Raw genomic sequence first — 68,931 nt, forward strand, 5'->3', positions numbered from 1 at the left:
GGTCTCTTGAATCACTCATTTTCAACAGTCATGTACATGTGGCCAATCTTGTTTTATCTGTACATGCTGGTCCTGACCTCCTATACTTAGAATCTTTTAAAGCTAATCATATCATTTGAAGACATCATTTGATCCAAAGATACTTCAGCATATATCTCTAAAGGAGAAAGAGTCTTTTTAAAAATAATGGTAATGTAGCCTGTAGTCCCAGCTGCTTTGAGGGCTGAAATGGGAGGACCACTTGAGCCTGGGAAGTCCAGGCTGCAGGAATGGTGTTTGCACCACCACATCCAGCCTCGTTGGCAAAAGTGAGACCCTGTCTCAAAAAATGAAATAAAATAAAATAACAGTAATAGGCCAGATGTGGTGGCTCATGCCTGTAATCCCAGCACTTTGGGAGGTTGAGGTGGGAGAGTCAGAGGTGTTTGAAGCAGAGCAACTCCATCTTGAGTAGGGGCTAAGTAAAATAAGGCTGAAATCTACGGGGCTGCATTCCCAGACACTTACTCATTCTAAGTCACAGGATGAGATAGGAGGTCGGCACAAGATACAGGTCATAAAGACCTTCCTGATAAAACAGGTTGCAGTAAAGAAGCCGGCCAAAACCCACCAAAACCAAGACAGCGATGAGAGTGACCTCTGGTCGTCCTCACTGCGACACTCCCATTAGTGCCATGACAGTTTACAAATTCCATAGCAACATCAGGAAGTTACCTTATATGGTCTAAAAAGGGGAGACATGAATAATCCACCACTTGTTTAGCATATCATCAAGAAATAACCATAAAAATGGGCAACCAGCAGCCCTCAGGGTGCTCTGTCTATGGAGTAGCCATTCTTTTATTCCTTTACTTTCTTAATGAACTTGCTTTTACTTTACTGTATGGACTCGCCCTGAATTCTTTCTTGCACGAGATCCAAGAACCCTCTCTTGGGATCTGGATCGAGACCCACTCCAGTAACAGGAGGATCACTTGAGGCAGGAGTTCAAGACCAGCCTGGGCAATATACTGAGACCCCATCTCAAATAAAAAAATAAAAAAGTAACAGTAATATCATAATCACCCTTTAAAAATTAAAAGTAATTTAAGTATCATCAAATAACTTTTCTCCTTTCAAATTCCGCAGGCTGTCTCAAAATTTGTGTGTTTTAGAGTTAGTTTGTTTAATTCAGGCTCCAAACAAGATCTACAGATCAATGTATTCTTTTCTTAATACTAGTAAGCAATGCCAGGGGCTAACTGTGATTAAATATATATGCACGCACGTCCTCATATTACAGGTGAGAAAAATAAAATTCAAGGAGATTATAAATTACTTGCTCAAGGTTGAGGAGCTAATAAATGGCACAGCATGACTGAAATCATTTAGAATTGGGAAAGATATTAGTAATCTATTGATGAGATATAGGCTTGGGTCTCCTCTACAGATAAGTGGTAGTGTAAGTCCCCGGGGTGTGTCTGAGAGCACACAGGGAGTATGTCAAGAGACAACCAGAACACAGCACTCTACAATACTCTGATGGTCTTCATCTCTATTTATTTGTTCTTTTCCCAGAAAATATTAAATATTTAAAATATACTATATTAAAACTCTATCATAGTTTAGAGGATTGAAAATATTGTTTCACTTTTTTGTTTGTTTGTTTTTGAGATAGAGTCTCGCTCTGTCGCCCAGGCTGGAGTGCAGTGGCGTGATGTCGGCTCACTGCAACCTCCGCCTCCCGGGTTTCTCCTGTCTCAGCCTCCCGAGTAGCTGGGATTATGGGCGTGCACCACCACGCCCAGCTAATTTTCTGTATTTTTAGTAGAGACCGGATTTCGCCGTGTTGCCCAGGCTGGTCTCGAACTCCTGAGCTCAGGCGATCTGCCCCCCTCAGCCTCCCAGAGTGCTGGGATTACAGGCGTTAGCCACCATGCCTGGCCACTCAGTTTCATTTTTAACACAGAACTCTCACTCATTTTGGCATTAAAACCCCTTTGGAGGAAAAATTGCTGTATTTTGATTATTTCCTTTATAATCATAGGGTGGGGCCAAAACCAAATGGAATCAGCTAATGGGTGGGAGGGACAGAATTGAGAAAGGATCACTTACCCTCAGAAATGTAAATTAATCCAAATAATCTATTCTTTTACCTTGACTTCATGCTCTGGGCTGATTGATTACCTTTAGGAATTATAATGAGTGTTTATCTCTTGTTTCCCCTTAGAGCCACTCTGGCCTTTGCCCCTGACACTCCACTGAAATGCTCCCATGCATTTTTATCAGTCCCTTTACAGTTGTCCTGATCCCCTAGGAGCGGGACCCTGCTGCGGGTCCCTGACAGCTGCCCCTCCGTCTCTTTGGTCTCTTGGACAGATGACTCTTTCTCTGCCTGCCCCTTAGGACTCCTGGCTTCTTGAGGATCTGTCCATGGCCAGTGTTGTCAATCTGTCCTCTGCCTGCACAGGACACACATGAAGCCAAACACAGCCGCCAAATTAGCATCCCAGGTGACAGCACTGGATTCTGAGGGGTGGGGGATAAGGCAGGACAGCCAGGGTCAGCTAACTAGGTGAGGGTTCCCAGGTGTCCCCAAGGAGGGTGTGTCAGAGCTCAGGGACACAGTGTGGGGCACGACAGCAGGACTTGATAGTGGATTTATTTGTAGGGAGCAAAAGAAATGAGGGAAATCAGAGATGTATTCTTGATTTTCTGCTTCAAATACTAGGTGAACAAAGGTTCCATTGATTGAGGTGGAGAAGACTGGGAGAGGGCCTGGTTTCTGGCTTCAGAGTTGAAGAGAAATCAAGATTCCTGTTTTGTTTTGGTTTTGAGACAGTCTCACTCTGTCGTCAAGGCTGGAATGCAGTAGCGCCATCTTGGCTCACTGCAACCTCTGCCTCCTGGGTTCAAGCAATTCTCCCTGCCTCAGCCTCCTGAATAGCTGGGATTACAGGTGCCCGCCGCCACGCCCAGCTAATCTTTTGTATTTTTCATAGAGACAGGGTTTCACCATGTTGCCCAGGCTTGTAAAGAATATCTTTCAGCAGGTAGCCCAGTTGCAGGCTCTGGGTTGAAATCTCCTTTAGTCTTTCTCAACTTCTCTGTTCCTTTTCACTCATCTAAATAAGGCAGGCTCTGGTTATCTGCATGAGCAAATGCAAACCTGCCCTATTCAGTTATTACAAAAAAGACTCCAAAGTTCTTGGATCAAGGCCAAGGACACTTAAGTGCTTACAGGGAGGAAGCCTCCCCCACCCTCTCTTGCCCCTACCCCTCCCACTTCCAGGTGGAAGCTGGTCTTAGGCTGGGTGGAGTCCTCACAGCTGCACTTTCCATGTGTGTTTAGTTAGTGTCTAGTGTGTGGCCTCTTGCACGGATAAAGGACCGCCGCAGAGCTCCCCCTGCTCCAGGTAAGCTGGGAAGTGACACTCTGTGGGTGCCGGAGGCTGGAGTGTAGTGAAACCCGTGGCCTCTTGAACACCTGCTCTGTGCCTAGAGGGAGCTTGCACCTCACAAGGGAACCCGAACTTGGCATCAGGTTATTTTATATTTTTATTTTTACTAATTTTTTTGAGGCACAATCACGCTCTGTGACCTAGGCTGGAGTGCACTGGGGTGATCTCGGCTAACTACAACCTCTGCCTCCTGGGTTCAAGCAATTCTGCTGCCTGTGCCTTCCGAGTAGCTGGGATTACAGGCACTCTCCACCAGCCAGGCTAATTTGTGTTTTTTTTTTTTTTTTTTTTTTTTTTGAGACAGAGTCTTGCTCTGTCGCCCAGGCTGGAATGCAGTGGCTATCTTGACTCATTGCAACCTCCGCCTCCCGGGTTCAAGTGATTCTCGTGCCTCAGCCTCCCCAGTAGCTGAGACTACAGGCATGTGCCACCATGCCCAGCAAATTTTTTGTATTTTTAGTAGAAACAGCGTTTCACCATGTTGGCCAGTATGGTCTCAATCTTCTGACCTCGTGATCCGCCCGCCTTGGCCTCCCAAAGTGCTGGGATTATAGGCGTGAGCCACCTCGCCTGGCCCATTTTTAGTATTTTTTTTTATTTTTAGTCTCACCATGTTGGCCAGGCTGGTCTCAAACCCCTGATCTCAAGTGTTCCGCCTGCCTCGGCCTCCCAAAGTGCTGGGATTGCAGGCATGAACTACCGCGCCTGCGGCATAAGGTTATTTTAAAATGCATGCCATTTATTTCTTACGGTTCCTGATTTATTTACTAGTTTTGTCCTAAGTCACCGAAATGCTTACTAAAAAAAGGTAAGCTCAGAGCCCACCCTGCCCTAAGGAGTCAGAAAATGAGGTGACTGATATCTATCTGGGAGCATTCCCAGAAATGCCGGTCTGATGGCGAGTGTAGAATTACCTTCCAGGATGTAGCAGTGAGGGATGGTTTGTGTATAGAGTTGGGGGTGGGGTGGGGGGTTAGAGCCCTGATCCGAGGCCCTGAGGTCCCCATCAGGCTGTTTATGGACTTGATCTTCCTTTATTTAACCACTATGCTTGCTTACAAAGGACAGACTAAGGCCAGGATGGGTTAAGTAGCTCCCCCAAGTTAATAAGGGAACGCCAGGAATCAAACTCAACCATTTAAAAAAAAATTTTTTTTTTTTTTTTTTTTTTTGTAGAAACGGGGTCTCACGCTGCCCAGAGCTGGTCTTGAATTCCCTGGGCTCAAGCGATCCTCCTAGCTCTGCCTCCCAAAGCACTAATATTACAAGCATGAGCCACTGTGCCTGGCAAGATGATTTTTTTTTTTTTTTTTTTTTTTTTGTGATGGAGTTTCACTCTTGTTGCCCAGGCTGGAGTGCAGTGGAATGATACCGGCTCACCGCAACCTCCACGTCCCAGGTTCAAGCAATTCTCCTGCCTCAGCCTTCCGAGTAGCTGGGATTACAGGCATGCACCACCATGCCCAGCTAGTTTTGTATTTTTAGTAGAGACGGGGTTTCTCCATGTTGGTCAGGCTGGTCTTGAACTCCCGACCTCAGGTGATCCACCCACCTTGGCCTCCCAAAGTGCGGGGGTTACAGGCGTGAGCCACCGTGCCTGGTGATAACTGCATTTTACAAAGGAGAGATGTTTGATACTGAACCTTGATGCTGGAAGATGAGGCCAGAGGGAAAGCCTGAGATCTGAACAAAGAGGAGGAGCTAAGGAAAGAAAATAGTGGCAGGACCTGAGCTTTGCAGGACTCTGGATCAGCTGTCTAGAGATGCCTCAGGGCAAGAGAATGCACTCTGCTCCAGAAATTTATGCTTGATCAAGAAGTGTGCGGGGCGTGGTGGTTCACGCCTGTAATCTCAGCACTTTGGGAGGCCGATGCAGGTGGATCACATGAGCCCAGGAGTTCAACACAAGCCTGGGCAACATAGTGAGACCCTGTCTCTCGCTCCCTTTTTTTTTTTTTTTTCAGTCTCACTGTATTGCTCAGGATGGAATGAAGTGGTGCTATCTCAGCTCACTACAACCTCTGCCTCCTGGGTTCAAGCGACATTCCCACCTCAGCCTCTGGAGTAGCTGGGACTACAGGCATCAGTTATCTACACCCATCAACACCCAGCTAATTTTTGTATTTTTAGTAGAGACAGGGTTCCACCATGTTGGCCAGGCTGGGAGACCCCATCTCTTTAAAATATATATATTTTCAGCTTGGTGAGGTGGCTCACACCTGTAATCCCAACACTTTGAGAGGCCAGGAGTTCAAGATCAGCCTGGGCAATACAGCAAGGTCCCATCTCTATTAAAAATAAATAAGTTAATAAACAAATTTTTTTTTTTTTTTTTTTTTTTTTTTTTTTTTTTTAAAGAAGTGATTCCTGAGACCCTCCAGTAAGGGTGAAATCAGCAGACTTGAGCTGAGGGATCCCTGCATATTCCAAAGAAAGGTCTGTCTTCAGGACTGTCCCTTCACTAGATCCTGGGAGTAATTTCTGATGCCGTGGACTATGCTGTCTGATAAAAGTGTGTTTTTATTACTGAGGCCTTGGACCACAGGGATTGATAATAGAGTGTTTCTGAAACCTTTCTGGGTATGCTCACATAATAGACAATCTATATACCATGTCCTTTTTCTTTTTCTTTCTCTCTCTGTCTCTCTCTCTCTTTTTTTTTTTTTTTTGAGACAGAGTCTCGCTCTGTCACCCAGGCTGGTGTGCAATGGTGCGATCTCGACTCACCGCAACCTCCGCCTCCCTGGTTCAAGCCATTCTCTTGCCTCAGCCTCCCAAGTAGCTGGGATTATAGACGCCCACCACCATGCCCGGCTAATTTTTTTGTATTTTTAGTAGAGACTGGGTTTCACCATTTGGGGCAGGCTGGTCTCAAACTCCTGACCTCAGGTCATCTGCCCGCCTTGGCCTCCCAAAGTGCTGGGATTATAGGCATGAGCCACCACACCCGGCCAATCCATTTTCTAAAATACAAAATTCTGAATGTGGTGGCCCCTTGGTCCAAGGGGAAGAGATGATAGCTGTGAACAGAGTGAAAAATAGGTAGAAGGAGTAGGAAGATGCCTGCTTTTTTTTATCCTAGGATATATCGTGTGCATCAATATATTTGGTGCTATTTTGCTTTAAAATCTGCTTGATACTGCCTTGTATAGAATGTATGTTACACACATGTAATATAGTTTATTCTGCCAATACTGACTAGACATTTTCCAATGCTTCCTGTTTTTTGAAGTTCAAACTAGTACTGAAAATAACATTTTCAGCCTGGTGCAGTGGCTCACACCTGTAATCCTTGCATTTTGGGAGGGTGAGACAGGAGGATTGCTTGAATTGAGGAGTTTGAGATCAGACTGAGTGACATGGCGAGACCTCTAGAAAAAATAATAAGAAATTAGACTTCAGTGAGCCATGATCACGCACTGAGTGACCAAAAGAGACCCTGTCTCAACAACAACAACAAAAATCTTTGTATATATGTTTGAATATTTGTTCAAGTCATATGCATTTTTATAGGATTAGCATTGTCAAATTACAATGGCAAAGGAAAAACTTTTTAAGTATTTTTTCGTTTTTTGTTTGTTTGTGTGCTTTTGAAATAGCATCTGGCTCCGTCACCTAGGCTGGAGTGCAATGGCGCGATCTCAGCTCACTGCAACTGCCGCCTCCTGGGTTCAAGCGATTCTCGTGTCTCAGCCTCCCAAGTAGCTGAGATTACAGGCATGTGCCACCATGCCAGGCTAATTTTTTTGTATTTTAGTAGCGACAAGGTTTTGCCATATTGGCCAGGCTGGTCTTGAACTCCTGAACTCAAGTGATCCTCCCGCCTCAGCCTCCCAAAGTACTGGGATTACAGGCGTGAGCCACCAATCTCAGCCTTTGTTTCTACTTCACAGTCTACAGTGTTGGAATGTCTACATAACTGTTGCTCCTATGCTCCTTTGGAGAGCATGTTCCCATACATTGGGAATATGTTCAGTTTTTGTCTGTTTATTTTCTTTCTTTTTTTTTTTTTTTTTTTTTTTTTTGAGACGGAGTCTCACTCTTTCACCCAGGCTGGAGTGCAGTGGCGCGATCTCGGCTCACTGCAGGCTCTGCCCCCCGGGGTTCACGCCATTCTCCTGCCTCAGCCTCCCGCGTAGCTGGGACTACAGGCGCCCGCCACCTCGCCCGGCTAATTTTTTGTATTTTTAGTAGAGACGGGGTTTCACCGTGTTAGCCAGGATGGTCTTGATCTCCTGACCTCAGGTGATCCGCCCGCCTCAGCCTCCCAAAGTGCTGGGATTACAGGCGTGAGCCACCGCGCCCGGCCTTGTCTGTTTATTTTCATATCTTGTAGGTATTTTGCATTTAGACATAATGACATTTTAATAGTAAATACTGAAAGTATTTTTGCAAATTTTGTTTATATTCAATGTGTTATCTCGTTGGGTTTCATTTCACAAATAGATAGGTCTTCTGTGGCCTATTCAACTGTAGAGAAGCAAGGATGTAAGAGCAAGGTAAATTTGGTAGATGTGATTTTGAGCCATCAGAAAGACTTTTTGCTTTTTTCTAATTAGAGACAAGGGCTCACTCTGTCACCCAGGCTGGAGTGCAGTGCCACAATGACAGCTCACTGGAGCTCACTGGAGCCTTGACCTCCATGGCTCAAGGATTCCTCCTGCCTCAGCCTCCCAAGTAGCTGGGACTACAGGTGTGCACCATCACGCCAAACTAATTTTTTTTTTAATTTTTTTTTTTTTTTGTAGAGAAGGGCTCACTCTACATTGCCCAGGCTAGAAATACCTTATCAAGACAAAAGTTTAACGGGAGATTGTCATTATTTACCTGATTCCAAGAATTTGGGATGTAAAGCAAATTTCTCCAAGTTACAGAGATAGGTAACCAAGGCCGTATTTTAATTTGGGTGATCTCTATGCCTCAGGGCCTAAGCTGTTCCCACAACCCCAGTTAGGATGACTGGTAAGTAGATGGGATGTGGGGATTTGTGTTTCCATGTATGTGGAATAGCTAGGACACAATAATAAACGCACAGAAATAAAAGACTGGGGCTAGGGGAGGATAATTTGTGTTTGGCTAGAATGTGGTGGAGGTTAGGACCACCTGAAATAAATTCAGGTTTGTTTCATCTTGTTTTGTTCTTAAGAAAGAAATATCTTCTCACCCACAGCAACCAATGATTTGAGGCAACAGCTGTTTTCCTAACAGCTGCTTAGCTTGGCATCATTTTCTCTGAAAAGCCAAAGGCTGGAAGAGCAGTTGTCTGGCTGAGCTGTGACTGCCGGCAGGCTGTGTGTGGGAATCCTTTTGGCAGGTTGGAATTAAAGGGTCCGAAGATTCAAAGGACTTCAAGGGCTGCCATCAATGTGAGAAACCAGTGGGACTGTAGTGAGGTCATCAGCTGTCTCCAGGAAGGACAGTGAGATCTGAGAGCATATCTGCCTCTCACTGAAGAGTACCCACAGAGTTCAACCTCTTGAAGAAAGCCCACCTTGGTCCAGACCTTCACTGACAGCCCAATGGCAGTGGCAGCAGCTCTGACCGGACTCCAAGCAGAAGCTAAGTGCTCCATCTGTCTGGATTACCTGAGTGACCCCGTCACCATCGAATGTGGGCACAACTTCTGTCGTTCCTGCATCCAACAGTCCTGGCTGGATCTACAGGAATTGTTCCCTTGCCCTGTCTGTCGTCACCGGTGTCAAGAGGGGCACTTCAGGAGCAACACCCAGCTGGGAAGGATGATTGAAATTGCCAAGCTACTCCAGAGCACCAAGAGCAATAAAAGGATGCAGGAAGAGACGACCTTGTGCGAGAAACACAACCAGCCCCTGAGCGTTTTCTGCAAGGAGGACCTGATGGTGTTGTGTCCCCTGTGCACTCAGCCCCCTGACCACCAGGGCCACCATGTGAGGCCCATAGAGAAAGCTGCCATTCATTATAGGAAAAGATTCTGCAGTTACATCCAGACCCTGAAAAAGCAATTGGCAGACCTCCAAAAATTAACAAGCACTCAAAGCAAAAAACCCTTAGAACTGAGAGAGATGGTGGAAAACCAAAGGCAGGAATTATCCTCTGAATTTGAGCACCTCAACCAGTTTTTAGATCGTGAGCAACAGGCAGTTCTCTCCAGATTAGCTGAAGAAGAGAAGGACAATCAACAGAAACTCAGTGCAAACATAACAGCATTTTCAAACTACAGTGCCACACTCAAAAGCCAGTTAAGAAAGGTAGTAGAGCTCAGTGAGCTGTCTGAACTGGAATTGCTGTCACAAATTAAAATTTTCTACGAATCTGAAAATGAGAGTAGCCCATCGATCTTTTCAATTCATTTAAAGAGAGATGGCTGCAGTTTTCCTCCCCAATATTCTGCTCTGCAGAGAATTATAAAGAAATTTAAAGTAGAAATAATTCTAGACTCTGAAACAGCACACCCTAACCTGATTGTATCTGAGGATAAAAAATGTGTGAGATTTACAAAGAGAAAACAAAAGGTTCCCGGTTTCCCAAAAAGATTTACGGTCAAGCCAGTTGTTCTGGGTTTTCCATATTTTCATTCTGGCAGGCACTTCTGGGAGATTGAAGTGGGGGATAAGTCGGAATGGGCTATTGGCATTTGCAAAGACTCTCTTCCCACAAAGGCGAGGAGACCCTCATCAGCCCAGCAGGAATGTTGGAGAATTGAGCTGCAAGCTGATGGCTATCATGCACCAGGGGCTTTTCCAACCCCTCTGTTGTTAGAGGTGAAAGCCAGGGCCATTGGCATTTTCCTGGACTATGAGATGGGTGAGATCTCATTCTATAATATGGCTGAGAAATCTCACATCTGTACTTTCACTGACACTTTTACTGGGCCTCTTCGGCCTTATTTCTATGTAGGCCCAGATTCACAACCTCTCAGAATCTGTACAGGGACAGTTTGTGAATGAAAACCTGCCTGTTAGGCTGAACTATTTTACTAGTTGTTGTCTTTTTTTTTTTAATGGAAGATGCAGAGGTTATTGTATTAACATATGTATGAATATAATCCCTCTAGTTTTCTTCTTTTACAGTTTCCAAGAAGAAAACTTTATATTGCTCTAACAACAATCTATAAAACAGTGCTAAGAATGGCTCCCTCCCAGGAATGTCGTGGGGGTTACCGGTCATGTTCGTGGACCTGGCACATTGCTGAGTGTAAGGGTGATTATTTCTGTTTTTCAGAAAGTGCAGATGATGCTTGCAAGGGATGAACCGGAACAAACTTACAAATTTTGTCTCCTCTGTATAAAGGTTGGATTGTGCTATTCCTGACACATACTAAGTAGTGAGCAGGTTGTAACCCTTAGTTAAACCACAGGGCACAATTTAAAGGGATGGAGTGGGCACCACAGGGAGAGGGTAAGCATTTTTAGCCTTTAACATGTGGGGCTTTGACAGTTTTTTCTGTTATCCCCAGAAGCCACCTACTGGTGGCACTCACTACATTAGGCTTCTGCTCCCAAAATTTTCATTTCTTCCTGTATTCTTTGCTATTGTGCATGGTACTTTGGAATACAGTGACTTATTATGACAATGGAGAGAACTGGAACATCTTGTTACTAATGGACATTACCGTTAGATACCATGTCAGAGACTAAAAGATGAATCACTGGGCAGGACGGTATACCTATATTTACTCAGAATGTTTTCTTATAAAGACAGCTAACATTTATTAAGCCCTAACTATGTCCCAGGAGTTGCAGTATTTTCAAAACAACTCTGAGATGTAGGCAGTGGGCCGTTAAAAAAAAAAAGAATTTTAAATTAAGAAAACAGTTTCAAGACAAAGTATCCTAGTTAAGATGACTCAGCCAGTGGTAAAGAGATGTCCAGGGCTGCCTTCAATCACTGACAAACCAGCCCCTTAAATGGTTTGTCAATGGAATGCTTTATTACACAGGAAGTAATAAGGTATTATTTTTCCCTCTGACTATGAAAAAGGAGATGTCCACAGGTCCATGTATAGACTCTTAGGATGCTACACTAACTTAACCAGAAGAATCTGGGTTTATATCTAGGTTCTACTAATGTCTGGTAGTTGGCTTTAACTCGGGCATAAAATGGACATAATACTTTATTTTGCATGAAAGTTATGAAGGTGAAGTTATATATGTGTGTGTATGCGCCAAAGTTAATTTATATATATATGTGTGTGTGTATATATATATATATATATATTTTTTTTTTTTTTTTTTTTTTAAGTAGAGACAGGCACTCACTATATTGCCCAGGTTGTTCTTGAACTCCTGAGCTCAAGTGGTTCCACCAGCCTCAGCTTCCCAAAATGATGGGATTACAGATGTAAGCCACTGCACCCAGCCCTTATCTACTTTATTTTATTTATTTTTCAATTTTTTCGGAAATGAGGTCTCACCCTGTTGCCCAGGCTAGAGTGCAGTGGCACAATCATAGATTACCGTAACCTTGAACTCCTGGGCTCCAGGGATCTTCTCACCTCAGCCTCTAAATAGCTCAGATTGTGGGCTCACGCCGTCGCACTTAGCCGATTTTTTTTTTTTTTTTTTTTTTTTTTTTTTTTTTGAGATAGGGTCTCGCTCTGTTACTCAGGCTGGAGCGCAGTGACAGGATCATGTTCACCGCAGCCTGAACCTCCCAGGCTCAAGCAATCCTACCACCTCAGCCTCCAGAGTAGCTGGGGCCCCAAGGCATGCATAACTTTTTTTTTTTTTTTTTTTTTTGAGACGGAGTTTTGCTCCTGTCACCCAGGCTGGAGTGCAATGACGCGATCTCAGCTCACTGCAACATCTGCCTCCCGGGTTCAAGCGATTCTCCTGCCTCAGCCTTCCAAGTAGCTGGGATTACAGGCACCTGCCACCCAGTTAACTTTAAATTTCTTAATTTTTTGTACAGACAGGGTCTCACTTTGTTGCTCGGCCTGGGCTCAAACTCCTAGGCTCAAGTGAACCTCCCTCCTCCACCTCCCAAAGCGCTGGGATTACAGCATGAGCCACCACGCCCAACCCATCCAGGCAATTTTTATTTATTATTTTATTTTATTTTAATTTATTTTATTTTATTTTATTTTATTTTTTAGTAGAGACTGGGTCTCACTACATTGACCAAGCTTATTTTCAACTCCTGGCCTCAAGTGACCCTCCTGCCTTGGCCTCCCAAACAGAGTGCTAGGAATATAGGCATGAGCCACTATGCCCAGCCCGAAAAAGATATTTCTGACTCAACAAGGGAAATGTGAGTATGGCAGGGTGTTCGGTGATAACAGGGAGATGTTAATTCTGCTAGGTGTGACAGCATTGTGACTAAGGAAATGCTCATATCTGCAGTAAAGTATTTAGGGGTGAAATTGTATTTCTATGATTTTTATTAAAGAGCTCCAGCCAAAAAAAAAGATAGGAATAAACGAAGCAAATGTGACAAAATGTCGAGAATTGTCGTCTAGGTGATGGACGTTTTACTTTATGTACTATTCTTTGTACTTTAAATAAAAAGAACAAGCAAAAATGTTTCCCTTTATCCATATGTTCTGAGTTAAGGTTTCTGTATGACTCTGCCATTTCTACCTGAAGTTTGATTGGGCACCCTTACAGTTGAATGAACATATTTATCCCCACTCTCCTGTCTAAAACCCAGTGAAATTGTGTATTTTGACTAGTTTTAAATTTCTTAAGATTTGAGAAACTAGCTATTGAGCTATAAATATTAATAACTGTCCATTTCCTTAGAATTGGACCCACTGCAAACTGGATCGCCTTTAAATATTTGTTATCAAATGGGATCTGTATTGGCTATATATGTGTGTGTGTGTATATATATATACACACACATATACATGTACACTTTTTTCTTTTTTCCTTTTTTTTTTTTTTTGAGTCTCACTCTGTTGCCCAGGCTGGAGTGCAGTGGCACGATCTTTTCTCACTGCAACCTCTGCCTCAGCCTCCCAAGTAGCTGGGACTACAGGCACCCGCCACCACACCCAGCTAGTAGAGACGGGGTTTCACCGTGTTAGCCAGGATGGTCTCGATCTCCTGACCTCGTGATCTGCCCGCCCCGGCCTCCCAAAGTGCTGGGATTACAGGCTGGAGCCACTGCGTCCAAACTTTTTTTTTTTTTTTTGAGAAAGAGTCTCATTCTGTCACCCAGGCTGGAGTGCAGTGGCGCAATCTTGGCTCACAGTAACCTCTGCCTCCCGGGTTCAAGCGATTCTCCTGCCTCAGCCTCCTGACTAGCTGGGACTACAGGCACGCGCCACCACGCCTGGCTCATTTTTGTATTTTTAGTAGAGACAGGGTTTCACCATATTGGCCAGGCTGGTCTCAAACTCCTGACCTTGTGATCCGCCCACCTCGGCCTCCCAGTGCTGAGATTACAGGTGTGAGCCACTGTGCCCAGCCTGAAACAACATCTTTTATGTACTAGATTCTCATATACACTTTGGTCTATTTCTAAATTTACTGTTTTGTTTCATTGATGTAATTATTTATGGGCAGTAGCACACTGTTTTAATTATTATTATAATACACTTAATACCTTGTAGAATTAATCCTCTCATACATAGATTGAGAGAGAATTGCCATGTTTATGACATCAAGACTTTCTATCCAAGGACACAGCATACCATTTTGAGTCTTCTTTTTATTATTCAGTGATGTTTTAAAGTTTTCTTCAAAAAGATCTGGGTACTTCATCTTTTTTGTTATTATTGTAAATGGGGTCTTTTCTTCAATTGTGTCTTCTAACTGGTAGTTGCTTGTTTAATGCAACTGGTTTTTTTTTTTTTTGAGACAGAGTCTCGCTCTGTCGCCCAGGCTGGAGTGCAGTGGCGCGATCTTGGCTCACTGCAAACTCCACCTCCCCGGTTCACGCCATTCTCCTGCCTCAGCCTTCCGAGGAACTGGGGACTACAGGCGCCCGCCACCACACCCAGCTAATTTTTTGTTTTTTAGTACAGACGGGGTTTCACCATGTTAGCCAGGATGGTCTCGATCTCCTGACCTCATGATCCACCTGCTTCAGCCTCCCAAAGTGCTGGGATTACAGGTGTGAGCCACCGCGCCCAGCCAATGCAACTGATTTTTACCTATTAATTTCGCACCTAGAACCTTACTGAATACTCTTATTTATATATTTTTGTGATAGTTTTTCTTTTCTTTTCTTTTTTTTCTTTCTTTTTTTTTTTTTTTTGGACACAGAGTCTCACTCTGTTGCCCAGGCTGGAGTGCAGTGGTGCAATCTCGGTTCACTGCAACCTCTGTCTCCCAGGTTCAAGCAATTCTCCTGCCTCAGCCTCCCAAGTAGCTGAGATTACAGGTGCCTGCCAACACACCCAGCTAATTTTTGTATTTCTCATAGAGATGGGGTTTCACCATGTTGGCCAGGCTTGTCTTGAAATTGTGACCTCAAGTGATGGGCCCCCCTCGGTCTCCCAAAATGCTGGGATTATAGGTGTGAGACACCACACCTGGCCTGTGATAGTTTTTCTACTTAGGTTCTTTGGAGTTAGCTGGTAGTCAATATTTATTTGATAAGAAAATGCAATCTATATAACTCCATATACTTTTTCTTATCTAAATGTTTTGTTGGATCTTCCAGAACAATAAAAAAAAGCAATAATATGAGTGAATATTTTTATGAACATGTCTGGTGTTTCCTACTAACTTTATCCATTTATTTTATTTTAACATTATTTTTTAAAAGATAAAGAGATGGGGCCTCACTAAGGTGCCCAGGCTGGTCTCAAATTCCTGGGCTCAAGCAATCCTCATACCTAGTCCTCCCAAAGTGCTGGGATTATAGGCATGAGCCACCACGACTGGCCATCTGTTTCTTTCTTTCTTTTTTTTTTTTTTTTTGAGACAGAGTCTTGCTCTGTCACCCAGGCTGGAGTGCAGTGGCACAATCTCAGCTCACTGCAAGCTCTGCCTCCCGGGTTCACGCCATTCTCCTGCCTCAGCCTCCCGAGTTGCTGGGACTACAGGCGCCCACCACCACGCCCAGCTAATTTTTTGTATTTTTAGTAGAGGCGGGGTTTCACCATGTTAGCCAGGATGGTCTCGATCTTCTGACCTCGTGATCTGCCCGCCTCGGCCTCCCAAAGTGCTGGGATTACAGGCGTGAGCCATCCGTTTTCTAATAGGTTATTTTTATCTTATTTAAATTACAAATGTGGGCTGGGCGCGGTGGCTCACGCCTGTAATCTCAGCACTCAAACAGGAGTTTGAGACCAGCCTGGCCAACCTGGTGAAACCCCCGTCTCTACTAAAAATACAAAAATTAGCTGGGCGTGGTGGCAGGCACCTGTAATCCCAGCCACTAGGGAGGCTAAGGCAGGAGAATCGCTTGAACCTGGGAGGCAGAGATTACAGTAAGCAGAGTTTGCGTCACTGTACTCCAGCCTGGGCGACACAGTGAAACTCCGTCTCAAAAAAAAAATTTTTTTTTTTTTTTCAATAGAGAGAGGCTCTTCGTATGTTTCCCAGGCTGGTCTCCAACTCCTAGGCTCAAGCGATTCTCCAGCGGTGGCCTCCCAAAGTGCTGGGATTACAGACGTAAGCCACCATGCCCGGCCCCAATTTGAAATTTCTATCTGAACATCTAGTTCCTCTATAATAATAGAAATGTCTTAAATATTTATTAATATGGGACTGGATTAATAGGAGCAGAGCTCTAAAAGGTTAACAAATATTCCTGAATATATTTTTATATGCAATCATCAATGGTACCTTTCCAATTGTATTTTAAACTGGTTCTTTTTGGTATGTAAGAAAATCGTTGATCTTCACGTTTTACAGTTTGCCACCCTTGCTTTCTAATGGTTTTTCTTAAATTCTCTAGATATCTAATGGTTAATTCTTAAATTTTCTAGATATTAATATATAACCATCCCATGCACAAATTAATCCTGCTCCTTTATCCAACTGTATTGATGGGCACTTTTGGACAATAGTAAATAGCAGTGATTATAAAAACTAGCAGTCTTATCTCTTTTATTTCTGATATTTTATTATTTTTTAGTGTATCCTAGAGATAAACTTTCAAACAAGACCTTAAAAAATAATCTCTCAGTTCAGGACATCATAAACATAAAGTGAAAACAGAGCCCAGGTTACAGCTGGATTACAGGAACAGGCTTTGAGCGTGTGTGAGCATAGTTTTTCTACTACAATTCCAGTAGTGAATCACTGAAGTTAGTGACATTAATTCATCAACAGATATTGAGTGCCTACTTTGTGCCAGATACTGTTCTATGTATGAGGGACACAATAGTAAGCAAATGATAGAGCTTACATTCTATCAGGAGACAGAGACAAGGTAAACAAGTAAGTTACATGCAGTATTTTCCCCTTATCTGCAGGGGAAACATTACAAGACCTCAGGTGATGCCTGGAGCCACAGAGAGTACTAAACCCTACAAACACTATATTTTTTCCTATCCACACATAACTACAATAAAGTTAAATTTATAAATTAGGCACAGAGAGTAACAACATTAATAACAAAATAGAACAATTACAACAATATACTATAACAAAAGTTATGTGTGGTGTTGTGGTGCACATCTATAGTCCCAGCTACCCAGGAGGCTGACTAAAGTGGGAGGATTATTTTTTTTGGGGATGGATTCTCAGTCACCCAGGCTGGAGTACAGTTGTGTGATCTTGGCTCACTGCAACCTCCACCTCCCAGGTTCAAGTGATTCTCCTGCCTTAGCTTCCTGAATAACTGGGATTACAGACACATGCCACCACTCCTGGCTAATTTTTGTATTTTTAGTAGAGACAGGGTTTCATCGTGTTGGCCAGGCTGGTCTCCCAACTCGTGACCTCAAGTGATCCACCCACCTCGGCCTCCCAAAGTGCTGGGATTACAGGTGTGAGCCACCACACCTGGCCAAAAGTGACATTTGAACAAAGACTTGAAAAAGATACATGGGAGTTGATCATTCCAGGCAGAGGGAACAGCAAGCACAAAGGTCCTCAGGTAAGAATGTGCTTGGCAATCCAAAAGCCACAGTGTGACTGACACAGGGTATACAAAGGAACAGTAGGAGAGAGGAGGTGGGGTGGGGTGGGAAGTGGAGATTTTCTAGGACCCTGAAGGCCACTGTCCAGGCTTTGGCTTTTACTGAATGAAAAAGGGAACCATCAGAGTAGTGTTTTAGGAGGATATTGTTGGCTGCTGTGTTAAACATACATTTTGTGTGTGTGTGTGCATGGCGCTGAGGAGTCAGGGTGGAGAGGTGGTGAGAAGCAGAAAGATCACGTAAAAGACTCTTATAGGCCAGGTGCGGTGGGTCATGCCTGTAATCCCAGCACTTTGGGAGGCCAAGGAGGGTGGATCATGAGGTCAGGAGTTCCAGACCAGCCTAGTCAGCATGGTGAAACCTCGTCTCTACTGAAAATAAAAAAAAGCACGCCTGTAATCCCAGCTACTCAGGAGACTGAGGAAGGAGAATTGCTTGAACCTGGGCAGTGGAGGTTGTAGTGAGCCGAGATTGCACCACTGCACTCCAGCCTGTGCGACAGGAGTGAGACTCCATCTCAAGAAAAAAAAAAAAAGAGGAAGAAAAAGAAAAAGAAAAACACTATTATAATAGGGCCGGGCACAGTGACTCATGCCTGTAATTGCAGCACTTTGGGAGGCCAAGGCGGGCAGATCACCTGAGGTCCGGAGTTCAAGACCAGCCTGGCTAACATGGTGAAACCCCCTTCCTACTAAAAATATAAAAACATTAGCTGGGTGTGGTGGTATGTGCCTGTAATCCCAGCTACTCAGGAGGCTGAGGCAGGAGAATCACTTGAACCTGGGAGGTGGAGGTTGCAGTGAGCCCAGATCACGCCACTGCACTCCAACCTGGGCAACAGAGCAAGACTCCATCTCAAAAAAAAAAACCCAAAAAACCGAAAGACTATTATAATAGTCCAGGTGAAGATTATAGTGGCTGGGGAAGTAGCATTGGGGGTGCCAAGAATTGGTTGGACTCTGGGTATGTTTTAAAGGAAAAGCCAGCGGGATTTGCTGATGAATTGTCTGTAGGGTTTGAAAGAGGAGCTGCCATTACAGAGGTGGAAGGGACTGTGGCAGATGGCTCAGCTGGGGACATGTTCTGTTTGAGGTGTTCTTTTATATACCGAAGTAGTGATCTTGAAGAGGCAGTTGGATACATGAGTCTGTAGTTCAGGGAGGAAGGCCTGGCTGAAGATTCACATTTGGAAATTATCGGCTCATAAATTCTATCAAAGTAATGAGATTATGTGAGACTACCAAGAAAGTGAACGCTGATGGAGAAGCCAAGAGGCCCAGGGGTTGAGCCCTGGAGAATACCAACAAAAAGGAACTTGCAAAGCAGATACAAGAAGCTAGTGAAGTAGAAGAAAACCAGAAGAATGTAGTGTCCTGGAAGCCAAGCTGAAATAGAGTCAAGGAGGAAGTGATCAACTGTGGGGAAAAGAAAGAGATCAGATTGTTACTGTGTCTATGTAGAAAAAGAAGACATAAGAAACTCCATTTTGATCTGTACTAAGAAAAATTGTTTCTGCTTTGAGATGCTGTTAACCTGTAACTTTAGCCCCAACCCTGTGCTCACAGAAACATGTGCTGTATTGAATCAAAGTTTAATGGATTTAGGGCTGTGCAGGATGTGCCTTGTTAACAATATGTTTGCAGGTGGTATGCTTGGTAAAAGTCATCGCCATTCTCCATTCTCGATTAACCAGGGACACAATGCACTGCGGAAAGCTGCAGGGACCTCTGCCCAAGAAAGCCTGGATATTGTCCAAGGCTTCCCCCCACTGAGACAGCCTGAGATATGGCCTCATGGGAAAGGAAAGGCCTTACCGTCCCCCAGCCTGACACCCATAAAGGGTCTGTGCTGAGGAGGAGTAGTGAAAGAGGGAGGCCTCTTTGCAGTTGAGATAAGAGGAAGGATTCTGTCTCCTGCTCCTCCCTGGGAATGGAATGTCTAGGTGTAAAGCGGACCATTCCCATTCGTTCTATTCTGAGATAGGAGAAAACCACCCTGTGGCTGGAGGCGAGATATGCTGGCAGCAGTACTGCTCTGTTACTGTTTGCTACACTGAAATGTTTGTGTAAAGAGAAACATAAATCTAGCCTATGTGCACATCCAGACACAGTACCTTTCCTTGAACTTATTCATGATACAGATTCCTTTGCTCACATGCTTCCCTGCTGACCTTCTCCACACCTGTTGCCCTGCTACACTCCCCTCGTCAAGATAATAACAATAATGATCAATAAATACTGAGGGAACTCAGAGACCGGCACCGGTGCAGGTCCTCGCATGCTGGGTGTGCTGGTCCCCTGGGCCCACTGTTCTTTCTTTATACTTTATCTCTGTGCCTTATTTCTTTTCTCAGTCTCTCGTCCCACCTGATGAGAAATACCCACAGGTGTGGAGGGGCAGGCCCCCTTCAATCAACTGAGCCAAGTGTTGCTGATAAAAGAGGAGACCTATGCATTCATCTCCAATTTAAGCAATGTGGAAGGAAGTTATTGGTGACCTTGCCAAGAACAGTTTCAGTAGAGTAGTAGAGTGAAAAGTGAGACTGGATAGAGAGGAGGGGAGAAGAATTAGAGATAGGCTTCTCTGGTTTATGAATGAAACAATTTTCCTTAGGAAACCTAGGGAATGTATTGAAATCTTTTTTTTTTTTTTTTTTTTTTTTTTGAGACGGAGTCTCGCTCTGTCACCCAGGCTGGAGTGCAGTGGCGCGATCTCGGCTCACTGCAAGCTCCGCCTCCCAGGTTCACGCCATTCTCCTGCCTCAGCCTCTCCGAGTAGCTGGGACTACAGGCGCCCGCCACCACGCCTGGCTAATTTTTTGTATTTTTAGTAGAGACGGGGTTTCACCATGGTCTCGATCTCCTGACCTCGCGATCCGCCCGCCTCGGCCTCCCAAAGTGCTGGGATTACAAGCGTGAGCCACCGTGCCCGGCCTTGAAATCTTAAATTTGTGATTGTCACATATTCAAAGTTTGCTTCTTTAAGAACTCAAGAACTTACCAGATGTGAGTTTTGTATTCAAGATTTATTTATTTATTATTTATTTATTTATTGAGACAGGGTCTCGCTCTGTCGCCCAGGCTGGAGTGTAGCAGCGTGATCTCGGCTCACTGCAACCTCCGCCTCCCGGGTTCAAGCAATTCTCCTGCCTCAGCCTCCTGAGTAGCTTACGGGCGCCTGCCGCCACGCCCAGCTGATTTTTTTTTTTGTATTTTTAATAGAGATGGGGTTTCACCATGTTAGTCAGGCTGGTCTCGAACCCCTGACCTTGTGATGCACCCACCTCAGCCTCCCAAAGTGCTGGGATTACAGGCATGAGCCACCGCGCCCGGCTGTATTCAAGATTTATAAAAGCATCTCAGTTCAGACTGAGATCACTAAAATATCTGAAATGGACAGACTTGTTAAAGGGCATGCCTTTCTAGCCTTTTCTGCAAAAAAACACAAAAAGGAGAATATAAAATTAATTTCATTTGCTGTTGACTTTCTGAATGGTTACAGCATAAAAGTTAAATTTTTTTCCATGAGCCTTAGCATACCATAAATCTCAGCCATATTAACACAAGGTCTAATTTAGAGAAGAACAACTGAATTTATCAAACCCAATAGTTGGTTTATTTGTCTATGGTGTTAACTCCTCCTTCCACTCCCCACCACCAACCACCATTAAAATGTAGATACCATGAAAACAGGCATCCTTTCTGTCCTATTGATCCCTGAATTCACAGCACCTAGAATACTTTTCGGTACACAGTCAGCTCTCAAATGTTAAGTGTTAAATAAAATTAAACTAAATGCATGTGTATGGAGACACTTTCGGTTGTCACGAGATGCTAAGAGCATCCTAGTAACCAGGATGCTGTTGGCCAACACCTACAGTGCACAGGAGAGACACCCCTCCCCCAACAAAGAATTGTTCAACCCAAAATGTCAGTAGGACTGGGGTTGAAAAACCTTGTCTTAGAGAAATTTGGGGAAAAATAAAAAAAGAGAAAGGATTAACTTGACTCAAATAAGACTTTTGTTTGAATCCCTGAAGAAAGAAAAGAAGAAAGAGGGCCTATGGTAGAAGCCTGGATATACTAAAATTCCCTCAAGCCACTGGCAGCCCTCTCATGACAAGAAGATATCCAACCCAGGCCAGGCACAGTGGCTCACGCCTGCAATCGCAGCACTTTGGGAGGCAGAGGCAGGCAGATCACGAGGTCAGGAGTTTGAGACCAGCCTGGCCAACACAGTGAAACGCTGTCTCTACTAAAAATACAAAAATTAGCCAGGTGTGGTGGCAGGCACCTGTAATCCCAGCTACTTGGGAGGCTGAGGCATGAGAATCGCTTGAACCTGGCAGGCAGAGGTTGTAGTGAGCCTAGAGCGTGCCATTGCACAGCCTGGGGGATAGAACAAGACTCTGTCTCCAAAAAAAGAAAAAAAAAATAAAAAAAGAAGAAGAAGATATCCAGCGTGGCTCTGGTTATTCATTAGTGTAAAATTTTCACCAGTGCTGAGGAAGGAAGAATCCAGGCTGCAGTGTTTAAACAGTAAATGACAAAAGAACCCAAAACAACAAACTAGGATGTATTTCTAACAAACGTGGGGACTATCTTAATATATAAAGGAAGATTTTATATATATATATAACTATATATATAACTATATATGTAACTATATATAACTATATATAAACTATATATATAAAGCTATATATATAACTATATATAAACTATATATATAAAGCTATATATATAACTATATATAAACGATATATATAAAGCTATATATATAACTATATATAAACGATATATATAAGCTATATATATAACTATATATAAACTATATATAAGCTATATATATAACTATATATAAACTATATATATAGCTATATATATAACTATATATAAACTATATATAAGCTATATATATAACTATATATATAAGCTATATATATATAACTATATATAAACTATATATAAGCTATATATATAACTTATATATATAAACTATATATATATAGTTTATTTATTTTTTGAGACATAGTCTCCGTCTGTCATCCAGGCTGGAATGCAGCGGCGAGATCTTGGCTCACTGCAACCTCCGCCTCCCAGGTTTGAGTGATTCTCCTGATTCAGCCTCCCAAGTAGCTGGACTACAGGCGCCTGCCACCATGCCCAGCTAATTTTTTTTTTTTTTTTTTTTTTTTTTGAGATGGAGTCTCACTCTGTCACCCAGGCTGGAGTGCAGTGGCGCGATCTTGGCTCACTGCAACCTCCGCCTCTCAGGTTCAAGTTATTCTCCTGCCTCAGCCTCCTGAGTAGCTGGGATTACAGGTGCACGTCACCGTACCTGGCTAATTTTTGTGTTTTTAGTAGAGACAGGGTTTTTCCATGTTGGTCAGGCTGGTCTCGAACTCCTGACCGCGTGATCTGCCCGCCTCGGCCTCCCAAAGTGCTGGGATTACAGGTGTGAGCCACCATGCCCAGCCTTAATTTTGTATTTTTAGTAGAAACGGGGTTTCTCCATGTTGGTCAGGCTGGTCTCGAACTCCTGACCTCAAGTGACCTGCCTGTCTCCGCCTCCCAAAGTGCTGGGATTACAGGCGTGAGCCACCACGCCCAGCCAGAAGATTCTATTTGTTAAGAAAAAGAATATCCTAGGACAATAATAAGCAAAGGACTTGAATATACGTCATAAAAGATTTATAAAAGACCAAATAATTTGGAAAAAATGTTTAACACTTCATTGGTATCCAAAGAAATACAATTTGAAACAATGACATACTCATCAGATGGGTCAAGACTTCAATAAGGTAACACCCACTATTGGTAAGGGTATGGAGACCAGGTGAGCTGGCTCACGCCTATAATCCCAGCATTTTGGGAGGCCAAAGCAGGTGGATCACCTCAGGTGAGGAGTTCAAGATCAGCCTGGCCAACAAAGTGAATCCCCGTCTGTACTAGAAATACAATTTTTTTTTTTTCTTTGAGATGGAGTCTCCCTGTGCTCTGTTGCCAGGCTGGAGTGCAGTGGCACCATCTCGGCTCACTGCAATCTCTGCCTCCCAGGCTCAAGCAATTCTCCTGCCTCAGCCTCCTGAGTAGCTGGGACTATAGGCACGCACCACCACACCCAGCTAATGTTGCTAATATTTTTGTATTTTTTTGTAAAGATTGGGTTTCACCATGCTGGCCAGGATGGCCTCAATCTGCTGACCTCGTGATCTGCCTGCCTCGGCCTGCCAGAGTGCTAAGATTACAGGCGTGAGCCACCATGCCCGGCCGAAATACAAAATTTTTAGTGTTTTTTTTTTTTTGAGATGGAGTCTTGCTCTGTGGCCCCAGCTAGAGTACAGTGGCATGATCTCGCCTGACTGCAACCTCCACCTGCTGGGTTCAAGCAATTCTCCTGCCTCAGCCTTCAGAGTAGCTGGGATTGCAGGCACCCTGCACTGCACCCGGCTGACATTTGTTTTTTTTTGTTGTTTTTTTTTGAGACAGAGTCTCGCTCTGTCGCCCAGGCTGGAGTGCAGTGGCGCAATCTCGGCTCACTGCAAGCTCTGCCTCCCGGGTTCACGCCATTCTCCTGCCTCAGCCTCTCCGAGTAGCTAGGACTACATGCGCCCGCCACCACGCCCGGCTAATTTTTTGTACTTTTAGTAGAGACGGGGTTTCACCGTGGTCTCGATCTCCTGACCTCGTGATCCGCCCTCCTCGGCCTCCCAAAGTGCTGGGATTACAAGCATGAGCCACCGCGCCTGGCCTGATATTTGTATTTTTAGTAGAGATGGGGTTTCACCATCTTGGCCAGGCTGGTCTCCAACTCCTGACCTCGTGATCCACCCACTTTGGCTCCCAAAGTGCTGGGATTAACAGGCGTAAGCCACCGCACCCAGCCCAAATTTTTAATATTTTTGTACTAAAAAATAGTGACACGTGTCTGTAGTCCTAGCTACTTGGGAGGCTGAGGCAGGAGAATCACTTGAACCCGGTAGGAGGAGGTTGCAGTGAGCCCAGATCACACCACTGCACTCCAGCCTGGGAGACAGAGTGAGACTAAAAACAAAAAACAAAACAAAAAAAGGTGTACATTGGTATAATCCCTTGGTAGTGAGATTTCAAATAACTGTTTTGCTTTATATTTTTCCATATTGCCATTTTTTTAAAAATGAGCTTTTAACTTTATAATAAGTCATGATACTGTTGTCATTTGGAATACATATACATATATATACCTATATCTATCTATATACCTACACACATATATACTTATAATAAAAGGTTTACTATACCTGCCCTAGTTCAGGGCCATATCTTTCTGCCACACATATTTCCTCCATATTGAACTATGATCTGATCCTGCTGAAACTAAAACTGACATTGTCACTTCCTTGCTTGAAATGCTTCAGAGGATCCCATTATCAACAAGATAAAGTGTGGTCTTCCAGCATAGTATCAAGGTCCTCCAAGCTCTGACCTTGTCTACCTCTCCACCCAGGTCCTGCCTCACACTTTTGGTTCCAGCTATACACAGTGCTTGGGATATTTTGTAGCTATTTGCCTTCCTACTTTACTCATTGTTTTGTCTAGCATTCTTAAAACCCTCTACCCTCCTGCCCCCAGGGTACCCCCTGACGTGGAGCTCCTACAGCACGTTGGGCCTACTGTCATTACTGCACTTAGCACAGAGTCTGGAAATCTATTCCTCGCTCTCTTTAGAATGTAAGCTGCCAACCAGAGTCTTTAATTTTTGTATCCTCAGTGCTAGCACAATTACCAGCCTGGTGAATAGAATGTTTAACATTTAAATTGTTTTGTTCATTTTTCTGTTTTGTTACCTCTTTTTTTTTTTGAGATCGAGTCTAGCTCTGTCGCCCAGGCTGGAATGCAGTGGTGCAATTTCAGCTCACTGCAACCTCTGCCTCCTGTGTTCAAGCGATTCTCCTGCCTCAGCCTCCTGAGTAGGTGGGATTACAGATGCGTGCCACCATGCCCGGCTTATTTTGTATTTGTAGTAAAGATGGGGTTTTACCATGTTGGCCAGGCTGGTCTTGAGCTCCTAACCTCAGGTGATCCACCTGCCTCAGCCTCCCGAAGTGCTGGGATTACAGGCGTGAGCCACTGCACCGGCTGTTTTGCTACTTCTGATACTTAGTTTCATTTTCATTTATTGTTTGAAATGTTCATTATTGCATTCAGAAAAATGTTGATGATTATACAACAAACATGTTGATGATTACATGAGAACATGGGCACCCTAACTTTTTAAGTACACTGTTCCTTATAAACCAAAGTTCATCCCATAAATCTCAGATACTGACTATAGATCCAAATTAAATTTTAAAAATAAATAAGAGTTAATCATCTACCACTGGTGTTCCCTTTTGAAAAGAAAAACAACTGAAGGCAAAGTTTATAGGCTCTTCCTGAACAGAGAAACAGATTTCTAGAGAAGGCAATGGCTTTGAGATACACTTACTAAAAAGAAAGGAAGGCCGGGCACAGTGGCTCATGCCTGTAATCCCAACACTTTGGGAGGCCAAGGAGGGCGGATCACAAGGTCAGGAGTTTTAGACCAGCCTGGCCAGCATGGTGAAACCCCGTCTGTACTAAAAATACAAAAATTAGCCAGGCATGGTGGCATGTGCCTGTAATCTCAGCTACTCAGGAGGCTGAGGTAGGAGAATTTCTTAATCCCTGGAGGCAGAGGTTGCAGTGAGCCGAGATCATGCTACTGGGCTCCAGCCTGGGCAACAGAGCGAGACTCCGTCTAAAAAAAAAGAAAGAAAGAAAGAAAGGAAGGCACCATTGCACTCCAGCCTGGGCAACAGGGTGAGACTCTGTCTCAAAAACAACAACAACAAAAAAACCCCCCAAAAACAAACAAAAAAAAAAACGGAAGGGAGAAAGGAAATTTTAAAAATACAATTTGGCTTTAGTTTGTGAATGTTGTGTGCAGGTGACACACAATCTTTTTTTTTTTTTGAGAGACAGTGTCTCACTGTTACCCAGGCTGGTCTCAAACTCCTGGCCTCGAGTGATCCTCCTGCCTCAGCCTCCCAAAGTACTAAGATTACAGGCATGAGCAACTGCTCCCAGCCATACACAATCATCTTTATCTTAGTAGAAAACTTTTAGAATGCCCCAGCAATGGCTGTATCTAAAAGAAACAGGTATTTGCCCTCCATAAATCAAATAGATGTGGCCAAATCAATATATCCCTTGCCTATATAGTTATATCAAACACATCCCTATATAATCAATAGCTGAATTGAATATTCAGCTAATGATCAAAAAAGATTAACACAATCACAAATATCCCCTCCCCTCATATTCAGCCTTCAACCAAAAGTCTTTCTAAGGCAGCATATAACAGTGCTAACAGCAAATTGACAAATTAAAGGGGCATACTAGGAAAAATGGAGAAATAATGCCATTTGCTTGAAAAATACTTCATTTTTACCTTCAGAATCAGATGTTTAATATCTGCATATAATTTAATATGCATTTTATCCATTACAATTTTTAAGTATAATCCAAGGCTTTAAAAGGTATCTTTTTTTTACAGTAATTTAAAATTACAGAAGATACCTTTCCTATAATTGAAGTTATTGATCAATTGAAGGTATAGCCAGACTGAAATATACAGCAACTTCTTGAAGAATGGCAAAAATAAAGTGAAAGTTCTAAATTCTTCTCTGAATTTTTCAGCTATTGCTAATGGAAGGTGCAGCCAATATAACAGGCAACACAGGTTTGTCTAACACAGGTCGGTCTAACATTGGTCCAAGTAATCAATCATCATATCTTATTTCTTTTCTTTTCCTTTTTTCTTTTTTGAGACGGAGTCTCGCTCTCTTGCCCAGGCTGGAGTGCAGTGGCGCGATCTCGGCTCACTGCAAGCTCCACCTCCCGGGTCCACACCATTCTCCTGCCTCAGCCTCCCGGGTGGCTGGGACTACAGGCGCCCGCCACCAAGCTTGGCTAATTTTTTTTGTATTTTTAGTAGAGACAGGGTTTCCCCGTGTTAGCCAGGATGGTCTTGATTTCCTGACCTCATGATCCGCTGCGCCGGGCCCTTATTTCTTAAGAATAGAAAACTGTAGGAGTTTGCATAGTAGATCACCTGGTGAGACCTCAGTCCTATGGTGAGAAAATTCTCTATAAAAGCTATATGGTCCATGATGTCATCCAACACCACATAAGCATATAACATACATGATAAGGCTCTCCAGGAAAAAACATTCACAAGAAATAATTGCTTCTTTCATCAGCTTAAAAGTGGGAAGAACTTATTTGATTAAAACCCTGTTTAAAATCGATTGTCTTGTTAGACTTCCCCTATCCATAATGAAATCATTACAGGGTTCTAATGTCAGGTAGAAAACTGTTGACTACGGAGTTGTTTAGCCTCTGATCCTAGGATAAACCACGCAGTTAAATAATTTCCAAAAGTACAAAACAGACATTCCCCTCAGGTTATCCAGGCTTCTACAGGTACTTTTCAAGTGACCCACAAGCCCTATATTTTAAACAGCCACAGAAGTCAGAACCAAATTCGGGTTTCCAACAAACACTGTAAAATGCTATTCAGCAAAAGCTGCAGTTCCCCGTGGCAGCTTGTCAGGTGGTCAGTCAGTCTGAATTACTCTGGGTTCCTCTGCAATTGCTGTCATGACCGCAAGCCTCTCACGTTCTACTTGGCTGACAGCCCAGGTCTGAGGAAGTGAGAGCCAACAATCGCTTACTCAGCAGCGCGTTGTGTCGCTTCAGGTATTCAATGGTGTCTCCTTGCTTTTCAACAATTTCTTCTAGGCTTGAAATAGTCCTGCAAGTAATCAAGATATAAATAGGTTACACATATTCACCAATACTCATTTGTGTCTTTGCAAACGAGTACCTACTAGTTTTTAGTAAAGCATATTATATTTGTCACCTTTTCTTAGACGTCAGAAGCCAGGGTAATATTGCCAAATAAGATTATTTTCATAAATCGTTTTAGTAACTTCGACTTTCGAAATAAATTTAAAATGTTATAAACTTTCACACCTCTATGTTTTAAAAAAGGCCATCATTGCTTTATTTAAGAAGGATCCTAATTTGTTAGATAATTGAGTATAAGATAATTGAGTATAAGTGATCAACTTAAATGGCATTTAAAGACAAATAAAGGCAAAATTCATTCAATAATCAAATGACAATTAAAATAGACAACTTTGACCATGGGAAACAATTTTTTAAATGTATGGCATTTGTTTATTTTTGCATTTCTCCTTTTTTCTCCCATACCACAAAAATGTATCTTTTTGCACTTGACACAAATAAAAATACTATATAAGTATATAAAACAAACAAACAAAAATCTAACTCCTTCCTACACTACTGCCCCAACTCACTTTGGTCTCACTGCTCAGAAGTAATAGCTATAAAGTGTTTTTAATTTCCTTCCACTAATTTATTAGTACTAGGAATAGTGATGATGATAACAAGAATGACAATAATATGCCAGATGAATTTTAATGTTGACTAAAAATTGCCTATTCAAGAAATAAAATATTTTTGGATGTGTTTTACTCAGATATTCTATATGTGCTAAAAGGGAACTATTTCAAGGGATGGTAAGTGAGAAATTCAGCATGAAAAATATCATATGGGAATGGTCCCACGTGAACAAAAAAGATTTATTCTTAGAAATAAATAGTTATGCTTATAAATAATGTGGTTACAGGAATGGGCTATGTAACCACATTACTATTATTATTATTTTTTGAGACAGAGTCTAGCTCTGTCGCCCAGGCTGGAGTGCAGTGGCACAATCTCCACTCACTGCAACCTGCACCTCCCAGGTTTAAGCGATTCTCCTGCCTCAGCCTCCTGAGTAGCTGAGATTACAGGCGCCTGCCACCATGCCCAGCTAATTTTTGTATTTTTAGTAGAGATAGGGTTTCACCATGTTGGCCAGGCTGTTCTTGAACTCCTGACCTCAGGTGATCTACCCACCTCGGCCTCCGAAAGTGCTGGGATTACAGGCGTGAGCCACCCCACCTGGCCCACACTTTCTTTATATATACTGACTATATTCCTATGTCTGTTGCTATCCATTTCAGATGATGTTAAGGAATAACTTGTGTCTCAGATTATATAGATCCAAAAGCGGGATGAGAAGAACCACAGACATGGCCAGAAGTGGTGTAATCATGCCTGTAATCCCAGCACTTTGGGAGGCCAAGGTGGGTGGATCACTTGAGGTCAGGAGTTTGAGACCAGCGTGGCCAACATGGTGAAACCTTGTCGCTATTAAAAATACAAAAATTAGCTGGGTGTGGTGGCACATGCGTGTAGTCCCAGCTACTCTAGAGGCTGAGGCAGGAGAATCGCTTGAACCCAGGAAGTCAAGGCTGCAGTGAGCCAAAATCACAGCAGTGCACTCCAGCCTGGGCGACAGAGCTCTCGTCCTGTCTCAAAAAAAAAAAAAAGAAAAAAAGAGCGGGCCATGGTGGCTCACACCTGTAACTCCAGTACCTTGGGAGGCCCAGGCAGGCGGATCACTTGAGGTCAGGAGTTCAAGACCAGCCTGGCCAACATGGTGAAACCCCGTCTCTATTAAAAATACAAAAATTAGCTGGACATGGTGGCGGGTATCTGTAATCCCAATTACTCAGGAGGCTGAGGCTGGAGAATCACTTGAATCTGGGAGGCAGAGGTTGCAGTGAGCCAGGATCATGCCATTGCACTCCAGCCTGGGTGACAGAGTGAGACTCTTCTCAAAAAAAAAAAAAAAAAAGAGGCTGGGCGTGGTGGCTCACCCTGTAATCCCAGCACTTTGGGAGGCTGAAACGGGCAGATCACGATGTCAGGAGATTGAGACCGTTCTGGCTAACATGGTGAAACCCCATCTCTAATAAAAATACAGAAAAAAATTAGCTGGGCATGGTGGCGGGCGCCTGTAATCCAGAATGGCGTGAACCCGGGAGGCGGAGCTTGCAGTACGCTGAGATTGTGCCACTGCACTCCAGCCTGGGCAACAGAGCCAGACTCTGTCTCAAAAAAAAAAAAAAAGAAAGAAGAACCACAAAATGACACAGATAAAGAAGAAAAGAGGTCTGAAGCCTGAGCTTTGGGCACACCAATCTTTAGGAGTCTTGAAGGGGAAGGGGAGCAGGATAAAGAGACTGAAAAAGTAAGAGCAGGTTGATGGCAAGGAAACCAGGAGAGTGTCATGCCCCAGAGCCCAGGGAAAGGAGCATTTCAAGGAAAAGACAGTGATTAACTGTCCCCACTGCCATTGAGAGGGCAAACACAAGGACCAAGAGTCAGTTCACTCTGGATTGGGCAAAGTAGAGGCCATCGGAGGGACTGCAGGGGAAGATGGGAGTGGGGCGACCAGTAAGGAGACTCTTGCACATCCAGGTGAGAGATGTTAGTGGCAGTGGAGGTAGAGAACAGTGGCTGGATTATTATCTTATTTTTATTTTATTATTGTTATTATTTTTTGAGACAGAGTCTCACTCTGTTGCCCAGGCTGGAGTGCAGTGATGCAATCTTGGCTCACCTCAACCTCCGCCTCCCGGGTTCAAGTGATTCTTCTGCCTCAGCCTCCCAAGTAGCTGAGATTATAGGTGTGAGCCACTGCACCCGGCCAGATTATTATTTTAGAGACAGACCCAACAGGATTTGCTGATGGGTTATCTGGGGGGAGGTGGGGCGAAGGAAACAGGAGTCAAGGATGATGCCAGCTTTGTGGCCTGAGCAACCTTTTGAATAGCAATGCCACTTCCCAAGATGGGAGAAGGCTGGATTTGAGTTGGGAGAGGTCTCTGTGTTGGACACATTAAGTTTGCAGACATCCAACTGGAGATGCTGATGGCTAATGAGAAAGTCAGATACACAAATCTGGACCACAGGGGAAATACACAGCTGGAGATACATGTTTGGGAGTCAGCAGCATATTTATGGGATCTATTTTTTTATTGTTGTTTATATCTACTTAATACTCATACAGAGTTAAAAAAAAAAAAGGGATCACAATGAAAAATAATCCCCCCCCCCCGCTCCTCACGACCCACCACCTCTGAGTTTCAGGCCCAAAGGTAGCCACTTTCAACTCTTTGTAACTGTTTCTTCTGTATTTCTCTCTATATTTCTAAATAATGAGATTATACAATTTCTTGATTTTTCAATTTTTGCTATTATCTGCAGACTTCCTATATAAGAAATTAGAATTTAGCTCTCTCACTTTCCCCAAATCCATATACATATACATTTATGTCTTCTTTCTTGTAGCCTCTCAATCCAGTAAGCAATATTACAATTTTGGGTTAAATCAATATTCAGAAACTGCAATATCACTATCTAGATATTAGCCATGGTTAAACATGTAACAGTTGGCTAAATATTAGTTACAGTTAAGCCATGTAAATCAGCCTTCTGATTTACCTAGAATTAATAATCACCTCATTTTTTTGTTTATATAGTTTTGTTTTTTGATTTTTGTTTTTTGAGTCAGGGTCTCACTCTGTCACCCAGGCTGCAGTGCAGTGGCACAATCTCAGCTCTCTGCAGCCTCAAGCTCCTGGGCTCAATCAATCCTCCCACCTCAGCCTCTTGAGTAGCTGGGACCACAGGTGTCTGCCATCACACTTGGCTAATTTTTTGTACTTTTTGCAGAGACAGGGTTTTGGCATGTTGCCCAGGCTGGTCTTGAACTCCAGGGCTTCGGTGATTCACCAGCCTCGACCTCCCAAAGTGCTGAGGTTACAGGCGTGAGCCACCACACGGGCCTGTATAGTTTTTTACATCTACTTTAGCCCCAAGATCTCCAACAGATATGAATGATATTTTAATTACCATGGAAGTCACTTAGGGAGAGACTGGATAGAAACAAGGGCAGGCAGACCAGGTTGGCTGTTCAGGAGGCTAAAATGGGAGAATTGTCTGAGCCCAGGAGTTTGAGGCCAGCCTGGGCAATACAGAGAGACTCCATGCCTTAAAAAGAAAAAAACAGGCCAGGCGAGGTGGCTCACGCCTATAATCCCAGCACTTTGGGAGGCTGAGGCGGGCGGATCACCTGAGGTCAGGAGTTCGAGACCAGCCTGACCAACACGGAGAAACCCCATCTCTACTAAAAATACAAAATTAGCCAGGCTTGGTGGTGCATGCCTGTAATCCCAGCTACTGGGAGGCTGAGGCAGGAGAACCGCTTGAAACTGGGAGGTGGAGGTTGCGGTAAGCCAAGATCATGCCATTGCACTCCAGCCTGGGCAACAAGAGCAAAACTCCATCTCAAAAAAAAAAAAAAAAAAAGGCTGGGCGCAGTGGCTCACGCTTGTAATCCCAGCACTTTGGGAGGCCGAGGCGGGTGGATCATGAGGTCAGGAGATCGAGACCACGGTGAAATGCCGTCTCTACTAAAAAATACAAAAAATTAGCCGGGCGTGGTGGCGGGCGCCTGTAGTCCCAGCTACTTGGAGAGGCTGAGGCAGGAGAATGGCGTGAACCTGGGAGGCGGAGCTTGCAGTGAGCCGAGATTGCGCCACTGCACTCCAGCCTGGGCGACAGAGCGAGACTCCGTCTCAAAAAAAAAAAAAAAAAAAAGAAAAGAAAAAAACAAAGACACCTATAAAAAAAGGTGCTTCAAGGAGGGAGTAACCAGTTAATGACGTCAAAAGCTCTTGAGAGGTTAAATAGGTTGGCTAAGTGGTTAATCTTACTTTTGCATCAAATATATGGCCTATTTAATACATTTACACATCCTGATTTAGACTTGATTTCACCACAGCTGAAAGGAAATAAACAAATGTAAAAGTACAAATACACAATCATAAATTCCAAGCATCAGAATGGTTTCTAGCTTTCTAGGGGAAAAAACTCAATTATTTTATTCTCACCTAAATCTTACCTGAATCCGGTCTCCGAGGTAATATTGCTGGGGTAAGCATAGATTTTTTCTTCTTCAAGTATATCAGGCTCTGGTTTAGCTTTATTAAATCTCCGGATTTTCACTAAAATAATAAGTCATTATTAGATCGAATTCTGAAAGAGAAGTCTAGTTTCATTTTTTCAAATTATGCTAATTTGCTCTTCTTATTAACGTCCTCGAGTATTTCAAAGTCTACTACGTGCCAGGCCTGTTCTAAGCCCTGGGAATATAGGGATTACATTAGTATTGAAAATAGCAATAACAGCTGACATTTATTGTGCACTTAGAACACATGAGGCACAGTTTAAATGTTTTACATGGAGGCCCTCATTCAGTTCTCATAACCACCTGCATGAAGTGGATGCTCCTATTATCCCACAGTGAAGCCCAGAGAAGTTGAGCAACCAGCCAGCCATCTAATTCAGAAATCATGACTTCCTCTGGTCCAGGGGAAAATGCAGATAATAAGCCTACATTCTAAGACAGTATGGAAAGTACCTTCATTAGAAGCTTGTGCAAGAGGCTTGCACAAGGAGTTGGATTTGTCAAGCTGCTTTTTGGCCTGGAAAGCAGTGCCTAACTCAACAGGAGGTATCAGAGAGGGGAAAGAGGATAGAGTTTGAGCTCATCCTTCAGAGAAACACAGGAATTAATCACACAGACTAGGAGAATAAAGAAGGGCGCTTCAGGTGCAGGAGGAGTCTAAACAAATGCTATGGTCTTGAGAAGCTACATGTATGTATGTGTGAGGGTGTATGGACAAGGGGTGAGGTTGGGAAGGTGGGCAGAGAATGCATCAGGAGTGGCTGGTGTGCCATGCAAGGCATTTACACTTTTTTTTTTTGAGACGGAGTCTTGCTCTGTCGCCCAGGCTGGAGTGCAGTGGCACAACCTTGGCTCACTGCAACCTCCGTCTCTGCCTCCTAGGTTCAAGCAATTCTCCCACCTCAGCCTCCCGACTGGGATTACAGGCGTGCACCACCATACCCAGCTAATTTTTTTTGTATTTTCAGTAGAGACGGTGTTTCACCATGTTGGCCAGGCTGGTCTCAAACTCCTGGCCTCAAGTGATCCGCCTGCCGCGGCGTCCTAAAGTGCTGGGATTACAGGCGTGAGTCACCAGGCCCGGCCTAAGACATTTAGATTTTATCCTCAGAGCAACTGGCAGTCATTGAAAGGATCTCACCATCATCCCTGAAGAGCAGGCTAGGTAGAGGCCATTCAAGGAGAACCTTTCAGGCCAGGCATGGTGGCTCATGTCTGTAATCCCAGCACTTTGGGAGGCTGTGGCGGGTTGATGACCTGATGTTTGGAGTTTGAGACCAGCCTGGCGAACGTGGTCAGATGCCATCTTTACTAAAAATACAAAAATTAGCTGGGCGTGGTGATAGGCGCCTATAATCCCAGCCACTCAGGAGGCTGAGGCAGGAGAATCACTTAAACCCAGGAGGCGGAGGATGCAGTGAGCTGAGATCGTGCCATTGCACTCCCGCCTGGGTGAAGTGAGCAAAACTCCGACTCAAAAAACAAATAAAACGCCTTTTACGCCACATGAAAACTTTAGATTTTTTTTCCTTCAGCTATTAGAAAACTCTAGGCAGGGAAGCTGTTAACAATCAGAGTTAAGTATAAACAAGATCATGTTGGTAGGAATAAGAAATATGAATCAGTGGACAGAGGGAAAGAGACCTGTTATGTGTCTCCTGGATGTAGCCATGCAAGAGATGATGAGTACCTAACCAAGGCAGTGGCAGGGACCAAAGAAAAGAGACAGAGCTGAAAGACAGGTAGACTGAATAAGACTGATGACTGACTGATCACCAATCCTATCCAGTTCTTGGGGAGTGAGGTAGAAGGAAGAAGGTAGACGACTCCTACGTTTCTAGGATTCTGATTTATCAAGTGGATGCAGGCTGGTATTGTTAACTGAGCTAGAAGAGGACAGTTAGGATGGAGGGAAATTTTGAAGAAAATTATGTTCTGTTCATTTTTGATCTTGTTGGTGCCTGTGGGACATGTGGATGAAAACTTCATTAAGCAGATGAATATATACAATTTGGGGCCGGGTGTGGTGGGTCATGCCTGTAATCCCAGCACTTTGGGAGGCCAAGGTGGGCGGATCACCTGAGGTCAGGAGTTAGAGACTATCCTGGCCAACATGACGAAACCCCATCTCTATTAAAGTGCTAGCTTCCTAAAGTGCTAGGATTACAGACATGAGCCACTGTGCATGGCCTATTTCTTAATTTTTAATTTTAAATGGCAAGCTGACATTTCAGCTGCCTTCAGAGAAGCAAAAGTTTGTGGATGTTTTTGTTGTTGTTTTAGGAGACAGGGTCTTACTCTGTCACCCAGGCTGGAGTGCAGGCATGTGATCTTGGCTCACTGCAACCTCTGTCTCCCAGGCTCTAGTGATCCTCCCATGTCAGCCTCCCGAGGGGCTGGGACCACAGTTGTGCACCACCATACCTGGCTATTTTTTTTTATTTTTGGAGAGATGGAGTTTCATCATGTTGCCCAGGCTGGTCTTCAACTCCAGAGCTCAAGTGATCCTCCTGCCTCAGCCTCCCAAAGAGCTGGGATTACAAGCTTGAGCCACCGTTCCCAGCCCAAAAAGTTTGTGTCTTGTTTTAATGGAAAAGTTTCACTTGCGTTGACAAAAATTTATTAATGACACAATCTTAAAAGAATGGGGTCTCACTAGTGGTGGCTGTACCTTCCTGTTTGTTTGAAATTAAAGAAGTCTGCATGTGGTCACCACTCAGATACACATAGAACTTCCTTGTCGCTAACATAATGGGCTATACTTTAAACTGGGAGGAAAGGAAGCAGTTCGAGGTTCCTATAAGAACAGGCTCGTTGTAACTCTCACCTGTGTAAATGAGGAGACATATCAGGGAACAGATGAGTTCCAGTGCCAAGATGGGCAGAATGAGGTCAAGATACAATCTGCCAGGCTCTGGGAAGGAGTGCTGCATGCATAGTATGAGGAGAAGCACTGTGTTGCCTGAGGAGGAGAAACATAAAACACAGCATGTGATGAGAAAGACATATATGGTCTTTGTCCAATAGATAGTTGGTCTTTGTCCGGTTCCTTACACAGAGCTCCTAAAACACTTGTAATTTCCTGAGTGATCACAGCCTTCAGAAATGAAGACCCAGGCCAGGTGCAGTGGCTCACACCTGTAATTTCAGCATTTTGGGAAGTCAAGGCAAAAGGATTGCTTGAGCCCAGGTGGTCGAGACCAGCTTAGGCCCCATCTCTACAAAAAAATATAAAAAATTAGCCAGGCATGGTGGCACACATCTGTAGTTCCAGCCACCTGGGAGGCTAAGGAGCCTAGTTCCAGCTACCTGGTCAGGAGAACGAGACCATCCTGGCTAACACGGTGAAACCCCGTCTCTACTAAACATATGAAAAAGAATTAGCCAGGCGTGGTGGCGGGCGCCTGTAGTCTCAGCTACTCGGGAGGCTGAGGCAGGAGAATGGCGTGAATCCGGGAGGCGGAACTTGCAGTGAGCCGAGATAGCGCCACTGTACTCCAGCCTGGGTGACAGAGCAAGACTCCACTTCAAAAAAATAAAATAAAATAAAATACAGAAGTATGGGAAGCATGGTCTTTCAACTCACATCTGAAATGGGGAGAGTCTTGTGGGATTGAGCCCTTTAATTTGTGGGATCTAAGACTAGAGCCCTTTAATTTTTGGGATCTAAGACTATCTGAGGATAGATGGTGCTATAACTGGATTAAGTTGAAGGACACCCAGATGGTTTCTGCTGAAGAACTGAATTAAACTGTTGTAGGGAAAACTCCACACATCTAGTTTAGTAAGAAGTGTTCTGTGTAGGAACGTAGAAAAGCAGTTTTTTCAGACATCATGTTAGAGCTCAGCACTGACACCCACAAGGGCATACCTGCACACAAAACTATTTATTCTTAGCAGCAAAGGAAGTTAAAAGATAGAAACAAAATACTGCTAAATTTAGGGGAAAATGGAAAAAAAAAAAACCTACACGTCTAAGAGTTAATAATGGCCCATAATACAACTATATAAAAACCTAGACTTTCTTAAAAACTTAGGAATGATTTTTTGCTTTATAGAATTATTGACAAATAGGCCGGGCGCGGTGGCTCACGCTTGTAATCCCAGCACTTTGGGAGGCCGAGGCGGGCGGATCACGAGGTCAGGAGATCGAGACCACGGTGAAACCCCGTCTCTACTAAAAATACAAAAAAATTAGCCGGGCGTGGTGGCGGGCGCCTGTAGTCCCAGCTACTCGGAGAGGCTGAGGCAGGAGAATGGCGTGAACCCGGGAGGCGGAGCTTGCAGTGAGCCGAGATTGCGCCACTGCACTCCAGCCTGGGTGACACAGCGAGACTCCGTCTCAAAAAAAAAAAAAAAAAAAAAAAAAAAAAAAAAGAATTATTGACAATTACTTCCTTTAGGTACCCAATGCAAGTAAAAAGTGATGCCATTTTTAGAAGTTTGCATTTAAGACACAAAAAAGAGAAAAAAAAAGTTTCCATTAGACCAGTTCTTCAGGACCCACATGGTGGGAATCCTAGGAGCCCATTCTGGTCACCTGGTACAGCAACAGCAGAACTAAAGGATGATTAAGAGTTATGCCCATGATCCGGACTACCTCGATGAAAATCCAGGACAAGTTACCTAATATCTCTGCTCTTCAATGTCCCCATCTAAAAAATGGGGATAACAGTACCTTTCTCACAATGCTGTTCTTTTTTTTCTTTTTTTTTTTTTGAGATGGAGTCTTGCTCTGCTGCCCAGGCTGGAGTGCAAAGGCGCAATCTCAGCTCACTGCAACCTCTGCCTCCCGGGTTCAAGTGATTATCCTGCCTCAGCCTCCTGAGCAGCTGGGATTACTGGTGTGCACCATCATGTCCAGCTAATTTTTGTATTTTTAGTAGAAACAGGGTTTCACCATGTTAGCCAGACTGATCTTGAACTCCTGACCGCAAGTGATCCACGAGCCTCGGCCTCCCAAAGTGCTGGGATTACAGGTGTAAGCCACCGCGCCCGGCCCACCGTGCTGTTCTAGGGAGTGAGTTAATATGTGAAAAATACTTAGAACAGTGCCTGGCCTGTAAACATTCAATAAATATTACCTGTTTGCACCCCCTACCACACACTCAGCATATCTATTATTTACTTATGAGGACCATTTTAACCTCATTTTGCACTTTTATTCTGACAAATATCAAAGAGAATTTAGGGGCAGACTCTGTAGCATCTTATCTTAGAATTTTCTAAAGCTTATTTAACATATTTATGTGAGTCTGATCCTGAGAGGGAAAATGCTTTTTTCATTTATCTTCTATTGCTTGATACAAAAGAAATGATTGTGAGCCAAAGAGCCTTGCTGAAAGAACCCCCATCCAAACTAACTACACAAGCCTAGGAGTTTGAGGCTACACTGAGCTATGACAGCACTCCAGCCTGGGCAACAGAGTGAGACCTTGTCTCTTAAAAAAAAAATAAAAATAAAAAAAATAAAAAAAGTTTTGACAAAATATCACTGGATTAAAAAAAAAAAAGTAACAACACAAAGCTACCTTCTAGCAAGCCCACTCACCCAATGACCTGCCACAGTATATTAGCATATTGACAGATTCTTTGTAAATCAGTTTTGTGAACAAGATAAACACAGTTTTTTGGTTTTTTTCTTCTTCTTCTTTTTTTTTTTTTTTTTTGAGATGGAGTTTTGCTCTGTCACCAAGGCTGGAGTGCAGTGGCACGATCTCGGCTCACTGCAACCTCTGCCTCCAGGGTTCAAGTGATTCTCCTGCCACAGCCTCCTGAGTAGCTGGGATTACAGATGCCCGCCACCAGGCCTGGCTAATTTTTGTGTTTTTAGTAAAGATGGGGTTTCACCATGTTGGCCAGGCTGGTCTCGAACTCCTGACCTCGTGATTCGCCTGCCTCGGCCTCCCAAAGTGCTGGGATTACAGGCGTGAGCCACCGCGCCCAGCCAACACAGTTTTACAACATTTAGGAAAGAAATACACACTAGGAAAAAAAACTGCAGAGAAATGAAAGAGTTTTCAAAGGATTTTCAAGGTACTGGGCAAATCCTATGTGCCAGCAAGTTTGCAGTCTGGTGGGAAAGCCATAGTGAAATAAAGCATTCCTTATAATGGTATGTGCTGTGGACATTATACAAGTACCCTCCTTGAAGAAGACCACCCCATACAATATCTTAGTTCAGATGAAAGTCACTTCATCTCTGGGTTACCACACCAGCCTCCTTATCAGTTTTGTGCTAACCAAATACACTCTCCAGTTATACAGTAACAGCCTAATAACGGTGACTTTTTTTTTTGGTTTTGAAGCAGTCTTACTCTGTTGCCCAGGCTGGTGAGATCTCAGCTCGCTGCAACCTCTGCCTCCCAAGTTCAAGCAATTCTTGGCCTCCCTAGTAGCTGGAATTACAGGTGCCCGCCACGCCACCATGCCCAGCTAATTTTTGTATTTGTTTTGTTTTGTTTTTTTGAGTCAGAGTTTTGCTCTTGTTGCCTAGGCGGGAGTGCAATGACGCGATCTCGGCTGACTGTAACCTCCGCCTCCCAGGTTCAAGCGATTCTTCTGTCTCAGCCTCCTGAGTAGCTGGGATTACAGATGCCCGCCACTACACCTCGCTAATTTTTTGTATTTTTAGTACAGAGGGGGTTTCACCATGTTGGCCAGGCTGGTCTCGAACTCCTGACCTCAGGTGATCTGCCCGCCTCGGCCTCCCAAAGTGCTGGGATTACAGGCGTGAGCCACAGCACCTGGCCTAATTTTTGTATTTTTGACAGAGACAGGTTTTCGCCATGTTGGCCAAGCTGGTCTGGAACTCCTGGCCTCAAGTGACCCACCTGCCGTAGCCTCCCAAAGTGCTGGGATTACAGGTGTGAGCCACCGTGCCCGGCCTAGTTTGGTGTTTTATAAATGATTTTATAACCATAGAGATAGTCTAAATGTTTTTTGTATTACATCACTCACCGTTTTAAAGATTCTACGCTAGGGTGGCTCCTGAGGTCGAAAGTTCAAGACCAGCCTGACCAACATGGAGAAACCCCATCTCTACTAAAAATACAAAATTAGATGGGTGTGGCGGCGCATGCCTGTAATTCCAGCTACTCGGGAGGCTGAGGCAGAAGAATCGCTTAAACCTGGGAGGTGGCGGCTGCGGGGAGCTGAGATGGTGCCATTGCACTCCAGCCTGGGTGACAGAGCAAAACTCTGTCTCGAAAAAAAAAAAAAGAAAAAAGAACATTCTAGGCCAGGTGCAGTGGCTCACGCCTATAATCCCAACATTTTGGGAGGTCAAGGCAGGTGGATCACTCGAGGTTCGGAGTTCAAGACCAGCCTGACCAACACGGTGAAACCCCATCTCTACTAAAAATACAAAATTAGCTGGGCATGGTAATGCACACCTGTAATCCCAGCTACTTGGGAGGCTGAGGCAGTAGTATCGCTTGAACCCAGGAGGTGGAGGTTGCAGTGAGCCAAGATCGCACCATTGCATTCCAGCCTGGGCAACAAGAGTGAAACTCAGTCTCAAAAAAAAAAAAAAAGATTCTAAGGTTAACGCTTGCTATTCATTAAGAATATTTGGAAGAAATAAGTTCCTGTGGGCTGGGCGGTCCTGTAATGACCACAAGCTGAGAGCTACCATGCCTGGGCTCCAGTGTAGGATCTGCTGCCTCCTAGAAACGAAACCCATGATCTCACCCAGACCCGGACTCCTCCGCCACATAACGGGGGAAATAATGCTTATCACACAGGGTTCTGCTAGGAAGAAATGAACTAACAATGCCTAAGTAGACATGTAGTAAATGCCATATATCATTATTATTATTAAAACAAGAATTCTGATTTTCAGTTCCAGGCACATGCTATGCAGCCCCTCCTCCAAACAAAACTCACAGGGGACTTGAAGTCAGATGCTATGCTACAGGAGACACCCAGCCGCTCTGGCTCACCCCAGGGCACCAGGCACAGATATCAGTGAGGACTCCAGCAGGCATTTCTACAAGTCAACAAGACAGTCTCTGGCCCTCCCAAAGAATGTGGGCCATGAGAACTAAAGGTGAGCAGGAAGGACACAATCACTATGCCCTCGGGTCCTACAATTCCTGCCAGGAATTCCTTCCAGAATTTACCTTCAAGAGCAGTTCCCTTGAACTGTACTTTTGTATGTCCTCAGCCTCTGGCTTTACATTTTTAGGCCCCAGAGAGACTGACTGGACCCATATGATGGGTTGAAAATTACTATTTTCAGTGAAGGACCAAGTTTTCATTTCAATGTGAAAAAAGCCCCAAATATGCAACTTGGCTATGTAACTAATAATAATTGATTAAAAAAAATTTTTTTTTAAGATGGAGTCTTACTCTGTTGCTCAGGCTAGAGTGCAGTGGCGCCATCTTCGCTCACTGCAACCTCCACCTCCCAGGTTCAAGCAATTCTCCTGCCTCAGCCTCCTGAGTAGCTGGGATTATAGGCGCCCACCACCACCCCAGTCATGCCCAGCTAATTTTTTTTTTTTTTTTGTATTTTTAGTACAGACGGGGTTTTACCATGTTGGCCAGGCCTGTCTTGGACTCCTGACATCAGGTGATCTGCCTGCCTCGACCTCCCAAAGTGCTGGTATTACAGGCATGAGCCACCGCACCTGGCCCAAATACATTTTGAACTCAAATATTATTAGGCTGGGCGCAGTGGCTCATGTCTGTAATGCCAACACTATGGGAGGCCGAGGTGAGCGGATCACCTGAGGTCAGGAGTTCGAGACCAGCCTGGCCAACATGGTGAAGCCTCGTCTCTACTAAAAATATAAAAATTAGCCGTGCGTGGTGGTGCGTGCCTGTAGTCTAGCCTGGAGAGGCTGAGGCAGGAGAATCAGTTGAACCTGGGAGGCAGAGGTTGCAGTTAGCTGAGTTCATACCACTGCACTCCAGCCTGGACAACAGAGCAAGACTCTCAAAAAAAAAATACATATATATATGTATTTGGATCTAAGGAAGGAGAACAGATTAATCAGGTAAATATTTTCACTTGGTAGGAAGGCAAAGCCCTTTCTCCCATCTCCACCCAAAGGTAAATAATTTTTTTTCTTCTCTGGAAAATAACAAAATATATCAGGCAGAAGTTAGTATTATCAGTACTGTTATCTGTAAGTCCTACATCTCCATAGATTTATCTTGTCTTTTTTTTTTTTTTTTTGCAAATAAGAAAAAATATTTTTCTATGCAAAAAAAAATAGAAATAAGGTTAAGTACCTGCTCCATTCCATTTGATTTTCTGGGTTTTCACATGAGCCACATAAACGTGATATCACCTGTGATTCTAAAGGTCCAAGTGTTTAGAAATAGATTATGATTACGGCTCACATGTTTAACAAAAATTTGAAAGGCAGATTTTGGAAAGGTAAAGATCAAATAATCTCCTTGTGAGCTTCAAAAATACTATTTGCAGACCATCACTTGAGAAACTGAGTATTATTTTGGTCACAGATCATATAAGATCTTTTGTAGTTTAAAAATGTTTTTTCTTTTTTTTAATCTTTGTGTTACCCTGACATCTTCTGGCCAAAAAAGAGTGCTGCACATAAACAGTTGAACATTCTCAAGCTCATTCTCACAAGAGGCAGGGAGGAATAAATCCTCCCCCTTCAAGAGCAGTCAATATCACCCAACTCTGTAAACTGCTTTATGCTGATACAGCATAGCCCTTCAGCTTCCACTGAGAATTTCACTGAGTAGATGAACTTGCAGCATGCCCTTTAAGAAAATGCACTAACAGAACAGAAGAAAAATAAAAGTTAAATTCTGTAGAGCTTTTTTTTGTTTTGTTTTGGAGAAAAAAAATCTCTAATTTGATTCAATTTTTTTTTCTTTTTTTATAGAGAGGGGTGTCACTCTTTCACCTAGGCTGGAGGGCGGTGCATAATCATAGCTCACTGCAGCCTCAAACTCCTGGGCTCAAGTGGATCCTCCCACCTCAGCCTCCCAAGTAGCTAGGACTACAGGCACAGGCCACCACACATGACTAATTTATTTATTTTATTTTATTTTACTTATTTATTTATTTATTTTGAGATAGAGATTTATTTATTTATTTATTTAGAGATGGAGTCTCACTCTGTCACCCAGGTTGGAGTGGCACGATCTCAGCTTACTGCAACCTCCATCTCCCGGGTTCAAGCGATTCTCAGCCTCCTGAGTAGCTGGAATTACAGGCACCTGCCAACACACCCAGCTAATTTTTGTATTTTTAATAGAGATGGGGTTTCACCATGTTGACCAGGCTGGTCTCAAACTCCTGACCTCAAGTGATCCTCCCGCCTCAGCCTCTCAAAGTGCTGAGGTACTGGCATTGCAGGCATGAGCCACCGTGCCTGGCCTTAATTTTTTTTTTTTTTAGACGGAATGTCGCCCGTCACCCAGGCTGCAGTGCAATGGTACGACTGCAGCTCACTGCAACCTCTGCCTCCCGGATTCAAGCAATTCTCCTGCCTCAGCCTCCCAAGTAGCTGGGATTATAGTTGCCCGCCACCACGTTCAGCCAATTTTTGTATTTTTAGTAGAGACAGGGTTTCACCATGTTGGCCAGGCTGGTCTTGAACTCCTAACCTCAGGGAATCCACCCACCTCGGCCTCCCAAAGTGCTGGGATTATAGGCATGAGCCACCACGCCCAGGAATTTTTTTTTTTTTTTTAAACTTAACTTGGTGCTCATTTGTTACAGCCCTAAATTTCTCATTTTTGGTAGTGATGGGGGAACTCACTATGTTGCCCAGGCTGGTCTTGAACTCCTGACCTCAGGGAATCCACCCACCTCGGCCTCCCAAAGTGCTGGGATTATAGGCATGAGCCACCACGCCCAGGAATTTTTTTCTTTTTTTTTAAACTTAACTTGGTGCTCATTTGTTACAGCCCTAAATTTCTCATTTTTGGTAGAGATGGGGGAACTCACTATGTTGCCCAGGCTGGTCTTGAACTCCTGGCCTCAAGCAATCCTCCTACCTTGGCCTCCCAAAGCTCTGCGATTATAGGCATGAGCCACTATGCCCAGCCTGGCTTCAAAAAAATTTTTTTTTTCTTTTTCCCTCTTTTTCTTGTTCTCGCCGCCTCCTCCAAGTAGGAAGACTACATATGGATTCAATTTTTTTTTTCTTTTGAGACAGTGTTCTGCTCTTGTTGCCCAGGCTGGAGTGCAGTGGCATGACTTCGGCTCACTGTAACCTCTGCCTCCCGGGTTCAAGAGATTCTCCTGCCTCAGCCTCCCGACTAGGTGGGACTATGGGTGCGTGCCACCACACCCAGCTAATTTTTGTTTGTATTTTTAGTAGAGACGAGGTTTCACCATGTTGGCCAGGCTGGTCTCAAACACCTGACGTCAGGTGATCCTTCCGCTTCGGCCTCCCAAAGTGCTGGGATTACAGGCATGAGCCACGGAGCCTGGCCTGGATTCAAAAATTTTTAAGATTTATTCTGGACTCAAATCGAAAACAGCATCTTTTTAAAAGGTAGAAACTAAGTTATTTACTACAACTTTTTCTTTTTTTTTTTTTTTGAGATGGGGTCTCACTCTGTCACCCGGGCTGGAGTCTGGAGTGCAGTGGCATGATCTTGGCTCAAGCAATTCTCCCACCTCAGCTTCCAGAGTAGCTGGGACCACAGGGGCACACCACCACACTTGGCTAATTTTTGTGTTTTTAGTAGAGAGGGGGTTTCGCCATGTTGCCCAGGCTGGTCTCAAACTCCTGACCTCAAGGGATCTGCCCACCTCAGCCTCCCAAAGTGCTGGGATTACAGGCATGAGCCACTGTGCCTGGCCATTTACTATAACTTAATGCCAAATTTACCTTAAGAAGTTCAATTTAATTCCATTAAATCTTTAAAATGTCTGCAACAATAAAGAAAAGCAAGTACTCATGCACTCCAAGTCCCACGTGGACCTTCTGATCTTGCCTTCATAAATTAGGACCTGTGTCTTTTTCAAGTTTTCTGTTTGATATAATGCATCTCATTGCATAACAGTCCTCTTTCCTAGGAACTAACCATTACTGTCTCCTACTGCAAGAAAAGCACTGAGCTTCATTTTTAAAAAGTTCCCACCAGGACTGGCTCACACCTGTAATCCTAGTGCTTTGGGAGCCTGAGGCAGGAGGGTTGTTTGAGGCCAGGAGTTCCAGTGACCGACCTGGGCAACACAGTGAGAACCTGCTTCTACATAAAATTTTTAAAAAAATTAGCCGGGTGTGGTGGCACACACCTGTAGTCTCAGCTACTCAGGAGGCTGAGGTGGGAGGATTGCTTAAGCCCAGGAATTCCAGGCTACAGTGAGCCATGAAGGCGCCACTGCCTTTCACTCTTGGGTGACAGAGCAAGGCCCTGCCTCAGAGAAAATAAAATAAAATTTAAAAGTTCCCTCTCCCTATTCTCAGAAATATCAAATAGCAGCAGCATTTCTATCTTTATGAGATGAGTAAACCATCTGGTAACAAAAGAGGGTATAATTCCACACTTCACACATGCTATGAGGGTACCATGTTCATAACAAACAACAGATTTCAAATGAAAATTAAGGCTATATATTTCATAAGAAAAGCTTTTTTTTTTTTTTTTTTTTTGAGATGGAGTCTCGCTGTGTTGCCAGGCTGGAGTGCAGTGGCACAATCTCAGCTCACTGCAACCTCTGACTCCCTGGTTCAAGCAATTCTCCTGCCTCAGCGTCCTGAGTAGCTGGGATTACAGGCACGCGCCACCATGCCCAGCTAATTTTTGTATTTTTAGTAGAGATGGGGTTTCACCATGTTGGCCAGGATGGTCTTGATCTCCTGACCTCATGATCTGCCTGCCTCAGCATCCCAAAGTGCTGGGATCACAGGCGTGAGCCACCGCGCCCGGCCAAGAAAAGCTTTAACATTAAGGTGATCCAAATTTTAGTGGTCAGAACACACATCATCCTTACAAAAATGAGAGAATATATTTGATTCTAAAATCAAACTTCATATATTCTTTCTGCTGTCATTTTTGTCCCTCAAGCACCCAAGCAGCTGAGAGAAAACTGGACATACCAGAGGACTGTATCATCAACGCAAGTCTCTTGAGATGCCTTGTCGATCGGTAGATCAAGTTATAACCTCGGTTTCTGATTTTGCTGTGGTGATACTGGATGTAGCATTCAAGGAGTAAATGGAGAATCCACAAAATAACTTTCCCAAGGATTATCACCGTCTGAACTTTCAGTGGGTTTGTGTAATTTCCTGGGCACTTGTCCTCATTTGGATCAGGGTAAGAACAAAGCACACCTGTTAAAAATGCTAAAATAACAAACACAAGCTGGGGGAAAGGAGAGCAGAAAGAGTAATATTCAATATTTGCAATTAGGAAGCAGTAACTGCCATCCCAGCATACATTCTCTTTTTTTTTTTTTTTTTTTTTTTGAGACAGTCTTGCTCTGTCATCCAGGCTGGAGTGCAGTGGCACAATCTCGGCTCACTGCAAGCTCCGCCTCCTGGGTTCACGCCATTCTCCTGCCTCAGCCTCCTGAGTAGCTGGGACTACAGGTGCCCACCACCGCACCCAGCTAATTTTTTGTATTTTTAGTAGAGACGGGGTTTCACCATGTTAGCCAGGATGATCTCGATCTCCTGATCTCGTGATCCACCCGCCTCAGCCTCCCTAAGTTCTGGGATTACAGGTGTGAGCCACCGCACCCGGCTTCCCAGCATACATTCTTATACGTACAGCTTCCCCTATCCTATTTTTATAAATGAGTTTTTAAATGTATTTTCGCTTTGTTTTGTTTAAATGTATTTTTGTTTTCTGTGTGAGATACGGTCTTGCCCTGTTGCCCAGGCTGGAGTGCAGTAGTGCCATCTCTGCTCACTGCAGCCTCAACCTCCTGGGCTCAAGCGATCCCCCTACCTCAGTCTCTGGAGTAGCTGGAACTACAGTCCTGTGCCACCACGCCTGGCCAATTTTAAAAGGTTTTTATAGAGACAGGTTCTTGCTGTGGTACCCAGGCTGGTACAGAGTATGTTATACAAAAAGCAAAAGGAAAGAAGAAAAAGAGGTCACCATCTGGAAACCACAAGGCCACCCCTGCACATGGTGGTACCAAGAAGAAAGTGCTTCAGCTGGGATCTGGGGATCAGGAAGCCATGGTGGAGCCATACCACAGCTACTAGTTCTCTCAGGGAAAGGGGATACCACCTCACTCCCCAGTGATTCAGTTCTTAACTCAAGTCTCCCACAGTGCACTTCGCTGGAGAGGAATCCCAGCTGCAGGGGAACCTAGGAAATGTGCTGGGGGATACGGTCCCTGCAGACAGGCAAACCTATCAGTAGGAGGCTGAGCAGAGGCTGAGCAAGTCAATCAACTCCATTCACAGTCCTCATAAATACTCAAGGAGTGGTAAGAATGAACCCTCTTGATTTTTCACATTGCAACAGAGAACAACCATAACCCCTAGTGCTTCCAACTGCAATCGTCGAAAGGGAGGAACTGATTAAACAGACTGGCAGCAGAGTCACCACCAGTGAGGCCTGCGATAAGACCTTTCGCACGTGTGTTTTTATAAACTCCAGATATTTGTAATTTTGTCATCATACAAAAATTGTACATATTATTCCACTGCAACTTGGTTTGTCTGCTAAACATTATTCCCTAGGTATAAGTAAATTGATAAATTCCCGTGTCAACATATGTAGACTTTTCTGCATCTTTTTTGTAACTGAAAAAGTAATACAAGCACATGGTTAAAAAATCAAGTAGTGTTCAAAAGTAAACAGTAAATTGTATTAGTGTCTCTTCCACCAAGACCCTCAGTCCTCGTTTCAGAGGCAACTAGGTCTGTGAATGCTTCTAGAAATATTCTATTATATACAGGAAAACAGGTCCACACTAGCCCTCTCAACTCCCTTTTAAAAACTGCAGATAGGAACATTCTGCACACAAGGTTGAAAACTTGACTTTTTTTCACTCGACAATGTAATCATGAAGGCTATTCTATGTTAATATACTGTATACCTATCTACCCCATTCTTAACAGTTGCATAGCATTTCCTTATATGAATGGGACACACAGTGTCTTCTGGATGCCAAGTAGCCAAGTAGTTTGTAGTCTCTTGATATGATTGACAACATGGCTATTATCAGCAATATCTTTACATGTGTGCAAATATATCCACGATGAATTATTTGAAGATATAAGTAAAAGTGTATGTACTTTTTTTTTTTTTTTGCCCATGACACAGCCCTCAGGATGTCCTAAGAACATGTGCCCTACATTTTAAATGTTGATAGATACAGCACAACTGCCCTCTGAAACACATAATTTTTACAAACATCACCTCTGGATAGGTCCCCTTCTTGCAGCCAACTTACATGAATAAACCACAGAAGATTCACTATGATGACTGTAGGAAGAGGATGGAATCGGGGTCTAAAGTGAGCTTGTAATGAGTGATGTGGGAGAAGCTGGGCATCCAGAAGTGGGTCATCTTCAATACTCTGGGTGATATCCAAGGAACCCTGGGGTGCAGAAAAACAAGCAAGCCATAATCACCACTTTCTAGATTATGTTTCTAAGACAAATCTACTAAACTATAAAGCTTTTTAACCATATACAAATTAAAGGCAAGAGAACACATTCCCTACCTGAATCCAATTTTTTAAATTTAATCAATTTTTTAAAAATTGTAGTGACACAGTCTCGCTATGTTGCCCAGGCTGGTCTTGTTTGTTTGTGTTTTGTTTTTTGTTTTTGAGACAGAGTCTCACTCTGTTGCCCAGGCTGGAGTGCAGTGGTGCAATCTTGGCTCACTGCAACCTCTGCCTCCCAGGTTCGAGCAATTCTCCTGCCTCAGCCTCCTGAGTAGCTGGGACTACAGGTGTGCACCACCACACCCAGCTAATTGTTTTCATTTTTTTTTTTTTTGAGACAGAGTTTCGCTCTTGTTGCCCAGGCTGGAGTGCAGTGGCACAACTTTGGCTTGCCGAAACCTCCACCTCCCGGGTTCAAGCGATTCTCCTGCCTCAGCCTCCTGGGTAGCTGGGATTCCAGGCATGCGCCACCACGCCCGGCTAATTTTTAATTTTTAATTTTTAGTAGAGATGGGGTTTCTCTATGTTGGTCAGGCTGGTCGTGAACTCCCGACCTCAGGTGATCTGCCTGCCTTGGCCTCCCCAAGTGCTGGGATTACATGCATCAGCCACCACGCCCGGCACATATCCAGCTAATTTTTGTATTTTTAGTAGAGGCAGGGTTTCACTATGTTGGCCATGCTGGTCTCAAACTCCTGACCTCAGGTGATCCACCCACCTTGGCCTCCCAAAGTGGTGGGATTACAGGCATCAGTCACAGCGCCCGGCCCCAGGCTAGTCTTGAACTCTTGGCCGCAAGCTGTAATTCCAGCTACTTGGGAGGCTGAGGCAGAAGAAGAGAATCGCTTGGACCCGGGAGGCGGAGGTTGCAGTGAGCCGAGATCGCGCCACTGCACTCCAGCCTGGGCGACAGAGCGAGACTTCGTCTCAAAAATATGGATATATATTGCATTGTATATACTTTTAATTTGCTAAGAGTGTAGATCTTAAGTGTTCTCATCACATGTTAAAAAAAAGAAAAAAAGAATACGGTTCATGGGAAGCAATATGGTTAATAAGTCAGCAAATGAAAAGCACAGAAGACAATGCCAAAAAATTTAGGTCAGCTAATTGCACTACAATGAGACGGAAATGAAGGATTCATGAATAGGACATGGCTACACAGAATGAGAGCTCTTTATTTTGGAAGAAGTAGGGAGTAGGACAAATGATGTAAGGGATGGCTGTTGAGTGCTAAGATTACAAAGATAAGGACAGTAATCTGGGGTGTAACCTAGCTCTGGAGTGGGCTCCTCAATTTCCAGTAGCAGGTATTCAACACTGCTCTGCAACTGTTTTTGTTGTTGTTTTGTTTGTTTGTTTTTGAGATGGAGTCTTGCTCTGTCACCCAGGCTGGAGTGCAGTGGCTCGATCTCGGCTCTTTGCAACTTCTGCCTCCTGGGTTCAAGCGATTCTCCTGTCTCAGCCTCCTGAGTAGCTAGGATTAAAGGCACACGCCATCATGCCCAGCTAATTTTTGTATTTTTAGTAGAGATGGGGTTTTGCCACGTTAGCCAAACTGGTCTCGAACTCCCGACCTCAGGTGATCCACCTGCCTCGGCCTCCCAAAGTGCTGGGATTACAGGCATGAGCCACTGCGCCTGGCCAACTCTTTTATTCAATGCCTAGATTGCTTCCTGTTTGGTTTACCATAACCCATGGTACGATTCGGATTACTCCTGTTCTCTTCAAGACCCCTCTGCCTCTAGCTCATTCTCAGTCAACAGATGTTGGAGCCTTGAGATCTGCTCTTCCTTTAGCTAATGTCTGTGCATTCTTTCATGCTCAGAAGGTGCAATTCCCACCACATGGCCTTTCTGGATACCCCTAATCTGGATGGTGCCACCCTCCATGTTTTTCAAAGCATTTTGTGCTTGCCTCTTCTATCAAACTATCCTGTGATGGTCTCTTACTTGTCTCTTCCCCACTAGACGTCATTGGACCCATTAACTTTACACCTCTTGTCTTTGTAATCCCAGCACTCAACACTATCTCATGGTTGTCACTCAGCAAACATTTGCTAGATGAATGAATGAGTGCCCCAAACCTGTTTCTGCAGTATTTTCTAACTCAATTATGGGCATCATCAAAGACCTGAGCTAATCAGAAGAGATTATCGGGACATACGGGGGATCAACCGTGACGAAAGGCAGTAAGAGCTGTGGTTAAGGGCAGGCTCCTAAGGGCAAACTGCCTGGATTCAAGCACAAGTCCTATTGCTTTCTAGCTGAGAGCAAGTTACTTCACCTCTCATGCCTCAGTTTCCACATCTAAAAAGGAGACTAATAATAGCACCTACTTCGTAGCTCTGTCAGGAATACTAAATGAGTCACTACACATGCAAGTCCTCATAACACTGCCTGACACACAGAGAACACTCAATAAGTATTAGCCACTATTATTTCTTTATTAACTCTTCTCGTTTTAATATTTTTTAAATTTTAAAATAAAAATCAACAGGGTCTCACTATGTTGGCCAGGTTGGTTTTGAACTCTTAGCCTCAAGCAATCTTCCCAAGTGGACTTCCAATGTGCTAGGATTACGGGTGTGAGCCACCACGCTTGGCCTTTTTATTAACTCTTACTTTTGACTTGTACCCTGCTATGGTCTAAATGTTGGTGTCCCCCAATAGTTCCCTGCTTTCCTTTGGGAAGTAATTAAGCCATGAGGGTTCCCCCCTCATAAATGAGATCAGTGCCCTTATAAAAGAGGCTTGAATGAGCTCCCTTCCACCTTCCACCACGTGAGGATGCAGCAAGAAGGCTCCATCTTTGAAGCAGAGAGCAACCCCTCCCCAGGGCTCTTGGTACCTTGATCTTGGGTTTCCTGAATCCATGGCTGCCTTAATCTTGGACTTCTGTCCTCTAGAACTGTGGGCAATACATTTCTATTTGTAAATTACTCCATTTGTATTTTATTATAGCAACCCAACCAAAGACACTACCCCTATAATCATTACCATTCTATCCACTCAGTGCTGGGGCATGATAAAAAGAGAAAAAATCATTACCATTCTAACTCCTAAACCTGTTATTTCCTCTCTATTCTCGCTATCTTAGTCCAGGCCCTCCCATTTCTCATGGCTTTTTACTAGAAGCTTCCAGTCTCCTGGTTTTGGCAATCTCTTTCACTGCTGTCAGAATTCTTCCAAGACAAACATTCATGTTTCTCTCCTCAAAAACTTAGGGTAGCTCCCTGTGATGGTTAATATCAGGTGTCAAATGGACGGTAAAGTATTGTCTGTGAGGAGCAGAACATTTGAGTCAGTGGACTGGGAGAGGAAGACCCACCCTCAATATGGGTGAGCACCATCCAGTCAGTTGCCAATGCAGCCAGAACAAAGCACAGAATAGGGGTATATGCAGCTTGCTGAGTTTTCTGGCTCTCTCTTTCCTGCGTCAGATGCTTGCTTCCTTTCTTCCTGCCTTTGGACATCAGACTCCAGACTCTTCGGCCTTTGGACTCTGAAACCTGCACCAGCAGCTTCCCTGGGGCTCTCAGGCCTTCGGCTGCTGACTGAAGGCTGTGCTGTTGGCTGCCCTGGTTTTGAGGCTTTTGGACTTGGACTGAGCCACTACCGCCTTCCCTTTCTCCAGCTTGCAGGTGGCCTATCACGGGACTTCACTGTGTAATCTTGTGAGCTAATTCTCCCTAATAAACCCCCTTTTTATATATACATATATCCTATTGGTTCTGTCCCTCTGGATAATCCTAATACAATCCCCAAATCCTCAGGACAAAGTCCAAATTCTTAGTCTATCGCTTTACAATCTGTCCCCAAGTTACTTCTCAGGATTTTTTTTCTCTCTCTCTTTTTTTTTTCTTTTTTTTGAGACAGAGTCTTGCTCTGCCCCCCAGGCTGGAGTGCAACGGCATGATCTCAGCTCACTGCAACCTCCGCCTCCTGGGTTCAAACAATTCTCCTCCCTCAGCCTCCCAAGTAGCTGGAATTACAAGAGCCCGACACCTTGTCCAGCTAGTTTTTGTATTTTTAATAGAGACGGGGTTTCATCATGTTGGCCATGCTGGTCTCAAACTCCTGACCTCAAGTGATCCACCCTCCTCGGCCTCCCAAAGTGCTGGGATTACAGGTGTTAGCCACTGTGCCCAACCTTTTTTTTTTTTAACTCACTCTGTCACCTAGGCTGGAGAACAGTGGCACGATCTCGGCTCACTGCAGCCTCTGTGCCTCCCTCTCCAGGTTCAAGAGATCCTCCTACCTCAGCCTCACGAGTAGCTGGGACCACAGGCACACTCCATTATGCTCGGCTAATTTTTGTATTTTTAGTAGAGACGGGATTTCACCATGTTGCCCAGGCTGGTCTTGAACTCCTGAACTCAAGCAATCCACCCTCCTTGGCCTCCCAAAGTGCTGGGATTAGAGGCATGAGCCACCTCGCCTGGCCAAGGATTTGCCTCTCACCATTTCCCTCCCTCTTGGTGCTGTCTGCTTATGATACCCATCTTTCATGAAACACTTTCCATGTCTACACCAGCTCTACTTATTCTTCCCCACCTGTCAAATGCTTGTCCCAGCAAAACCACCTTCTCTGTGATGCCTTTTTAGCATTCCCAGCCCCAGCAACGTTCCTACTGCACTCTTAATCTGACACTGTAGTTTTCATCTATACAAGTTTGAGCTGGGTCTACTATGTCTCTTCCATGTCTCTATTTAACTTCTAAATATATAGAAGACTTTTTTTTTTTTTTTTTTTTTTTGAGACGGAGTCTCGCCCTTTCACCCAGGCTGGAGTGCAGTGGCGCCATCTCGGCTCACTGCAGGCTCCTCCCCCCGGGTTCACGCCATTCTCCTGCCTCAGCCGCCCACGTAGCTGGGACTACAGGCGCCCGCCACCACGCCAGGCTAATTTTTTGTATTTTTAGTAGAGACGGGGTTTCATCGTGTTAGCCAGGATGGTCTTGATCTCTTGACCTCGTGATCCGCCTGCCTTGGCCTCCCAAAGTACTAGGATTACAGGCGTGAGCCACCGCGCCCGGCTATAGAAGACATTTATAATAATGTTTAATGTCCGCATGCTATTTCTAGCATATGTCATGTCTGAATCAGTTTCAGTGGACTCAGTACAGCTCACACTTTCCTGCCTCTTGGCGTGCCTTGTCATTTTTTATTGGATGCCAGATATTGCAAATTTTACTTCTGTGGATGCTGGACATTTTCTGTATTCCTTTTTTTTTTTTTTTTTTTTTTTTTTTTTCTGGAGACGGCATCTTGCTCTGTCACCCAGGCTGGAGTGCAGTGGTGCGATCTCGGCTCATTGCAAGCTCTGCCTTCCAGGTTCAAGCCATTCTCCTGCCTCAGCCTCCCGAGTTGCTGGGACTACAGGCACCCGCCACCACATCTGGCTACTTTTTTGTATTTTTAGTAGAGACGGGGTTTCACCATGTTAGCCAGGATGATCTCGATCTCCTCACCTCGTGATCCGCTCGCCTCGGCCTCCCAAAGTGCTGGGATTGCAGGCGTGAGCCACCACAACTGGCCATTTTCTGTATTCCTATATTCGTGAACTTTGTTCTGGAGTGCAGTGAAGTTACTTGGAAACAGTCTTGCTGTTAAGAAATTAGGTGGGCTTCATCTAAGGCTAATTATACTCCACTACTGAGGCAAGACCTTTCTGAGTACTCTACCTACACGCTCTATGAATTATGAGGGTTATATCTGGCTCATGGGCGAAATAGGCAGTATTCTTGGCCCTGTATGGAGAAACTGTTCCTTCCAATCCTTTTAGGTGGTTCTTTATGAGGCCTCCAAGAGCTTCCTCATGCCCTGATTAGCACTCTACTGGATGCCTGGTGGGGGCAGGGCCGGGGGGCTCCCCCTGCAGATCTTCAGAGTTCTCCCTCTTTGTAGCTCTCTCCTCTCTGGGTGCTCTGTCTTGTGAACTCTAGTTACCTCGATCTCCTAGACCCTCAACTCCATCTCCTCAACTCAGAAGTCCACTGGGCTCTGCCTGGCTTCCCCTTCCTTGTCACAGCCTGCACACTCTTTCAAGGCAGTAAGCCAGCGCAGTGATAGGGTTCACAGCATGCTTCCCATATCTGAGATTGCTACCCTTCGTTGTCTGATGTCCGGTATCTCACAAAGTGTTGTATCATATGTTATATCTAGTTTCTTGCTTGTTTCAGGCAGAATGGTAAATCTATTCCCAGTTACTCCATGTTGGCTGGGAATGGAAGTCCCTACTGAACTCTCTTACATCTGTATTATAACCTACCATACTGAGCACATGGCATTGAAATTGTCAGAATAAAATGTGCTTTACAAGGGCAGAGACTCTTTTATATTATGTCCTTTAACACTTGATACATAGCAGGTGCTAAGGTGTTCAATATGCGTGTTGACAGAATGAAAGACTGCTCAACTTCTTGTATGCTTCAGACCTGGGAAATTTTTATTTATTTATTTATTTATTTATTTATTTATTTATTTACTTTTGAGACAGAATTTCGCTTTTGTTGCCCAGGCTGGAGTGCAATGGTGTGATCTTGGCTCACTGCTACCTCTGCCTCCCAGGTTCAAGCAATTCTCCTGCCTCAGCCTCCCGACAGGCTGGGATTACAGGCACGTGCCACTATGCCTGGGTAATTTTTGTATTTTTAGTAGATACCGGGTTTCGCCATGTTGGCCACGCTGGTCTCAAACTCCTGACCTCAGGTGATCCGCCTGCCTCAGCCTCCCAAAGTGCTGGGATTACAGGTGTGAGCCACCGCACCTGGCCAGACCTGGGACATTTAAACAAAGCTAGCATTGAAACCTTCACTATAAGACAATAATCTACTTTATCTCCTACTATGTCACTTTCATGCACCTTCTTCTCTCATCTAAATGAGCTTTCTATAGAGCCCTACAAATATCCTCTCCTACCTTTTTCAGAATTCTATGCATCTTTCAAGGTCCTAACCAAGTTTATGTTCTCTATAAAACTGGCCTTGTTAAGTGTTTTCCTTCTGCTTTAAACTCCTATAAAACTTATTGCCCATAATATTCACTTGGAATATTTCTTACGCTGCCTTCTATTGTTTTCCTTTTCATGGGTGTATCTTTTGTTTTTCCTAACTACACTGAAGGAACTGGGGACTATAATATGGTTCTTCTCTATGTCACTTAGGAGTATTTACTTTCCAATGAGTCCTATAGGAAATATGCAGCATAACCATACAAACAGCACCCAGTCATTCTATTAACTCACCGTCTGCAAGTGAAGGGTGAGGGGAAGAGGACTCCCGAATCCAAATGATTTTTTCATTTCCATTATTAACTACATTACCACCTGTAGAAGATGTCTGTTGTTTTTGCCCACATGGTATCTCTTCCCTCTTCTGTGACAATAACTCTACTTCCTTTGAGGACACACTGTCTACTTCTGCATTAAGTCTTAGTGGAAACATCCTTCAATATCCTTCCTCCTCCTCTGGTCTAGGAGTGGTCATGGAACAAAAAACAGTTGGGTGAACCCAACTTTTTCCATGAGCAGTAAAAGAAAGATCATGAGGCCGGGCACGGTGGCTCACGCCTGTAATCCCAGCACTTTGGGAGGCCAAGGCAGGCGGATCACCTGAGACCAGCCTGACCAAAATGGAGAAACCCCGTCTCTACTAAAAATACAAAATTAGCCATGTGTGGTGGTGCATGCCTGTAATCCCAGCTACTTGGGAGGCTGAGGCAGGAGAATCACTTGAACCCAGGAGGCGGAGGCTGCAGTGAGCTGAGATCGCACCATTGCTCTCCAACCTGGGCAACATGGGTGAAACTCCATCACAGAAAAAGAAGATCATGGTTTAGGCAGATTCATTCCAGGGTAGACCCTGAAAAGACTCCTGTCACTTCTATGCCTTGAGATGTCCTTGTTTGGGTCCTTTCAGAGGCCTTGGCATATACTCACCCTATAGCCTTTCAAATAAATCCTTTTCTTAAATTAGCCAGAGTCGGTTTCACTGCCTGCAAACAACGAATCCTTACTAACACAAAGTCTTTGACTCAATTCATTTAGGTGTCTGTAACTAAGGCATGGTCCAAAATTTTTAGCTTTTTCCTGAAGGCTAGAAATCATGTCTACAAAATACCAAAAGCAGGCAACTTACTCAGATCTAAAGTGACTCCAATATGTGGTTGGTAGCAAAACATTAATCTCTAATTTTTATTTATTTTTATTTTTGAGACGGAGTCTCGCTCTGTCGCTCTGTTGCCCCGGCTGGAGTGCAGTGATGCGATCTTGGCTCACTACAACCTCTGCCTTCTGGGTTCAAGCGATTCTCCTGCCTCCCCAGTATCTGGGATTACAGGCCCCCACCACCCCACCTGGCTAATTTTTGTATTTTTAGTGGAGACGGGGTTTTGCCATGTTGGCCAGGCTGGTCTCACACTCCTGACCTCAGGTGATCTGCCTGCCGCGGCCTCCCAAAGTGCTGGAATTACAGGCATGAGCCTCTCAGACCATCCTCAGTCTCCAGTATTTGAGGAAGCAGATTTCTAGTACTATATGCATCCTAAAGCTAAAAGCTACAGATCCAAGAACCCTAGAGCAGCTTAGCATCAACCAAGAAGCACTTACTGCATGTGTTTTTCTAAGAGTCTCTCATTTTCCTCTTACATATTCATTTTTTTCCATACATTGTCAGCTCATGAAGCTCAGCCTTAAAAACTCAGAAACAATGAATTTTGCTTTAAATACATATGAGTCTCAAATCTACTTACAGGTCTTACAGTTAATTTTCCATTTTCTCAACTGGAAAAAATAGAACATTTTAGTTTCATTAGAAATTGTTTGGTCTTTATTTCATCAAGATTATTTAACTATGGTCACTGCACAAGAATCTAAGCTACCATAATGCTGGAACTGTTTCATGTTTCTCTTCCTTTTCCTGATGCAGTTCATTCAGTGATAGGATCACAGTAATATTCCCACTAATTTATTAACCCAAATTAGTGCTTTAATGGAACTGTCAACTTTGCATTTCTCAAGAGCAAAAAATTTTATTACATTCCAATGGAAAATCCAGTTAATTCTCAGCATACATACATGTTTCCCCTAAAAACACCTTACGATACTGAAGCAAAGAAATAAGATTTTTGTAATTATGCTACCATTCTGTACTTACACGCCGTAAACTAGACCACTGGTATTTTTTGGTAACCTGGTTTGAATCTATCAAAGATTTAAAAACCTTTGCATTCCTACCATGCTAGATTCAAAACAGCACATGACACTTTTTCTCTCGTGTGGGTTTCCAGGCGATGATAGCGACAGGTCTGCGGGACGCTGGCGCCCGGCCCAAGCGTCGCTGTCACTCCAAGTCCGCAGCCTCTAGAGCCAAGGCAAGGGACCTCACTAGGAAGGGAGATTCGCCCCCTGTGCCCCTGGGACGTCCGAGCGGAACCCAAGGGCCCAGATCCCGGAGACTCGCGGAGAGGAAGGGCTGTCAGGCCAGGCGCGCATCACGTGAAGCTGCCAGTTCCGGGATCAAAGACATATTCCGCACGTGAGCTGGGCGCCAGCCTGGGACCCCCGGGGGCCGTGCGCCCACTGCCCAAGAGCCCACCCCAGCCTCCACTGGGAAAACTAGCCCGGAGCCAACGTGTCGCGGATCCCACGGCCGCCTGGCGCCCTCCCATAGCCCCGCGCCCAGGCCTCCCCGGCACAGGCGGCGCCCCCTTCGGCCGCGGCCGCAGTCGCCAAGGGCGGCTTCCCTCTCTGAGTCTCCGCCCCGTGCGCCCCGGCACAAGAAAAAGGGGATTCCGGGGCCAACCGCCCGCCGCCTCCATGCACTCACGTCCTCCATTCTGCCCCCCGCCGCCATTTCCCGACGCCGGAGGCCGAAGCGCCGGCCAGCCCGACCTCTCCACCTGGACCTGGTAAGCCTCTGGCCGCGAAACTCGCCACCTTCTGGGACCTGCCAGGCCCCTCCCCAGACACACCCCCTCCTGCGTCCGCCCCGCCTCCGGCTGGCCCGATCCCCGCCCCCTTAGCTCCGATTGGCTGAGATGGTGGGGGGGCGTGCCGGCCCAGAAGACCTGGACTGTGGGCGGTGGCTACCGCCTGACCCACCTCGGTTCCTGAGGCTTCTGGCCGCAGCCGCTCGGTGCGCTCTTACCCAGAGACTTGAGCATTAAAGGATGCCTTCCTAGTCCAAGAATTTAACTATTTTCGGGCTCCACTTGCATATTTTAAGAACATTAACTTTTTTCGGTCTTGCCTAGTTGTTTGCAGACACAGCTCTACGCCTAGGTAGAACCAGCGGTAAAATCCTACTCCACCAGCAGAGGGACAGGAGCAGAATAAAGATTCCAATTTCCATGACATATTTACAGATTTCTCCAGTGGGAAACAAAGCAGTTCGGAATGCTTACGGCGTTTGTTTATTAAGACAGAGTCTCGCTCTGTCGCCCATGCTGGAGTGCCCTAGCACGACCACGGCTCACTGCAGCCTCGAACTCTTGGCCTCTTGGCCAGTTCTCCCACCTCAGCCTCTCAAAGTACTGAGATTACAGGCGTGAGCCACTGGGCCCTTGTTTCTTTTAAAAATTGAATTTCAAAAAGAGAAAACTTCAATGACATTTTCTAAAAAGTTCATGATTGTAAAAATGTAAGCAAACAAGGAAAGAAATTTTCTGTTACCAGCTCCCGGAGAGAACTTTGATATCAATTAGAATGTATACACTCATACATTTTTTTGGTGGGGCGGCAGAGACGGAGTCTCGCTGTGTCGCCCAGGCTGGAATGCAGTGGTGCAATCTCGGCTCCCGGGTTCAAGCCATTCTCCTGCCTCAGCCCCCTGAGTAGCTAGGATTACAGGCACGTGCCACCACGCCTGGCTATTTTTGTATTTTTAGAGAGAGAGGGTTTAGCTATATTGGCCAGGTTGGTCTGGAACTCCTGAGGTCAGGTGACTCGCCCGCCTCGGCCTCCCAAAGTGCTGGGATTACAAGTTTAGCCACCGCGTCTTGCCCACTTTCATACATTTTAATGCTTATTTGTACACTGAGTATAGTGTGATCCAGTTTAGGATGTGTGAGATAAAACTACTCAAATGTTAGTGAAGGAAGAGATGGTGTAAGACTCCACGTGATCTTTTTTCTTTTTCTTTTTTTTTCTCGTAGAGACAAGGTCTCACTATGTTGCCCAGACTGGTCTCATAATCCTGAGATTCTACGAATTATTTATCACAAGCCTTTTCTAGACATGCAAACTTTCTTCTCTGCATTTTATTTTGAAAATTTTCAAGTCTACAGAAATGTTGAAAGATTAATACAGTGAACATCCATGTACCCCTCACACTGGATTCATCAGTTGTTCATTTTTTGTCATGGTTGCTCTGTATGTGGGTATGTGTGTTCATACACATTTTTTAACTGAACCACTTGAACGTAAATTGAAGACAATATGAAGCTTCATTCCTAGATACTTTGTTGCCTAAAATAAGGATATTTTATATTTTCTTTCATAACCACAATATCAATATTACAACTAATAGTAATTCCATGTTTACTAATAACCAATCTATGGCAAAAATTTTCTAAGTTCCAAAACGTCTTTTTTAGCTGCTTTTTTTTGTTTTATTTTGTTTTGTTGTTTTTGAGATGGAGTCTTGCTATGTTGCCCAGGCTGGATTCCCACTCCTGAGTTCAAGCAATCCTCCCACCTCAGCCTCCCAAGTAGCTTGGATAACAGGCATGCACCACTGTGCCTGGCCCAGCTGCTGCTTTTTCTTTTTCACTAACCAGAATCCAATCAAGGTTCACACATTTCATTTCATTATTATGTCAAGACATGCTTCTCTGTTGTTGTTTTTGAGACAGGATCTCACTCTGTTACCCAGGCTGGAGTACAGGGGCGCTATCATAGCTTACTGCAGCCTCAACCTCCTGGGCTCAAACAATCCTCCCTCTTCAGCCTCCCAAGCATCTGGGACTATATGTTCACACAACCATGCCAGGCTAATTTTTAAGATTTTCTTTTTGTAAAGATGGGACTTTGTTATGTTGCCCATGCTGGTCTCAAAACTCCTGGTCTCAAGCCACCCTCCCGCCTCAATCTCCCAAAGTATGGGAACTACAGGCGTGAGCCACTGCACCTGGCCAAGACGTACTTTCACAGGAAAAGCACACTGGTTAAGACCAGGGCTCCAGAATTAGTCATGGAGGTTTGAATTCTGCATCTTACTAAGCATGTGATATTGGGCACTTTGCTTAAGTTCTTAGGAGCTGACTGGGCAAGGTGGCTCATGCCTATGGCCCTTAGCATGTTGGGAGGCCAAGGCAGGAGGATTGTTTGGTGCCTGGAGTACGGGACTAGCCTGGGCAACATGGTGAGTCTCTGTCTCTACAAAAGATTAGAACATTAGCTAGATGTGGTGACGTGCACCTGTAGTAGCAGCTACTTGGGAGGCTGAAGTGGGGAACTTTTAGTCCCACTTTTACAGAAATTTTCTTTCCTTTTGTTTTGTTTTGAGATGGAGTTTCACTCTTGTCGCTCAGGCTGGTGTGCAATGACGTGATCTCGGCTCACTGCAACCTCTGCCTCCCGGATTCAAGTCATTCTCCTGCCTCAGCCTCTCAAGTAGCTGGGATTACAGGCACCTGCCACCATGCCTAGCTAATTTTTGTATTTTTAGTAGAGACAGGGTTTCACCCTGTTGGCCAGGCTGGTCTTGAACTCCTGACCTCAAGTGATCTGCCCACCTTGGCCTCCCAAAGTGCTGGGATTACAGGCATGAGCCACTGTGCCCAGCCAGAGATTTTCCATTAAATAAAATAATGCATGTAATGCTCTTTATACAGTGTTGTCTCTACAAAGCACTAAGCAAATGTTAGTCATTTTTTGTCTAAATCAGATTTATTAAGGCATTATTAACATACGTAATCATTTTTGTTTGTTTTTTGTTTGTAAAGACAGGGTCTCACTATAGGCTGGTCTTGAACTCTCGGTCTCAAGTGATTCTCCTGCCTTGGCTTCCCAAAGTGCTGGGATTACAGGCAAGAGCCACCATGCCAGACCCATTGTTTTAATAATGTATTAAAAATACGTTATGCAAGTAGTTCAGCATTTTTTTTTCTTTTGAGACAGAGTCTTGCTTTGTGGCCCAGGCTGGAGTGCAGTGGCATGGTCTCAGCTCACTGCAACCTCCACCTCCCAGGTTCAAGAAATTCTCCTGCCTCAGCCTCTGGAGTAGCTGGGATTGCAGGCAGCCGCCACCACACCTGGCTAATTTTCGTATTTTTAGTAAAGGCGAGGTTCCACCATGTTGGCCAGGCTGGTCTCAAACTCCTGACCTCAAGTGATCTGCCCACCTCTACCTTCAAAAGTGCTGGGATTACAGGCATGAGCCACCACTCCCGGCCAGCAATTTTTTTCTTCTGCAGTTTGAAAATTTTTTAAAATAAAGTCAAAAGGGAAAAGATAGGCTAAAGAGCTTGCTTACACTTTAGGGTAGGAATAATCTGTGATTACCTGGTATAAACCAGAAGAAAGAAATGGTATCAGGAAATAGAATTCTGAACTTTACAAGGTTTAATAGAAGGAGACTGGTGGAGCTGGAGAGTGAGGTTGTCAGAGGGAGAGGTGCAATTCGGTAGGAGACTTTGACTACCGGGAAAAATGATGAGTGGGAGAAAAGGATGTTCTCTGAAAAATCATGGGTGACTCTACAGAAGGAAGAAGGGGAACAAGATCCATCTTATCTTACCATTTGGTTTAGACCTTGTCTTGCAAGAATAGGTGCTATTTCATGTTTAGTGTGTCCAGGTGAAAAGTGAAAGGAAAGTATATAATTGCCACTAAAAGTCATCCATATTCTTTCTCAGGCAATATATGCAGAAACAATGGTTTAGGTGCAGGAATAGGATTCTGTGGAACTCTTTCCAAAATGTACCCCTCCCTGCAATGTATTTGTATAGTACTTCAGGCATAGATAATATACAGGAATTAAAACTTAGTCCGCACAGGGAAATAGTATTAAGGCAATTTATATAAGCATAGCCGTGTAAATAAGTTATATTTATAAAGTATCTGACACTTCATTTTTGTATGACTAAAGATCTTTTGGTGAAGATTCTTGCATTTATTTACTTATGAGGAGTAAGGAAAGGAGGAGAGAAGCTGTTTTCCTAGTGTTGGGGCTCAGAAGATAATATCGGCTAGGCGCAGTGGCTCACGCCTGTAATCCCAGCACTTTGGGGGGTCAAGGCGGGCGAATCACCTGACATCAAGAGTTCAAGACCAGCCTGGCCAACATGACGAAACCCCATTTCTACTAAAAATACAAAAATTAGCCAGGCATGGTGGCATGCGCCTGTAATCCCAGCTACTTGGGAGGCTGAGGCAGGAGAATGGTTTGAACCCAGGAGCGGAGATTGCACCACTGCACTCTAGCCTGGGCAACAGAGCAAGGCTCTTTTCAGATTTAAAAGTTTAAAAATGCAACTAGCCTGGCCAAAATGGTGAAACCCTGTCTCTATCAAAAATACAAAAATTAACCAGGTGTGGTGGTGCGTGCCTGTAGTTTCAGCCACTCAGGAGGCTGAGGCACGAGAATTGCTTGAACCTGGGAGGCAGAGGTTGCAGTGAGCCGAGATCATGCCACTGCACTCCAGCCTGGGTGACAGAGCAAGACCCTGTCTCAACAACAACAACAACAACAACAACAACAAAAAGAAGAGGATAATATCACAAGTATAGTGCTTTTGTATGCTGAGTACTTGAAGTGAAGGACACATTGGCAGGCCTCGAAAGCAAAGTTTCTCTATGACTTTTGAACAAACAGGCCTTGCTGACCCTGGTACTAAGCATTAAAGTAGATGCTTGTAAATTCTTATCCCTACTCAGTCTATTGTCATTAGATCACCTGTAATCCCAGCTACACAGGAGGCTGAGGCAGAATTGCTTGAACCCGGGAGGCAGAGGTTGCAGTGAGCCGAGATCGCGCCACTGCACTCCAGCCTGGGTGACAGAGTGAGACTCCATCTTAAATAAATAAATAAATAAAAATAAATCTGTTATGCTTTTCTCTTGTTAATCTGGCTTTTGTTATAGGAGTGTCAGCCACGACCCTATAATGGGGAGGAAAGGTATCACACCTTTCCACCTCTATGCTACCAAACAGTTCACAATTAGAAGATTCTGGACTGAAGCCCCATCTTTCCTGTAAGTGTTGTCACCATCAGCATTGTTCCAGGCACCATGCTCATTCCTGATCACAAATATTAAAATGTTAATAATATCTCATTGATTTTTTTCAACATCAAAATCTGTCCTTTATTCACTATGACTTCTATTATTCAGCCTAGCATAACGTAACATGTCATACAAACAATAGGTACTTAATTGATATTTTTGTTAATTTTAAAGCAGGATCTCTTTACTAATATTGATTTTAATCTGCTTTTGAATGGATTTATTTATTTATTGAATAAAGATGGGGTCTCACTATGTTGCCAAGGCTGGTCTTGATCTTCTGGGCTCAAGCAGTCCTCCCACCTCAGTCTCCCAAAGTGCTGGGATTATAGGCATGAGCCACTGTGCTCAGCCTAAATTTATTTTTAATCGATAAATAGAAGTTATATATATTTATGATGTTCAGCATGATGTTTTGGTATATGGATACATTGCAGAATGATTGAATCAAGCTAATTAATGTATTCACCACCTCCCATACTTTTTTTTTTTTCCTTAACTTGCCTTTTAAATAAAATTTTAGAACAAGTTGATCGTAGCTAAATATCTCTACAATTCTCTTAGGCTGCCCTATACCATTGTCAGAAATGAAGATATCCAAAATTCTGCTTTGGATAATGTTTTGTAGCTAAATCTCTCTTAGGTACTTAGAGAGATGCCACTGAAAAATTCCCTTTCAATGAACAGACAAAAAAAGCAGGTCAATAGTTATTTTAGTGTATCAAATTATATTTAGTTTATGTACTTTTTTCTAGAAAAATTTTTTTTTTCTAGAAAGAAATTTAAGGATATTGTAAGCAATTGGAAGCATTCCAGTTTCCATTTGTTTCATAAATGTTTGTATCTTTCAAAGCACCTGTACCACAAATAGAGTCCAGTTGTAACCAAACATTTCACATTTGAGTGATAATAGACTCTGTTAGAGGTCTCAGGGCTTGTAAAGTTTCAGGCTTGATATCCAGTACTTGCCCTCTCATTATTGTTTGTTTTCTCTTAAAGTTCTTATGATCTCAAATCCTGGCATTTAAAAACACACTTATTTTTGAAGGCAGAGTTTTGTTTGTTTCACTGACTCATTCAGGAGCAGAAAAAAAGTTTGCTAAAAATCCCAAAAGTAATTTATGTTTGGATAGACACCAAATATGTGAAGTTTCAGACCAAAACCACAATTTCTCTGAAAGGTTTTAGAAAACACACACCGAAAGGGTGAAAATCAATTTTGTAACCTTCATGAAACTCAAGGCTACTACTTAGTGATTATGGAGCTGACCTTGTCTAATCTCCACTCACTCCTGATTCTTCTTTAATGCCAAGTACCAGGCTTAGGCATCCAGTCCAAACAGTTGGCAGCATTCTCATGGGAGGACCTCCTTATTTCAGAAATAATCATAAGATGGGGCTTTAAGTGCTTTGTAGTGATATCTCTTTTAATTAAGATCTAGATAGTTAAGAAGTAAAACTTTTCTTTTACAATACAATTCATAATTCTGTGTGTTGAGGTCTAAAAGAATATTTGAAGGTATCCCCAAATAACTTATAAAATAATTATTTTGATTCTCCACACTGAGCTGAGCAGTAGCTCCCTAATCTGGCTCTGATTCAGTTCCAAACTATATAAGGCTTTTACCCTCTTTCAGGAAGCTCACTCTCCTGAGTCTGAGTCTTTGTATAACCCTTCTAGGATTCAAAGGGGCCTAGTTCCTTTCCACCTTGACTTTTATATTTCTTTTAAAAGTAATCCCCAGTTGATGGATTATTTATTTATTTATTTATTTTGAGATGGAATCTCACTTTGTTGCTGGAGTGCAGTGGCAGGATCTTGTCTCACTACAACCTCCACCTGCCAGGTTCAAGCGATTCTCCTGCCTCATCCTTCCAAGTCGCTGGGACTATGGGCACCTGCCACCATGCCCAACTAATTTTTTTGTATTTTTAGTAGAGATGGAGTTTCACCACGATGGCCAGGCTGACCTCAAACCTGACCTTAGGTGATCTGCCTGCCTCGGTCTCCCAAAGAGCTGGGATTACAGGTGTGAGCCACCGTGCCCGGCCTGATGGATAATTTAATAATGATGTTGAGAAAACCCACCAGCCACTTGGAAGAAAATAAAGCTGAATCAGTCCCCATTTCTTTTTCTTTATTTTTTTCTTTTTCTTTTTTTTTTTGAGACAGAGTCTCGCTTTGTCACCCAGGCTGGAGTGCAGTGGTGCAATCTTGGCTCACTGCAACCTCCGCCTCCCGGATTCAACCGATTCTCCTGCCTCAGCCTCCAGAGTAGCTGGGGTTACAGCTGCGCACCATCACGCCTAGCTAATTTTTGTATTTTTAGTAGAGACGGGTTTCACCATGTTGGCCAGGCTGGTCTCAAACTCCTAACCTCAAGTGATCCGCCCACCTTGGCCTCCCAAAATGCTGGGATTACAGGCATGAGCCATCACGCCCAGCCTACTCCTCATTTCTTAAACCAAAATTAATTACTAATGATTCAGACTAAAACATAAAAAATAAGTAGTTGGCTGTGATGGCTCATGCTTGCAATCCCAACACTTGGGAGGCTGAGGCAGGAGGATCACCGGAGCCCTGGAGTTCAAGGCTGCAGTGAGCAATGATTGCACTACTGCACTCCAGCCTGGGTGACAGAGCAAGACCCTGTCTCTAAAAAAAAAAATAAAAAGGCTGGGCGCGGTGGCTCACACTTGTAATCCCAGCACTTTGGGAGGCTGATGTGGGCGGATCACGAGGTCAGGAGATCGAGACCACAGTGAAACCCCGTCTCTACTAAAAATACAAAAAATTAGCCAGGTGTGGTGACGGGCGCCTGTAGTCCCAGCTACTCAGAGAGGCTGAGGCAGGAGAATGGCATGAACCCGGGAGGCGGAGCTTGCAGTGAGCCGAGATTGCGCCACTGCACTCCAGCCTGGGCGACAGAGCGAGACTCCATCTCAAAAAAAAAAAAAAAAAAGAAAAGAAAAAAGAAATCAAACCAACAGAATTTCTAGAAAAAATATTTTAATGTGGTCTTACAATACTTTCCATGCATTACCCCAATACAAAACAATAAAGAAAAAGGTTCAAGAAATTTTACTACATAAAAAGTTTGCAACTTTTGCATAAGAAAAAAGAAAACATAAAGTTAAAATACAAATGACAAATAACTAAAAGCAACATAAATATCCATTATTTAAGGAATGAATAAAAAAACTATGATATCTAAACTTAGAAGACTATTCAACCATTTGAAAAATAAGGTAGATCTACATACATTGGCAAAATAAATAGGCCTTTAATATAATATGTTACAAAAGCAGGTTGCAAAATAATAGCTATGCTATAATTTTATCCATGAAAAAAGAATACAAATATAATGCAAAACCCAACTATTTTCATAGGCAAATATATGCTATGAAAGTTTACAGAGCCAGACAAATTAAGCAAGAAAAAGAAATAAATGGTATTCAAACTAAAAAGAAAGTTCTACATCAAGGACCAGAGGAAACAAAATAGAAAGGAAGATGTGAAACTATTTCTGTTCATAGAAGACATAATGTTAAATCTAAAAAACTCTGGCTGGGCACATTGGCTCACACCTGTAATCCCAGCACTTTGAGAGGCTGAGGAGGGTGGATTGCTTGAGGCCAGGAATTTGAAACCAGTCTGGGCAACGTGGCATAACCCCGTCTCTACTAAAAATACAAAAATCAGCAAGATATGGTGGCACATGCCTGTCATTCCAGCTGCTCAGGAGGCTGAGGCACGAGAATTGTTTGAATCCAGGAGGCAGAGGCGGAGGATGCAGTAAGCCAAGATTGTTCACTGCACTCCAACCTGGACAACAGAGAGAGACTCCTTTTCAAAAAAATAAAAATTAAAAATTAAGAAAATAAAAAACCTGAAATAATTCATGAAAAAACTATTACAGCTAATAAATCAATTCAGAAAAGTTTCAGGATATATAATCAACAGAAAACTTGGAAGACTCCTACTTCCTGATTTCAAAATGTACTACAAAGCTACAGTAAGCAAAACAGTATGGTACTGGTGTAAAGATAGACATATAGAACAATAAAACCAATCACAGAAATAAAACCACTCATCTGTGGTCAACTGATTTTCAACAAGGATACAAAGATCATTCAATGGAGAAAGAATAATCTTCACAAAGTAGGACTGGGCATGGTGGCTCATGACTGTAATCCCAGCACTTTGAGAAGCCAAGGCAGGTGGATCACCTGAGGTCAGGAGTTCGAGACCAGCCTGGCCAACATAGTGAAACCCCATCTCTACTAAAAAATATATACAAAAATTAGCTGGGCATGGTGGTGCATGCCTGTAGTCCCAGCTACTCAGGAGGCTGAGGCATGAGAATTGCTTGAACCCAGGAGACGGAGGCTGCAGTTAGCTGAGATCACACCACTGCACTCTAGCCTGGGCAACAGAGCTAGAATCCATCAAAAAAAGAAAGAAAGAAAAGCAGAAAGAAAGAAAGAGAGAAAGACAGAAAGAGAGGAAAGGAAAGGACAGGAAAGGAAAAGAAAGGAAAAAGAAAAAGAAAAAAAAGAAATGGTGCTGATAAAACTGGAGATTCACAGGCAAAAGAATGAAGTTGGACCCTATCCTTTTTTTTTTTTCTACTAAAGGGCATTTTATTTCTTTTTTCTTTTTTTTTATTATTTTCTTTTTTTGCACATAAAACAATAAACATTTTCTAAAA

The 68,931-nt window shown here is 43.9% G+C and overlaps 2 protein-coding genes across 3 annotated transcripts; one reads left to right on the plus strand and one right to left on the minus strand.

Moving 5' to 3' along the window:
• The first annotated feature begins 8,959 nt into the window (after positions 1-8,959).
• Positions 8,960-10,366, plus strand: LOC100601559 (putative tripartite motif-containing protein 75). The gene has a single exon (XM_003257929.1). The coding sequence runs from the start codon at positions 8,960-8,962 to the stop codon at positions 10,364-10,366; it is 1,407 nt and encodes a 468-aa protein (XP_003257977.1).
• A 16,536-nt stretch (positions 10,367-26,902) lies between these two features.
• TMEM192 (transmembrane protein 192) lies at positions 26,903-59,001 on the minus strand. 2 transcript variants are annotated; one of them, XM_003257928.4, is made up of 6 exons: positions 58,821-59,001; positions 48,773-48,919; positions 46,458-46,722; positions 36,242-36,376; positions 33,349-33,451; positions 26,903-28,278 (listed from the first exon to the last, which is right to left on the minus strand). In XM_003257928.4, exons 1-6 carry the CDS (start codon positions 58,845-58,847, stop codon positions 28,140-28,142), a joined length of 816 nt encoding a protein of 271 aa, XP_003257976.1. In that variant the 5' UTR covers positions 58,848-59,001; the 3' UTR covers positions 26,903-28,139. The 2 variants fall into 2 exon arrangements, with proteins under 2 accessions (XP_003257976.1, XP_030672152.1); XM_030816292.1 differs by having other exon boundaries at positions 33,338-33,451; positions 58,821-58,988.
• Between the last annotated feature and the right edge of the window lie 9,930 nt (positions 59,002-68,931).

The sequence above is a fragment of the Nomascus leucogenys genome, chromosome 7b (assembly GCF_006542625.1).
Source record: "Nomascus leucogenys isolate Asia chromosome 7b, Asia_NLE_v1, whole genome shotgun sequence".
In the NCBI taxonomy this organism is placed as follows: Eukaryota; Metazoa; Chordata; class Mammalia; order Primates; family Hylobatidae; genus Nomascus; species Nomascus leucogenys.

Bases quoted from the DNA above. Each gene is read 5' to 3' on its own strand.
- LOC100601559 (XM_003257929.1), top strand. From the start codon at position 8,960: ATGGCAGTGGCAGCAGCTCTGACCGGACTCCAAGCAGAAGCTAAGTGC.
- TMEM192 (XM_003257928.4), bottom strand. From the start codon at position 58,847: ATGGCGGCGGGGGGCAGAATGGAGGAC. The intron at 33,452-36,241 runs GTGAGAGTTACA...TTATTATTTTAG, and splicing joins ATGTCTCCTCATTTACACAG to TGAAAATCCGGAGATTTAAT. The intron at 28,279-33,348 runs GTAAGATTTAGG...GATTACTTGCAG, and splicing joins ACCTCGGAGACCGGATTCAG to GACTATTTCAAGCCTAGAAG.